At 45.1% G+C, this 72,089-nt stretch overlaps 1 protein-coding gene across 2 annotated transcripts; it reads right to left on the bottom strand.

The window, feature by feature from the left end:
* Window positions 1-12,121: 12,121 nt before the first annotated feature.
* Window positions 12,122-64,258, bottom strand: HLF (HLF transcription factor, PAR bZIP family member). 2 transcript variants are annotated; one of them, XM_039241186.1, is made up of 4 exons: window positions 63,767-64,258; window positions 61,305-61,640; window positions 19,600-19,820; window positions 12,122-14,492 (listed from the first exon to the last, which is right to left on the bottom strand). In XM_039241186.1, the coding sequence occupies exons 1-4, from the start codon at window positions 63,879-63,881 to the stop codon at window positions 14,274-14,276; spliced, it is 891 nt and encodes a 296-aa protein (XP_039097117.1). In that variant the 5' UTR covers window positions 63,882-64,258; the 3' UTR covers window positions 12,122-14,273. The 2 variants fall into 2 exon arrangements, with proteins under 2 accessions (XP_039097117.1, XP_039097118.1); XM_039241187.1 differs by having other exon boundaries at window positions 12,122-14,489; window positions 63,767-64,254.
* Between the last annotated feature and the right edge of the window lie 7,831 nt (window positions 64,259-72,089).

Genomic DNA, 72,089 nt, shown 5'->3' with positions numbered 1-72,089 from the left:
TTAAAAAAATTAGAAAGACGTCATTTGGGAGAAACTCTTTTGAGACTCTGCACCAAGAACAAACGATGACTCAGTGCTTCTACCATGCTAAGGAAAGCACTCTGCAAGGCACTTTTTGGTTGATTCCAACCAAAAGAAATTTTTAAAAATATTTATTTATTTATTTATTTTGAGAGAGACAGAGCACCAGCAGGGGAGGGACAGAGAGAGAGAGAGAGGGAGAATCCCAAGCAGGCTCTGCTCTGACAGCACAGAGACTGACACAGGGCTCAAACTCATAAAACTCTGAGATCATGACCTGAGCCAAAATCAAGAGTTGGATGCTTAACCAACTGAGCCACCCAGACGCCCCCCAACCAAAGGAAATTTTAAAAAGCAAGTGCCTTATGGCACCCATAATAGCAAGAAACAGAAACTCACTGAAACTAGCCCAATGAAAGATGTGGTGGTGGTGGCGGTGGTAGTGGAAGCAATTATAATGCTAGAGATCAGATTGAATCCAAGGGAGGCTGAATGATTAAACATGAGGAAAGGAGGAATTGGAGAGGTCCAAGGACTTTGCAGGATTGCAGAGACTTACTAATTTGCATTGCCTCCTCCACTGATTTATTCAGTCCCTCCAGGGTTGTTTAGAAAAGTGCTTTGCAAACTTCAGCATGCAAGGGCATCACCTGGAGATCTCGTTAAAATGCAGATTCTGATTCAGTAGATCTGGGGAGGGGGACCCAAGAGTCTACATCTCTAACAAGCTCCCAGGTGATGCTGACGCTGCAGATGTGTGGCTCACACACTTCGAGAGTAGCAAGAACTTAGACCACTAATTCACAAGCTGCAGTTGGAACCACCTGAGAAAATTTTTAAACTTGATGCATGGATTCCACCCTTCCCAGCAGATTCTGATACAATTGTTTTGAAATACGACCTGAGAATTAGGATTTTTTTTTAAAGCTCCCCAGGTAATTCCAATGAGCAGCAAAGTTTGAAAGTCACCCTTAGATCAAATTCTCAGGGGATTTGGAGTGGCTTCTCTGAGGTTAGGTATTCTTCCTGGTTCGGGCAGCTATGGACGGATGTGGGGCTTACAAAGTCCAAACATACACAGGATGTTTGGGGACTATATAGCATATTTGGAACAACTAATGGCTTGGCATGCAAAAAAAAAACGATGAATACAAATTCTGACATTCCCATTTTCTAGCTGGATGGTCTGCTCCACAAAGTCTGGTTTCAGAACTCTTTCTGCCTTAGGCTTTTTAAGTGAAAGGTGGAAGCTATGATTTCTGATCCACATCCCGCTCAGGGTCTTTTGAGGCTCAGTGCCATGTTGTTCAATCAGGGGGCTCAGGGGAGAATAAAGTGGGAAAGCTTTCTAAGGAAGACAGGCTGGCTTTCTACACAGAGGCTGTGAGTCTCAGGGCAGTGCAGACATGAGTATTTTTACAAGCCTCCCCCAGATGACCCTTCTGTGCATCCCTGGCTGTGAACCATTGATCAACTGAGATCATGTAATGAAACCTTTGAGGTGTCCTTGACTCTTCCACCAAACCCCATGGATTCAAGCTCCCTAAATAGCTCTTGAATCTCTCCATCCATCTCATCCCTAGAGCCTTATTCAGAGACTAATGTAGAAAGTTTCCTCAGCCTCCAACTCTTCCTAATTCCCTGCAATCCATCATCCGAGTAGCTGCCAGTATCATCTTTCTAATACAGGAACTGCTTATGTCATTCTTCTGATCAGGATAAAGTCTGAAAGCTTTAGAGTGGTGTGCAGGGACATTTATGGTGTGGCCACACCTTGCTTCCCATCCCTCTCCCCCTCATACCCTGTGCTCCAACAGTACTGTCACCCCCAGTAGGGTTCTGTTCTCTCTCACCTCTGTGCTGCTACTTGGAACGACCCTCCCCATCTTTCTCTGACAAACTGCTGCTTTTCCTCTCCCTGCTCAGCCATTCCCTTCCCTGCAGAGCCCTCCCAGGCCCATCCTGCTCCCCATCAGAGGTTGAGGGAGGCTTGGGGCCGGGTCTGTTTTATGGATCTTAGGGTATATTTCAAAAGATGAAGAAGTGCCCAAAGAGAGTTACTCAAAAAGTTATCATTGTGTCTATCATTTGGTGACAAATCAGACATCTTACTTGGGAGCCCTTCAAAAATGTAACACATGGCCAAAGGACCTTTCTGCTCTGTCCCCCATCCACTCCATGATGTGCTAGCATAATCCTCAGACTGGGAGAGCCATGTATCTTAGTGCTACACAAAGTACCTCCAAGAGGTATGTGTACCTGGGCAAATTATAAGGGAAATTCTAGAACCTTAACTTCTATATGTACTTTTGCTTAAACCTATCTGTCTGTGCAGGTGCTTGTGGCTGAGTTCTCCCCTTTTTCCTCCCTTACACAATCGGACTCCTCTCACTTTACCGAAGATAGACGTACTCTACCCATCTCAAATCTTACAATGGTTCAGGGCTCCAGTTCCAAATGTCAAAATGCCTGGTGCATTAAGGAGACAACGAAGAGATGGGTTGTTGGTGAACTCTTTTGTTATTGATTCACCAAAATCACCCACCTCTATCTCCCTAGATTGGGAGTTTCATTAACGTTTTGCTTTTTATTTATTTATTTATTTATTTATTTATTTATTTAATTTATTAAGTAGGCTTCATGCCCAGGTGGAGCTCAATGCAGGGATTGAACTCACAACCCTGAGATCAAGACCCTAGCTAAAATCAAGAGTTGGATGCTTCACTGACTGAGCCACCCAGGGGCCCCTAATGTTTTGCTTTTTAAGATAAATAATTATTTCTCAAAAAATGTTAATATCTGATATGGCTTTATCAATTGCATAATAGTAATGAAGGTAACCATCAATCATACCTAAAGAAAAAATTTTAAAACATTTTGAGCTTTCCGTTCAGGAAGATGAAAATAGTAATTTCAGTCTATAGATACGGTTTTTTGACTGAAAAACACGATGAAGGCCCAACAGGAGACTTTCAAGCACAACATCTTACTCTTAGAAACAAATTTAATGGGGGAAAATATAATGGAAACAAGGGTTTCAAGAGGAAAAGATGTGATGCACAAACTCCAGCCACATTTTTCATGTGGATGTTGGTAGGTGCCAGATCAGCAGGGTTCATTTTCTCCATTACAAAGAGCCATGTAGTAGTTTACGTTAAAATGCTAACATTTAGAGCAGCTATTGCACCCTTTGCAACTAATTAAAATCTGCATTGAAAAATTTTATTTATTTTTTATTTATTTCTAGGAGAGAGAGAGAGAGAGAGACAGCGTGAGCAGGGGAGGGTCAGAGAGGGAGACACAGACTCGGAAATAGGCTCCAGGCTCTGAGCTGGCGGTCAGCAGAGTCTGACGTGGGGCTCGAACCCACGAACCGCAAGATCATGACCTAAGCGAAAGTCGGACGCTTAACCGACTAAGCCACCCAGGTGCTCCTGCATTGAAATATTTTAGATGCTAGCTTTATAATATGCAATGCGGGTTCATGGTTTAAAAAGAATTTTAGGAAGTATGTGAGGGGAAAAATGGGAAGATTGTGCTCAAAAAGATGTTAGGCCTCATTTCTAGGTATCTGTAATCTTGGATGAGGGATGGAAGGAGACTCAAGTGGCCAGGGGGAGAGTCTGGATGAGGGGAGTGGATGTGAAGAGCCAAAAATTAAGTCCTCCATTAAGAGCAACCTCGGGCTGCACGTAGCCCCAGTCCCAGTCCCAGGAAAAGCCTCAGACTGTTCAAGGCTAAAGCCATCCTCAGACCGCCCTCAGTTCAGCTAATCAAAAAGTAAAAAGAAACATTCCTATGGTCTGAGTCAAGGCTGGGAACTGCAGATACAAACTAGCCAATTTCTCACCGCTTGTCTGAACCCCACGTGGGCCCTTTGAACTCACTTCACAATTGGTCATTTTCAAAGGATTCTCAAAAGTCATGATTGGGTCCCACCAAAAGTAATGAACACCTCACAGATACTGAATGGTCAAAGCTGTAATTGTAATTGGTGCTTATGTGATGATGCTACATGTACTGTAACACCCCCATCCCTTACTCTTTAAAAACCCTGTTCGCTATTGTTCTTGGCTTCACCTTGCTGCCATGACACCGGCAGGCTGGTGAGCCCCTGCTCGAACTTGTAATAAAGACCCTTTTGTACTTGCATCAGTGCCGGCTCCTTGGGGGTCTCTGGGACTCATGATTTGGGCACAACAGATGAAGATCAGGAAAGTGGAGCTGGATGTAGAGACTGGCCCTCTTGAGGCAGCTGGACAGTTCTGGACAATGTTCAATACAGGACACACTGAGGCAACATGTAGGCAGTGGTATTTTGAAGGTCCAACCCAGCACCCTGGACCAAACCAGGGTGGGAGGTCTGTCCAGGAGGCAAGTCAACTTCAAAGTCATGTATGTGAGAGGTGTGATGAGCCTGGATCCAACCAGGAACCGTCCTCCACTCCCTAGGTTGGGAAGGAAGATGCCAAGACATCAAATCAAGGCACTGGACTTCAGAAGAAGGTTCTCATATCAGGGCAGGTGAGTCACTGCAACAGGAAACTCTAGTCTCTCAAAGGTTTAATTCAGAGATTTTTCTCCTTCGTTGTAGGGAATAAGTTTAGGAATTCTCTGGGCCTGCACTGATGGGTTAACAAGGAGTAAAAGCCATAGGATGCTCACACTCAAGCTTAGGTAAACAAGATTAGGGCCCCAGGATAGAGTAGAGGGGGCAAATGCCCCCAGGATAGAAGGGTCGGCAAAAGTCCCTGGAATAGAAAGGGCGGGGCAAAGGCCTCAGTACAAAGGTATATGAGGTAAGCAAGATTATGTATTCAAGGCAAAAACATCCCTCAATTTAGCACGATCGCAGACAGCTGCTTTCACAGGAAGGAAGGACCAAATTAGGTAAACAGGTAAATAGAACTATAGGCTGCTGAGGGTGAGGTTGCCCAGAGTGGAGCTAATTAGCAAAAGAAAGGTGCCTTGTTTACCCTGAGGTTACATGCTCTATCTATCTTATCCCCTAGGCTGGCTAAGATAAACAGACAAGGTGCCTCCTGTCAGCCATTAACATCCATCTGCCTGGTGCCAAGATTTTGGTTTATATTGACCCAAATCCCTAACATTGTATATCTTCAAAACCCCCTTTCCCTCATGCCCATGAGTTAATGTTCATAGATTCATTGTTTCTTTGTTCATGCCCATCATGTTTATAAGCCTTCTGATCTTAATAAATACGGAGCAAGGACTCTTGCCTTTTCCTGGACATTAGCCATCTCTTGTATTTTAATTCTGGGTCCACTTTCTTGCTGGACAAGGAAGAACTTTAGACCCAGAGTCTACAACATTTCGTGTCATAGTTTAGTGACTCAGGGACCTAAGTCCTTTCATTGTCTCTATCTTTTCAGGACATCTGCTGGAGACAGAAGAAAGGGAGAGGGACTATGTGGCAATGTTTATGGGCCAGTTGTACAGTGATAGCCATGTTCACGTCTACTCATATTCCAGTAGCTGGAATTTTAGTGGTATGGCCACAGTAAATGCAAGGAACCCTGGAAAAGGTGGTCTAGGTGGATGTCTGGAAGGAAAAGGAATGGATTTGGTAAGCCATTGACATATTGCTTACCCTTGTTAGGGATGGCATGTGCCTGGGACTGTGTCTACAGGTGATTGGCAGGAGTTAACATACATATAGTGTATGTGTGTGTGTATATATACACACATACACACTATATTATGTATATGTGTATATACATGTGTATATATAGTATATTACATATGTGTATATATGGTATATTATATTATATATATTATATGCATATATACACACATAGTATATATATATATATATATATACACACACATAGTATATATATACACACACAGTTGACCCTTGAACACATAGGGGTTACTGGAACTGACCCTCTGCACAGTTGAAAGTCTGCATATGACTTTTGACTCTCCCAAATCTTAACTACTAACAGCCTACTGTTGACTGGAATCTTTACAGATAATACGGTCATTTAACACATATTTGGTATGTTAGATGCATTATATACTGTGTTCTTACAATAAAGTAAGCTAGAGAAAAATATTAAGAAAACCATAGGGAAGAGAAAAATATATTTACAGTACTGTAGGGTATTTATCAAAAAAAAATCTGCATAGGGGCGCCTGGGTGGCTTAGTCGGTTAAGCGTCCGACTTTCGCTTAGGTCATGATCTCGCGGTTCGTGGGTTCGAGCCCCGCGTCGGGCTCTGTGCTGACTGCCAGCTCAGAGCCTGGAGCCTGTTTCAGTCTGTGACTCCCTCTCTCTCTGACCCTCCCCTGCTCACGCTGTCTCTCTCTCTCCTAGAAATAAATAAAACATTTAAAAAACAAATCTGCATATACATAGACCCACACAGCTCAAATCATGTTGTTCAAGGGTCAACTTTAGGTATATGCCTATGTACGTATATAGATACATATGGGTATAGGTAAAAGTATAATATAGGTATAGGTATAGTGCAGATATGGGTATAGCATAGATATAGGTATAGGGATAGGCATAGTATAGGTACAGGCATAGGTATAGGTATATGTATAGATATAGGTATAGTATAATATAGGTATGGTATAGGTATAGTATAGTATAGTATAGGTACAGGTATAGATATAGGTATAGTATAGATATAGATATAGGTACAGGTATAGATATAGGTATAGTATAGATATAGATATAGGTATAGGTATAGTATAGTTATAGTATAGTATAGGTATAGTGTAGTATAGGTATAGGTTTAGGTTTAGGTGTAAGTATAGTATAGGTATACCTACTAGGGAGATTGAGGCAGGTCTGAAGGCAGAATTTAACAGGAGGGCCTCTGAGTATCACCACAACTTCTCACCTCCGTGTGAGCAGGGGGAGACCTCAAGCTACAAGTGTCAGCATTTAGTACCATTCAGTACACTGGTTAAAATAAAGGTCTCTCAAATCCCAGGGCAGCAAAGCTGGCTTAAAATTAGTGATGCTTCATGAATTTTATGTTCATAAAATCCATCTCAGAGACACAGTTTGGCTCATGAAGTGGCCACACTCCCTCCCCTGTCTACTCATCCATGTAGAACTGGAATGTCTCAAAAACATAGTAGTGGCTCTGAAATTAAGTATTTGCAGAATACAAATGCATCCACTAAAACACTCAACATATAGTCTGACTCTGTTGTAGCACATCACTAGTAAAATCAAATCAAGCAATTTTGTTAACAATTACTATTATTATTACAAAAAGCAAGAGTTAGTTGAATTCCTGTTACACTCTGGGCAGTGATCTTAGTGTTTTGTTTATTTTTTTAAAGTTTATTTATTTTGAGACATAGAGAGAGAGAGAGACACAGAAAGAATCCCAAGCAGGCTCTGCACTGTCAGCATGGAGCCCGATGCGGGGTTTGAACCCATGAGACATGAGATCATGACCTGAACTGAAACCAAGAGGCAGATGCTTAGTCAATTCAGTCACCCAAGTGCCCCCAAAGCTAGGTGTTTTATTTAAAAAAATTTTTTTAATGTTTATTTTTGAGAGAGAGAGAGCACACACGAGCAGGGGAGGGGCAGAGAGAGAAGGAGATGCAGTATCTGAAGCAGGCTCCAGGCTCTGAGTTCTGAGTTGTCAGCCCAGAGACCAATGCGGGCTCAAACTCCTGAACCCTGAAATCATGACCTGAGCCGAAGTTGGACACTTAACTGACTGAGCGCCCCCCAAATCTAAGTGTCTTAGATGCATGTTCTCACTTAATCCTGGTAACAATCCTACAAGGAGAGTACTGTGATGCCCATTTTACAGATAAAACTCAGGGCGATTTGGTGAATTGCCTATGTCACATGGAGTAACGGATCTGGGATTCATATCCAGGCTTCCTGCTCTCTGCTCACCCTCCCAACTATGGCAATTGCCGTTGCCCTTTGCTGAGCACCTAATTTAAACCATGGAGTGGAGTGGTGTAGAGCACAAACTCTCAAATCAGCCTTTGTGTAAATTCTGCTTACTTCCTTTTTTGAGTCTGTTTCGTCATCTGCAAAACAGGGACAATGCTAGCACCCATTTCATAGTGTAAGAATTAAATGAGATGTGGCAGGTAGAGGTCTAGGACTCTTACTGTTAGCGTTTCCTCTTGTTTCCTGACACTGGGCCAGGCTTTGCAGGATGAAAAGAAGTCAGAGAGAGGCACCTTTAGACCCAAGTCCACACTGACTCAAAGCCCAGAAAGGCAGAGGAATCTCACTACCGTCTTCACTCGGGCCTTTCTTCTCTAAAAGGTCCTTTTGATTTATTAGCAAGAAGCCATCTGCCGACTACAAAGGCAAAATTTCAATAATTCTCACCCAGTTCCTGGCTAAAGATGCCCAAAAAGACTTCTAAGCCAGTGACTTTCAAAGAGGGAATTTAATTCATATGCTTTGAAGGGGGGGGGGGGCTTGAGGGTTGGGCGGTTTGTTATATTTTAAGTGGGAATGGAAGAGCCATCCCACATGGGCAGCATGTGATGGACCCTGGGGACTGAGGGCCTGTGAATGACCGGGCTTCTACACAGCTTGGCTTCCTATCTGTTCCTGCCATCTTAGAGGTCAAAGTCTCCCCAGACATGGAGACGCAGTCACCTCCTATAAGAGATTTGAAGATGCCAAATATAAAATCAGTCACACGAAGAGAATCTTACGGCCATTGTGCCTATTCCCCTGAGAGAGGAGAAAGGTGATAATGACAATACAGCTGAACCTCCACTTGTAGCTGCTCGATCTAAACAGGAAGATGCTGCCAAGCGTATGGATGCCCACCGACCTGTGCACAAAGCTGGGATCCATTAGGCATGTCAGAACATGAAGCCACATCTATGTAGCACCCCTCCTTCTCACACCTCCAGCCACCTGCTCCATCTTCTGAGCAGGGGAACTGTTTTCTGATCCCTTGGAAGGAACAAATGGCCTGAGACGTTGAATTGGAGAAATCGCTCCCCATTCCGCTCCCCCAGGCTCCCCACAGCAGTTATTAGTTGAGGACCTATGATGTGCCAGAGACTATGCATTTGTTATGACATTCACTCTCCCCATGACACTCAGAGGTGGAGATTGTGCCTTCACTTCACAGATGAGGAGATTTCGGTTAAAAAGTGCTTAGTGCCGCTCAAGGTCATACACCCGCCGAGTGACAGATTTGAATCACTGAGCCCCTCACCAGAGTCCCCTTCTCTTACGCCCGAGATGCTGAGTTCCTTGGCCTGGGCTGCAGCCCATGCAGTGCCCATGCTTGGAGCCCTCCAGGTGAGTCTAATGGGCTGCCAGGGCTGGGAGCCACTGCACTGCATCAGCCTTCCTATAAATCCGTATGTAAATGGGGACTTTATTCCATCTTGCATCACAGATTCCTTTGGGAGTCAGGGTAGTTGTGGATCTACCCTACAGAAAGATAAATGTTGATACAGAAAAAGTTACACACAATTTCAGGTAATTGCGGAAATTTTGAAGCTTCTTCATGGATCCCCCAAGAGTCATGAACTCAAATTAAAGTCAAGTCTGTAAATCCTTGCTTCCAATTATGTAGCCACACAGGGGAGTTAGTTGCAAGCCTTTAAACAATTCATTTTCTTTCTACTGATTCAGAATTCCTGGATCTGTAGTCCTCAAATATGTTCCAGTTGATTCTTATACATCCAACCAGAAGCAGTCTTTGGACTGGTTTTTGGGAACCAGCTCTGTAAATGATGCCCATGCAATGGATCAGAATTCATTTCTGTCACCTCTAATGTTGGACGAGATGCTTAGCCGCCTGAATCTTCTTTCTTCTGAAAAAATGGGAAAAACAATAGTCCCCACCTCGTAGATTTGACGTGGGATTAAATAAAATATTCCATGTCAGTGTTCAGCACAGTGTCTGGCACATTAGTGCTCAATAAACATTAATTTACCCTTGATAAATTATTTAGTATTATTTGTCATTGATGCAATTGATCTCTGTAAGTGGGCTCTTGGTGATAGGAGTGGGAACGGAATCTAATTTCTAGCAGACTATCAACAAAGATACATGAAAGAAAGGAACAAATTGAAAGTTTATTAAGCATTAAGAATAACAGACATATAAGGGTTTGGACTTAACAGCATAAACACCACCAGTATCATGGTGTACAATTAAGCTGACCTCACGTGAACTTGTACCTGTTTAACAGATGCAACCTTTGTGGTGTTGCCAAAAAGATAATGGTTATGGTGGTTGTTATGTTTGGGAAGGTTCTCCAAAATTTAAGATGTTATGATTCAACTTAAATATTCACACACACACACACACACACACACACCCCTCTACATACACTTGGCCCTCTGCACAATGTACTAACTTCAGTTGTCAAAGTCTAATCCAATCGAGATCTAGGATAAGGCTTTGCTCATTTTTAAAATGGCTTTATTAGTTGTAGAGAAAACCAGGAGGAGACCTCAGCCTCCCCAGCGGGGCCCAGGAGCCCTCAGCAGGGAGCTTCACCCTGAGAGCAGAAGACGTCTAGCACACGGTCCCCTATCACCTGCAGCTTGCCGACCCCAGGTTAAATCCCAGCATCCGCACTCCACACAGGCAAACGGGCCAAGCCAGGCTGGCTTGGGACAGCTCTGCTCAACTCTGACAAAGTCTGAGTTTACCTAAAAGGAACACCAGGGGGAAATCAGATAAACAACCGGAAAAAAACCAAGTGTACCTCTGCGTGTTACAGAATGCTCGTTGTTCTCTTCAGGGGTGGGTGGAGGAGAGGGGCTCCACTGAAAATTCTTTTAGGCTCAAGACCTTTTAAATGCACATTTAGAATTATTGTGTGTTCCTCACAAAACCAGAGAGTGGGAAGGAACCCCTGGGTTCTCCAGCACAGCATCCTATCCACCCCACACCACATCCCATCTGCAGGCTCCTGGAACAAAGGGTCCATCTGCTTTGAGGGATGACTTCCCCCAGGCCTGCTGCACTGGAAGATGAAAGGCCTAGCACAGTCTTGTCCACTGAGTGTTTTGAATGGTCACAAGGTGGCCATTTCTCCAAAGGAGGACGTGAGCGCTTCCAGCCCTCCTATTCCTTACCTGCAGCCTCAAATTGCATGAGGCAGGAGAGCTTTTGTCTTTCTCTTCAATTCTAAGTCCACAGAAACGACACCGCGACCTTGTCAGGAAGTCAGGCCGCTCATTCCAAATTGTATCTAAATGATGTTGGCACGATAGGATTTGAATTCATTTTTAATGGCTGAGTAATTAATCTCCGAAAGATGCTTCTGATGAAAAGGTGAAAAATGACAACAGGACTCTTTTAATAGCTGCGGTCTGCAGAACTCATCTGACCCTGGCTGATCCGAGTCATTCCAGATCGGGCCACGGCTTCCTATGCCAGTGAGCAGAACTGCCTTATTTACTAGTTAATAGCTCTCGACAGAAAGCAGCGAGTCCAGGAATGAGTGTTCATGGTGGGGGGGGGGGGGCAACGACCTACACATAAGGCACGTGTACAGACTCCGAAGATTTTTAAATTTTAAGACGAGGTAGGTTTGTGAAACCTCTCCTGGCACACCAAAGAGTAAATTTTATTATGATCTTTTTATTTCTTCCTCAAAGAACATTTGTGATCTTCATTTGACACAGACAACCTATTCCAAGAAAGACCAGTGCTCAAGTAAATACAGTTTTCTCAGCCACCATCTCATGAACTTGGATGGTCCATGGAGCAACGCTTCTCCACTTAAAGACATTGGCTCGTCTCTGTTTTAGTAACTCCTGCCACTGAATAATTCTGCTGCTATTGGTCTCTCTACCTATAAAAAAGCCAACGCTGCATCCACTGTGTCCCTTCTTAAATATTACTTATGCAGTTCTGCTTAATTTGGCCAAAGGTTTTGTTTCTTTTCTTAGTTGTAGACCTGAACAATGCAATTCAAATCCAAGGCTCTCGCATGTCTGTAATCTGTAGCTCGGGACAAAATGAGTATCTAGTAGAAATATCCTTCTAGTCAGATTTCCCGAGACTATAACACGGAGACAGAAGCATTGCTGGTGGATGGACAAGGGGATCACCAGGTCATTCAAGAATTAGATACTCTGGAGGCAGGAGACTAGAAAATCCCATTGGTGAAAGGGTGTTTTAATCTAGCACAAAATGTTTCTTTGCAATAACAGCAGAATCTCTTGACATTACACAACTCGGTCAAACAAAGAACAATCATCTTTAAGGTCAAAACATCTACCAAATTATAAACCATACACATAACACCAATATCAACCTTATACTGCATAAGACGCACGTGCCCACAGAGGGGAACAGAATTGTTTGGGGTGCTTGCAGTGATATTTCATTCCAGAAACTCGTAACTTTGAAGTGAACGTTTTCATGGCAGATGCTTTTCCTAAAAAAACCCACTGTATCAGCCAATAAATATTTGACTAACATCCACTTTGTGCTTTTGGGTGACGTTAACTGACTTCTTTCTGAGACCTAATAGGAAACAAGAAAGCTCCTTATATATTTTAGAGCGGGATTCGTCACATCAAGCTTCGATACTGTCATAAAATTTTAATTTAAAGCAAAAAACATGCTGATGTATCAGTGACAGGCTTAAAATATTAAAGACTTCAAAAACCACCAAGCGCTTCTTTTCTGTACAACACTGATGAATATATATCTTTGCTATATAATTTTAAGACATGGAATAGTTTTCCTTTTCTCTTTGCTATATATAATATATGTCTTCCAAAATACATTGTCAGTATTTATATCTGAAAAATACTGTACAAAAAAGAACTTCCTATAATTACTCTGTATAAACATTAAACAATTTAATAATCTCTCCTTTTGGTCTATAGTAAACATTTAAATTGATTGGATTAACCACAGTTTGTGACAACACCATCCTCTTCCGAGATACACCAGTGTCTTTTACATTCATTTTTCACAAGTCCTCTTGATAATAGCACATACTTTCAAAAAGCAAACAGAAAATAAGAAACATAAGCTCCAGAATCATTAATTTATGAAGCATTCGAAAATGACACCACTAGGAAAAAGGGTCTTACAAAACATCAACTCATTAACTTAATTAACTGATTTTTAAAAACAGCAAGGTATAATTCACAAAAATATATATATTACCAAAAAATGGGGAAAACTGAATCTTAAGTAATTGTTTTGAATATCAAGAGGGATATGGAAAGAGGGAACTAGAAAAGTGTGTGTGTCGGGGGGAGAACAGAGAAAACAAAAGCAAACATCAATGTCAAAAGCTGTTCCAAGATGCAATTTTTTTTTTTTTTTTGTGGCTCCTACACTGATAAATTAATCCCTCATTCTTAGACCTGGCATTTCCCTCTGCTTCCTTGTCCTGGGGATGTTCTGGGCATGCTCAAATGCATTACTGTAATTTTTGTTTTTTAAAAGACAGTGAAATTCTTAGGGAACATATCCTATGTGCACTAGTAATACTCAGGCAGCATGCTCTAGCGTACAATAGGATTATTGCTTTAGGTACAGACGGTGCAAAAACACACTCTGTGTTCTAGAATAGTACTCTTACTTACCTGGGGTTTGTAGAATTAAAAGGAAACTTAGTAAATACCAGTAAGTAAATATGGGATCTAATAAATCTAAACAGCACTTGAAATTTGAAGACAATTATCACCAAAACTGAAAATATGAGGAAAGCAACCTATAACTGAAGAAAGAGAGAGAGAGAAAGAGAGACTGAGATTGAGAGAGATTGAGAGAGAGCTGCAGTGTAGTGCTAAGTGATTTTTGTGCACCTTATTAGCATGGTAACTTACAGAATAAACAGAAACAAGAGCTCATAGTCTTGACAACTGAGATCTACTATTTTACCAGGGCCCTGCTTGGTGGAGTCCAGCAGAGGGTCCTGGAAGAGCAGGCGGGAGCCACCAGATAGTGACACGGGAAGGGGCAGGAGGGGGGGGCGGGGCAGGAGACCCCATGAGGCGTCTCCACAGTCCAGTAAAAACACGGCACCTTTCTTTTTCGGAGCTGAAAGATGAGGAGAGGGCTACCTTAACACGGCAAGTGGAAAGGCGCGCGCGCGCACCGCGGACCACACGGGAGCACAAGCACGCGCGCGCACGCACGCACACCAGAATGTGAGTCAGTCGTGTTTATGCCTCTGGTAAAGTGCTGATGTCAGAAAGGTTGGTTCGGATGTGGTGCTCTCAGGCGGGAAACACACTGTCCATCTACTGGAAAGCCAGCCCACAGGAAGCCATCCTACAGGGGCCCGTGCCTGGCCTCGTACTTGGCAAGTATGTTCTTGCATTTGCCCAGCTCCTTCCGCAAGTCAGCCACCTCTTGGCGCAGGGCCGAGTTCTCCTTCTCCAGGAAGGACGCCCGGATTGCGATCTGGTTCTCCTTCAGCCGCCTGGCGTCGCGGGAACGCTTGGCTGCCATGTTGTTCTTCCTACGCCGGGCCCAGTACTTGTCATCCTGCTCATTAGTCACAGGGGGAAAGAAACAAGATGTTAGATTTCAGCCGCGGCGCAGGGGCCCGGGGTGGCGCCCAGGAGCCAGGGACCCACGCATCTCACTTCGCATCTCCTTCCCTGACAGTCTGTTTGCCTCTGAGACTACTGCTCATGCGCCGTGGCTTCGCTCCCGCAGCGTGGACGCACCTGTCCCAGCGCGCCCCGCCTTACTCTGCCCTGCAGAGGCGACGCCAGGGGCTGCACGAAAGCAAGTGGCTCACCTCACACCCTAAACTACATTCGGATCACAGTGCTTTCTTTGCTGAATGTTTTAAGAACCCTTTTCTTCCACTGGCGCTCATATGCTTGTTGGTAGAAGTCCATAGGATATTGTTGCAAGGCGACTTGGCAATATCTATCAACTATTTAAATGCACTACCATTGATGAAGCAACTCGTCTTCTAGTATCTGCCTCCACCCATCTGCATGCATCTGCACACAGACAGACCGGGGCACAGAATTTTCACTGCAGCATTGTCTCCAATGGAAAGAGATGGGGGAAACTAGGCAGTAGGAGATTTAATAACTACATGATGGTAAAGCCATACAAAAGGATACTCTGCAGCTGTTACAAATAATGATCCAGCTGAGCCAAAAAGATGTTCACGATCTACCACAATGTGGGTGGAAATGGCAATTTACTGATAAATATGTATGGCCTCATCTCACTTTGGTTAAAAAAAAATCACAATATTGTATATCATAGAAAGAGGCCCGGAAGGATTTATACCAAGTTATGAAAAGTGGTGCCTCTAGAAGGGGAATCGGAGGAGGGATGCCAAGGAGAGAAGTGGGATCTTTCACCTTTTCTTTCTGATGTATCCCTTGGTAATTAAAAACAGAAAGAAAAAGAAAACTCTCCACCTGCCACTGATCAATATGCTCAAATGTCGTGGCTAGCATTTAAATAATTTACTCTAATTTCCTGTTTAACTGTTCTCTAGGCCTTAATTCACCTGGGTACTATTTAAATGTGGTCAGTGTGAAAGCAATGTGTCCTCTTCCCCTCATCCTTGCCTCTCCCCCAAAGAAAGGAAAACTTTCCTAGGAAGACTAAGAAATGTCAATCTTCTTTTAGGTCTTACCAATTCATTTATGGAGCCACCTGGTGTGTTTTGCAAACCCCTCTTTCCAACAACTTGCAACAGCAAATCCCTCCATCCTAGCAAGGCTAATATTTGCAGTTATCTGTCACCCAGAATGAGTGAGCTGAGGCCAGTTCTTTCCCTCCCCCAGGATTGCAAGGGGCAGTCGGCACTGGAGGAAGTCGCGTGGGTTAGGACCACGACTGCAAGGAAGGTCAAGGTCAGTGGTGCACACCCATACCTGCCCGTTACCCTTGGCAAACATTTGCCCTGCACAAAGACGGAACGTGTGAGATAGAATGTCCGTGCACCTTGTGTCGGCCACTCACAACCTGGTACTGTTATTTATAAAGCACACCTAGCATAAATAATAGTATGTATTTGGTACATATTATTATTGTATATTATATTAACAAATAATATTGTATATTATTGGGTATATTGTATTACCAAATACAAATATTATTTGGTAAATGTACCAAATAATATTTGGTACGTTTCATAATAATATGTACCCAAATGAAAAACTGATCTTCATAAGAGCTGGTACCTTCTTTCAGAGAAGAAGGCTGTCCTTTGAAGAATACCTGGATAAGTCAGCTGCAGGCAGGTGTGCTGTGGCCAGCCATGGGATTTGTCATTTGTGCTTGGAAAAGGGGACAAGGGGCTGAAGAAAGGGGAGAGAGTCCTGGCCAGCTGGTTGGTGTGAGCTGGGAGGAGCTGAGAGAGTCACAGGACTTCACTGGAGGTAGGAAGACCTGAAGGCATATTAACAACAGTGAAGCCTCCAGTTCTGAAGGCAGCTGTTTGTTTACTTTGATATAAGCCCCAATTCCACTCTACTAGTCTCAGTGAATCTACCACATTCAATGTTCCTTGGGCATATGGTTCCAAGATTGTTTAAAAGAGGGGCTGACTCAGTACCCAACACAGAGGAACAGGAGCATGGAGGTGAAGGAGTTCATGAGAACAAGCCCCTGGGAAGTGGCAGAAGTTTGGGGAGTAGAGGGAAGGGAAGGGGTGTACTGCCCTAGGCCATGAACTTGGTGGTGTGTCACTGGGTATTAAGGAACAGGAGGTCACCAGCTGACCTCAGGGGAACAACCAACATTTCCGTCTCTTAGAGCTCTTCTCACTTGTAAGGTGTTTTCATTTCCCAGCCTCCCCTGTCCACATATGCAGGCCAGCTAGGAAAGGTGTGGAGTGGGGACCATCTCAGGTGAGAGGGGAGCTGGGAAGAGGAGAGGAGTGGAGCAGAGGCTGCAGAAGGCAGGAATGAATGATGGAAAGAGGAGTACCAGAAAAACCAGCTTGCCTCCCTTTGTTACCAGGGCACGGTTGGAGGAGGGGGGCGGGAGCAGGATATTGAGTGCCAGTGACCACTTTGGCACCATATTCCTGTCCTCTTCTCTATTCCCTGATGCAGGTGCTATCTGGCTAGCTGGCTGCCCCCACCCAGCAAGGGCCCACCCAGTCCTGCCCCATCATCTTCTGGAAGGTCTCATGTTTGACACTGCCTCCCCTGGCCAGTCCCCTCCTGAAAGCCAGTGATCCCTTTCTCTTGCCAGATTAGAAATTCCTCGAGAGTAGGAACACAATCAGTTCTGGTTCACCTTGGTGTATCCCCAGGGTTTGGAACACACAAGCCTTTAAAATATCTCTGTCAAGTGAATGAATGGACAGTTAAAAGTATTAAGACATCAAGGCGATTAAACCGATTCTCAGCTAGGAATCGTGGAACTGCGTTATTTCTCCTGGGGCATGCACACTAAAGGAATGGCTCAACAGAGTGGTTCAGGCAACTGTGGGCAAGACCGTTTATTAGTGGTGGGGCTATATCACTCATTTAGTTTGCTCATCCAATGCTGGGGGACACAAATACGTCTTCCATCCACCCCCTAGCTCAGTCCTCTCTGCTGGAAGGAGAAATAAGTTACAGCTCTGCTTCTTGTTTTGCATAAGATCATGGTCTGTGGCCTGAGGCTTCACTCACAACTGAAGAAATCCAAGGACACCTGGCAGAAGAATGTTCCTGCCTGCTACTTACCTGCCATGGGAGAAGGTCAGGCATGGCCATGACAGCCATACTAGGCATAATTCCAGCACAGACTGTTTTCACATGGTCTCTTTGTTGCCAAGGTTACCTGGGTTATTAAGTGAGCTTGCTCTTTGCTTTGAACTTGTAAATCTGGAGACCCTGTGAAGTTCTGGCTGGAAGTTTTATCTACTGCTCAGCATCATCCTTCTGAACTACCCTATGTTCAAATGGAAATCCATGCTTCATGGCTCCCCATGCTTCATGGAATCCACCATGGCTCCCCAGTTTATCTGAAGAGGTGAGCTCAGAAATACACACAGGATCGGGTGGCTAAGATGAAGAAAAGCATCCAGCTGAAAGAAGATACTCAGTTTCCCAGGACCTAATTCCATGGCATTTCTTACCTTATCTTAGTCTTGACCATCAGTTCCCTGACTTGTTGAGATTTTTTAAAGTATTATTTATTTACATAATCTCTATACGCAATGCGGGGCACGAACTCACGACCCCGAGATCAAGAGTCCCACGCTCTTTCAACTGAGCCAGCCAGGAGCCTCTTTTTTAGATTTTGTGGACTGTTAACTATGAAATTTACTCTTTTGATTCTTAGGGCAACAGCTACTGGTTTGTCACCCAAGGGACCCTGCTGTGGCCCCTGTCAAAGCCAACATGCTGCAGTGACCTTTCTGGAAACTAGAAGACTTGGGGACCAGGCCTTCCACTAACTAGCAGTGTTCACCTCACTTCACCCTTCTCTCTCTCCATTTCCTCAACTGCAAAACAGTAACTTTGGTGTAATGAACCTCTGAGGTCCCTGGCAGCCCTGACATCTGATGAGTCTGCTACAATCAAGGTAACCTCAAGTATGTAGGCAACAGCAGTGATTTCAATCTGCGGAGTACCTTTTCCTCCAGTGCTCTTTCTAGATGGCAAAAATAGGTAACAGGTTGAAACTAGTTCCAGGACAATGTTCCAAACTCCCACGCCTACAAGTGACTTTCCCTCTGAACCACAGTTAGTTTTGAGAACTGGGGGGTCAGAAGTTAGAAAAAGGCTAATTATGCCTGGTGTCAATGCCTCTAACGTATACAATCAAATCTCGATTGTCCGTATGATTGGAAGGAAGCACAAACTCAAGAAATTCTAAGCCATGGCTAATTAAAATGGTTCTATTTTGGGATTAGTGGACATGGCATAATTTTGGAAAGAATTCTCATTAATTATCATTAAATGTGTCAGATTAATTTTGTTTCTAGTTGTGTCAGACTTCATAAGGTAAATCTATTTTCCTTTATAAATCATGTGTCCCTTCAACACAGATGAAAAGAAACAACAACTTGGAATTAACTTTTTGTTGAGATACTCAAGTGACCATTATTTAAAATACAGAGTACACAATTACATATCAACGACAGCAGGGAATCCACCAGCTTCCTTGAGAAAACCCCACCCAGGTCCTCCAGGGTGGCAACAGGGAGACAGGTCTTATCTCTGGCTGTTATTCCCTGGGGCTTCTGGGGAAAAGGCAGATTGATTATTAACAAGTTCCCCAAGGAAGGTAAGCCTTGGAAAACTATTGGTCCAGATGTCCTTTGCAGATAATTTCCTTTCTCTTTCCAACCCTGAAAGATTTTGGGTTTGAGTTGATCTTATGGGGTTGTCATAGCATTCTCTGCAGATAGCAGGTTTGTTTCCTTCATGGGTTGTAAATCACTCCAGCATTTTTATTGCTTCTTCTTTCTGTGCTATATCAAGACATGCAAGGCATATTTCAGAAGATACCCAGGGAAAAAGCAACTTGCCCACAGTTCACATGCCAAGAAACAGGATCAGAAATCACAAGTCCATGGTTCACTAGCTTGTGTGATCTTCCTAGAGGTCACCCTTTTAATCTGCCTCTTGACCCCACCCTCCATTTGCCCAAAGCCTGATGACCAGTTCCAATTTACCTTCAGATCATCAGGGATGAAGACTTTGCGTGCTTTCTTAATCATGGGCTGTGGCTTCAGTTCTTCCTCAGAGAACTTGCGTTTGCGAGGGTCAAACATTTCCTGGCCAGGGATGCTGGAGAGGGCAAGATCTGCCGGGTCTGGCTCATAACCCACAGGGACCTGGATGGTGTCAGGATCAATGGGACTCGGTGTATTGCGGTTTGCTGGCAACAGCTGACCTGGAATGAGGCAGGAGCTTTAATTCAGGAATACTACCAGAGCCCCAGATAGCTACTTGATGGTACTTCAGGATAAGTGGCAAAAGTCTTCAACTTACTTATATATGTCTAACACTGTTTATTTTATTTTTCCTCACTATGTTACTGAGAACACAGCAGGTTGAGTATGATTTTACCCATGTCAGATGAGGCAAAACAAAGACCCACACACATGTTTGCAAACTAAATTTAAAAAATATGGGGCGCCTGGCTGGCTCAGTTGGTTGTGTCCAACTTGAGCTCAGGTCATGATCTCACAGTTCGTGAGTTCGAGCCCCACACTGGTCTCTCTGCTGTCAGCTTAGAGCCTGCTTTGGATCCTCTGTTCCCCTCTCTCTGCCCCTACCTGACTCTCTCTCAAAATTAACATTAAAAAAATTCGTGCATTCATTCTTTCCTATAACACATTCACGGAGCACCAACTATGTGCCAGGTACTCTGATTTTACCTTTATGGTGTTTTCCAGATAAGTCAAAGAATCAGACCCATCACTAGTCAGTTATGATATAGTGAAGGTGCTGAGACATAAGTAAGCATCACGTGTTTCCAGAGCGTGGGGGACAGTATATAACACAAAGGAGGTTAGGGATAGTTTGTAGAGGCGACACTTGGTGTAGCTGCATCTTGAGACAAACAGTAATTAGCAAAAAAAAAAAAAGGTAATCTAGGGACAAATATAAGCCAGAGGGCTGCCTTTTTGAGGGGCACAAGTGGTCTTGGGTAGCTGTAACACTGACTCAGAGCACAAGATGAAGTGGAGAGAGACACAAATGCAAGAGATGTGGTCAGGAGGGTGGATAGTGGGGATGTTACAAAAGGCACCGAATGTCACTGAAGGGTTCTGAGCTCCGAAATGACAGGCAGAGCTGAAGTAGGCAGAGAAGACTCAGGCAGTGTGAGGAATGGACCAAAGGAGGGACCGTGGAGATGGGACTCGGCTTCCAGGGTGCTGTGATGACCCACGTGTGTGTCTATGTTGGCAGTGGAGACAGTGGGCAGAGGGTATGTTCAAGAAGCATTTCACAAATCAGAAAGGACACAGCAGAGGGGACCTGACTTCCACTTGCGGTTCTGCCACCCCTGAAATGCACAAATGTCCCCAGAACAACGGGCTTATTGTGCTTCCAAATGTGTCTTACTGGTGAAAGTGAACTTAATGACAGACTGCGATGTTTACGCGGGCGGCTCTGAATCTCCACTTCTAATTTCAACTGAATTTTACAATTGCCCCTTTCACACCCAGAGAATAAAGGATACAGTCCGACTGTGTTTGGCACACCTCCCCCCCTCCCCGTCCCTCCTTCCTCACTGCCGATGGTTGGACAACGTGTGCAATCTCCTTTAGGCTTCATTAAAACCTACCCCAGGTTGAAGCACGAAGCCAGGGGCTCACATTCTAGCTGAACTATAAAACCATGCTCATCTGTTTTCTGGAAAGGCCTGGTGGGGAGCCTGCAAAATGAATGTTCTGGGTGACCTTTTAGGTCCTCACTCTGCTTGGAGCTCTCTTTGTATCCTGCTTGCCAAAGAGGAAGAGATGGGCCCCCGAGGTATTGGCAGAGGACAGAGATTTCTCATTAGCCAGCCTGCAGCTCAGCTACAGCTTCTAGAGACTGCTGAGTTCGGTATTGGATGGTGTCAAGCTAGATTTGATCTTGTGCCTCTTGACATCGCCTCAGAAAATGAACCATTCTGAGTCAAACGGGGATTTTATTTTCCCTTTAGAAATTCTCTTTGAACTAGATAACAAATCTACCCGATGCCATATCACTACCAGCACCACTGCACCAGCACCTCCCCATCACACACACACACACACACACACAAGCATGTGCACCCTCTCCTACCCTCTGGAAGCATCTTGTGGTTAGTATTTCCCAAACCTAATTGCTACAAGTTACTTCACATTTTTCTTGAGGACTTTGGAATTCTGTTAATTATTCTATATTGTAGTGTTTTCCCTTATTGCTTTATAAATGTTAAGCTTTACACACACACACACACACCACTCCTCTACTGGACAACATGGTCTTTCATGTTTCATCTACTGTATCCCCACCCCTCCTGACCCGTGGTACCTACTTCGGAGTTCGGCTTCTACAAAGTGTACTCCTCATGTAATGGTGGCCCTCTGGGATGCTGGGCTCTGACATTCATTCGTGGACATTCTAACAACAACATGGGCTGAAACTTAGTTGGGCATTCTTTCTCCCCAGCCCTTTCTGCAGTGGAAGTAGGTCATGCCTCCCTGCAGAATGCAGAAAACCTAACTGGAGCATAGATAAGTTCAACGGCTTCCCCAGCATCAAACAGCACATGGCAATGGACCCGAGTGAACCTGAGAAACACATCCAGAGATACTCTTGTGCCATCTCGTTTACCTACATTTTCTACTGAGTTAATTCTGCTGGACTCATTCCCCGCCCCTCCCCCATTCTAAAATGTCACCATTTGGGTAATAAAAAGGAGAACCTTTATTATTTTGTCTTACCTTTGAAGATTTTCAAAATTTTTACATAAGAATTTTCAACTTAAGAATGTATTGTGCCATACATTTTTAAAATTACCAAAGATGTTCATTGTAAAACTTCAACAAATGCAGAAGTGTGTCGAGAAGTGCTTCTCTCCCCTGCCTCCAATCCATCTTGCTACTTTTCCCAGAGGTGACAGCCCTTAACTGCTTGGTGAAAACCTTAATTTTTACACATATGACTTAGTAGGATTATACTACCCACATATCTTAAATTACTTTTTCAACATACCATATACAATTTCCCACGTTAGTATAGTTTTATTTATTTATGTATTTATTTACTTACTTACTTAAGTTTATTTACTTTGAGAGAGGGAGGGAATGCATGAATAGGAGAAGGGCAGAAAGAAAGGAAGAGGGGGAGAGAGAATCCCAAGCAGGCTCTGCACTATCAGGGCTTGAACTGACCAACTGAGATCATAACCTGAGCTGAAGTCATATGTTGAACCGACAGAGCCATCCAGGTGCCCCTACTTTGTTCTTTTTGAAAGGGTGTATAGTGTCTACCTACACATTTCCAACTGATAGATTTTTAGGTGTATATTTTTGTAGAAGAGATTCCTAGAAGTGGGAGTGCTCATCCAAAAGGGATGTACATTTTATATTTATAAACATGCTGCTAAACTGTCATATCTACTTACACTTGTACCAACATTTATGAGTGGATTTCTGCACAATTAAATATTAATTTTTAAAATGCTGTCAATTTGATGGACACAAATATCACTATTGTTTTAATTTCCATTACCATTATTACTAATGAGACTGAACATCTCACCTATTTATTGAGTATTTATTTCTTCTGCTATATACCACCTCTTCCTTCCTATCATTTGCCCCCTTTTAAATGGATTTTGTTGCTTATTCATTTGTAAGGACTCTTTATAGACTGAATATCATCCTTTTATCTGATTTATCTAGAGAAAACATTTTCTCCATGACTACTATTTTCTAACTTTGCTTATGGAGTTTTTCACTATTGGCAAGATCTTACATTGTAATGTAGTAGTATTTTTTAAAAGTCTGCTTATTTTTGAGAGAGACAGAGACCATGTGACTGGGGAAGGAGCAGAGAGAGAGGAAGAAAGAGAGAAAATCCCAAGCAGGCTCCGCCACTACCACAGAGCCTGATGCAGGGCCCAAAATCACAAAACTGTGAGATCATGACCTTAGCCAAAACCAAGAGTCAGACTCCCAACCAACTGAGCCACCCAGGCACCCCTGTAATGTAGTAATATCTTGAAATCTTCTACAGGACTGCTGATGCATAGGGACACATGTACCCCTATTTCAGCACTCTCAACAATAGTCAAAACATGGAAAGAGCCTAAATGTTCATCAACTGATGAATGGATCAAGAAGATGTGGTTTATCTATACAATGGAATACTACATGGCAATGAAAAAGAATGAAATCTGGCCATGTGTAGCAACATGGATGGAACTTGAGGGTGTTATGCTGAGTGAAATAAGTCAGGCAGAGAAGGACAGATACCATATGTTTGCACATACAGGAGGATTAGGAGGAAGTTAATGGAGGACCATGGGGGAGAAGAAAGGGGGAAAATAGTTGGGGAGAGGGAGGGCGGCAAATCATGAGAGACTCTTGAATGCCGAGAACAAACTGAGGACTGATGGGGGTTGGGGGAGAGGGGAAGGGGGGTGATGGGCATGGAGGAGGGCACTTGTGGGGATGAGCACTGGGTGTTACATGGAAACCAAGTTGACAATAAACCATTAAAAAAAAAAGACGTCTATACCCACCCCCAAATTATATTATATATGCACACATATGTATACATCTATCTATATCTATGAATTATTTTTTTATTAAAGTTTACTTATTTTGAGAAAGATAGAGAGTGCACATGAGTGGAGGAGGGGCAGGAAGAGAGGGAGAGAGAGGGAATCCCAAGCAGGCTCTGTACTGTCAGTGTGCAGCCTGATGTGGGGCTCAAATTCATGAACCATGAGATCATAACCTGAGCCAAAACCAAGAGTCAATGCTTAACCAATTGAGCCACTGAGGCACCCCAACACATATATGTATTTATAGATGTATATTACTCTATATTTTTCTCTAATACAACTATAATGGATTTATATTTTCAGAATTGTGAGCTGCCCAGAATTTAATTTTGTGTGTAGTATAAGCAGGGGGTTTTACTTGATGTTTTCCAAATGTCTTAATATAATGTTATCAGTAAAGTTTGATATTTGATAAGGCAAGTTTTATACCCCTTATTGTTCTTTTTAGAAAATTTTTTTTAGATGGGCATTGAGGACTGTTGGGTGAGCACTGGGTGTTGTCTGTAAGTAATGAATCATGGGAATCTACTCCCAAAACCAATGTACACTGTATGTTAGCTAACCTGACAATAAATTACATATATATGTATATGTGTGTATATATAATAGAAAATTTTTCTTTGGTATTCTTGTAGTCTTCAGGGTGAATTCTGGAATCCACCTATCAAGTTATATTTTAAAAAGATTTTGAATGAAAATTGCATGAAAGCTATGAGTTAATGTGGGGACAAGTGAGGTCTTTAAAATGTTTACTAACCCCCAAGTATAACTTTGCATGTTTTATTTTTCTGGTATTTTCTTATATCTAGCAGTTAAGGCCTATAGCTTTCTTCATTTTAACTATTCACGTTTATGGCTAGTACATCCCTTAAATGTTTTATAGTAGCTGTTCCTAGTGTAAATTTTCTCTTATACCTTCTAATTGGTTATTGCTGGTGCCTAGAAAGCTACTGGTTTTAAAATGCGGGGGTTATATCCAGCCACTTTACTCTCTTATTAGTCCTAATTGCTCTAGCATTGCCAGCTTACTTTTCTAAGAGAAAACTAATATAGTCTTCTGCCTCTAGGGATAGTGTTGCTTCCTTTCAATGTTTATAATTCCTTCTTTTTACAAGACCTCACTGCATCAGCTAGGCTCTGCAAGGCAAGGAAGAGTAAGACAGTAAAGACCAGAGATTCCTGCTTGTTTCAGCCTTTAATGGGAACAGTTGTTAGTACTTCCTCTGAAGTACTCAAGTATGAAGGTTTGTTTCAGCATCCTAATAGCTGCAGCATGACAAACTAAGGCAGCCCCAACATCTTATACTGAGAGCTCTTGTTTTTTTTTTAATCAGAAATGGTGCATGAGATTTCCTCAAAGACCTTTTTAGAATCTGTTGAGATGATCGTGTGTTTCTTCTCCTGTATTTATTAAGTCTGAGCTTGGTATTTCTCCAAGGCCTTCTCTGAAAGATCTGGTGGGGGATGGGGGTGGGGTGGGGACAAGATCAGCCCTGCGATGTAGAATCTGCAGTTTTCTGGCACACAGTTTTCTTCTTTCTAAAACCATCTTGATGAAAGTCACTTCCGAGAGGGCCAGGGAGGATTTCTGGAGGGAAGGGTGGAACCAAAGTGCTCAAATCTGGAATAAGATTGGAAATTACCTTCAAATTACTCAGAATAGGCCGCTACTTTTGTCACAGATTAGGCATGACTAAACCTCCAACTAGTATAACTGAAGATCGGCCACTTCCTACTATTCTATACTTTCACAAGAATTTAGCATCTCGTGTTCCATGGCCAACTGGCTAGAAGTCATCGATGAATGGGAACAGCAACAATCTCTGTCCTGTGTCCTTATCTCTTTTCAAGTCAACGGTTTGTTTAATTGATGGTTGCCTCAAAGTAGTCAGTTACAGTTGTATTTGCCATTTCTTCAAGGCTAATTGCAACACCTCCAACCTTTCTGTTGTGCTTCTTGTTAAGTAAACAAAACATTACATCTGCAGCAGTAATGGCAGGACAAATAGTACTCCAGTGTTTACCACTGACAAGCATTATTATCTATAAAGGAAGGCTGAGAAAAGAGAAAGTAATCTGGTATTGGCCTAAGTGTTCTCTATTAGCACTGATGGGTGAACTTCCTTGTGATCTGAAGTTTGGTCCCACATCTTGGTCTGAAATCTTTCTCTCCTCCCCATAACCAGTTTGTGGTCCATCTGCCTGTCATCACCTTCTGGACCCTGGGTGGTCCTAATTTGAAACAGCACCATTTACCCTCTCTTGCCTCTGAGGGCACAGCCTACTTCACTACAAAACACCTTCTGAGAATCCCTTACAATACAGGGAGCCAATAAACTTAGAAGACTGAAGTAACACTAGACAGTCCCTAAAGAGTGCTCACAATATGTACAGAGATCACATAAAAATCTCACATGTACATCCTAAGGCTACTGGCTTTCTGGACATGGAGGCCAATTAGCCGGGCTCTGTTCCAATGGAAGGAACCCATTCTCATGTTCATCAAGCAGTCTGCAAAAGCAGCTATGTCCTAATGGATAAAGGTCTCACCCTTCCCTCTATGCATGTTCCATTCCATGTGACTTTGCAGTTCCAGGCAGAGTCTATCTCCTTACCCCTTGAATCTGGGCTGGCCTTGTGACTTGCACTGCCCAACAGAGTGTGGCAGATGTGAAGAGTGTCAGTTCCAAGGCTGGGCCTAAAGAGGCTTTGCGTGCTCCTACTTCATTCTTCTCTCCAGCATTTGTCACCCCCATAAACATGCTCAGTCCAGCCTACTAGGGAGCGAAGGGCACATGGAACAGGCCAGGCTAGGTCAGCTCCCTCGAGATGTGAGTCCAGCTCTGATCAGCAGAGCCACCAGACCAACCCATACCATTTCAAGGTAAATCAACAAATAAACCTTCATGTGTGCATGCCATTGGGTATTTGTGACTACTTGGTGAACATAATCATGAGATCAGAGGCCTGATCTACAGAGCTGGGCTACTGTGTACAGGGAGACGATTATGTAATAGCATTAATAGCACAGCAGGGTTTTTCGATGTATGGGGTAGTGGTTAAACTGTGAAGTGAGTCAGACTTGGGTTTGAATTCTGATTCTGCTACCAGTGTGTTGTCAACTTGGGTGTTCGTGAATAAAGGACAAGAAAGAAATACTCCCCCATTTCCTAATAAGGTCTGCTTTAAGGAACAGAACTACTGGGGGACGTCTGGGTGGCTGAGTTGGTTAAGCATCTGACTTTGGCTCAGGCCATGATCTCACAGTTTGTGGGTTCGAGCCCTGCGTTGGGCTCTGTGCTGACAGCTTGGAACCTGGAGCCTGCTTTGGATTCCGTGTCTCCTTCTCTCTCTGTCCCTCCCCCACTCATGCTCTGTGTGTGTGTGTGTGTGTCTCAAAAGCAAATAAACATTAAAAAAAAAAAGAAACAGAACTATTGGTGTTCCCCACCCCCTGCTTTTTTTTTTTTTAAATTTCCCTCTCTGAGTTTCTTCATCTGCAAATGAAGATTACAATGCCAGCCTCATGGGGTTGTATGAACAATGAATGAGATAATGTGTCTATAAATAAAGTGCTTAACACAATGCATAGTACCTGGAAAGTACTCAATAAATGATTTATATATAAATACAATTACAAAATATAGATGCTGTAATCACAGATGGTTAAAAAAAAACAGAACAGGCTGTGCCCCCTTGCCCGAGCTGCCCAGTCTCCCCTGAATCACTGCCACGTCCCCCTGACGGCTCCTTCGCCTTCCATTCGCGTCTCCACAATGCACTCTCCACGCAGCTACCAGAAGGTATTCTAAAAATGCAGACCTATGCAGGGCACTCCCCCATACCAAAACCCTCCCAAGGCTTTCCATTGCCACATATGATAACATTCAAGACTCCCCCTCACTCAATATGCTTAGCCATGCTGGCCTTCTTTCTGCTCCTCACAGGGCCCAAGTAGGACCCACCCGGGCCTTTGTACTTAGCATTCTCTCCCCCTAAACCGCCCCTCCCCTGCTCTCTGCCTGCCCGTCCTTTTGTGTCATTTAGACACCAGCTCTCTGCATCTCCTCTATCCTCTGACTTCCCCCTGCACTCCGCCTTTCCAACCACCCATCTCATCACCTTTACAGTCTCTTGTCTCCACCCCAAACTCTCTTTGGTACTTCATGACCTTTGGTGACCGCCTCCCTCCACCTGCATGGAGGCTACACCAAATGGAGACCTTGTCTTATTTGTGCCCTATCCCCAGCTTCCACAGGCGGCCCGCGTCAGGGCCGCATGCGCACAAACTGTGCGGGAACCAGAAATAAAGCCTCCTGGATCCTAACAAGGACTGTCTGGGGAATCAAGGGCTATTTTTTTCTTTACATTATATTTTGCAGGTTGTCTAGAGCGAGCACCTTTCATTTTCAAGGTCAGAAACAAAAACATTATTTTTTCAAAGAGTAGGCTTTGCTACACTCAGCACATAATGCTTTCAGGAGCCCATGTTAGAGAAGAAGACAATCAGAGCCCCTAGAAAGGAAGAAGAGAAGGAAGGGGAGGAGAAAGAACAGACCAAAGAAGGAGAAGAGAATGGGGCAGAGGGAGAACAGGAAGGTGAAAACAAGGAATTAACAAACTAAAGCAGGAATCCAAGAATGAACGAAAGAAAAAACATGGAAGGGGGGGAAGGAAGAAAGGAGAGAAGGGAGGAAGGGAGGGAACATGAAAGGAGAGAAGGGCATAAAAAAGAACAGAAGGGAAAGAGAAAGAAAGAGGGTGAAAAAGAAAAGATTTAGCTGAGGACTGAAATGGGAAATGCCCTTCTCGACCCCAGCTCCTGGGAATCTATCATGACCCTGACGCTCTTCAAGTGTCCTGAGCCTTATATGGCAGACACGCTGACGTTAAGGCAAAAACGAATCTCGCACACACACCCACCCACCCTTGTGTCAGATTCAGACAAGGTTCCCAGTAAGTGTGGTCCATGCCTGCTGAACAGATGCACCAAAAGGCACACTACAAAGATGGCTTTGATATAAGTAGCTCTTTTCCTGCAACTCCTTGAGCACAGTAACAGACTGTCAACAGAATTATGGGACCATCAGTGAGCATCTCCCGGAGTCTGTGGGATGGTAGGCGGGCTTGCCCCGCCCACAGGTAAGCAATGTCAGCAATACTGGTGGTGACTGGGTGGGGCCCTTACTCTCCACCAGACCCCTGTGATGGGTGGGCTCATTTAATCCTTACAATGGCTCTATGAATGTGGAATTATTACTACCCCCATAAGGGATAGAAACAGTTTAAGACAAGCTTGGCAATGCTAAATAATTTGCCAAAGGTTGCCCAACTAGCAGATGAAACGGACTCATCTTCCGATTTTTCTGACTCTGAAACCAGAATTGGTTTTTCAATTGTGTACATTCCTCAGAAGTGGGGTCCAGAGAGCTTAACCCTGGGTCAGTGGAAAGCAGGGGACTTTGCGCTTCCGGAGTGAGTCCTGTGTCAGGACCTGGGCTTGGAGCCTAATGTACAACACTGAACTGAACCGTCAGCCCACCCCATGGGGGTGGATTGTGTCCCACATTTTATGGATGAGGAAACGTTTGGTCAGAGAGGTGAAACCATTTGGTAAAGCCATGCACTAAAAAGCTGGGGGGTAGGGTGAAGGTCAGGTAGAGTTCAGACTCCAAGTCCCCTTGATCCACAGTAGATCTGCCCTTTCTACTCTGCTTTCCTCTCAAAGGGACAGGAGAGAATATGGAGAACTCTGCAGGTTCCCTTCTCTCTATCCCAACATGGACAAGCAGCAGATGGACCCCCAAAGAGGTGGGAATAGCCTCCTGTCACGGACAAGAGCCCCCAGGAAGTTACGGCCGGCCAACCACTCTTTTCCTCTCCCTTCTTCTCTCCCCTCCCTCCACTTCTCCACTACCTCTGTCCCCCTTAATGGCCAGCCTGTGCTAAGGGCACGTCTGCCTTAGACAACACCCACTGCTGGCCACAGGGCCAGGGCTTCTGTCCATACTAGGTTTCACGCACTGGCATCCTTAACGAGCTTCTGGATAGCCAAAGATCATGCCTCACAAGGAGAAAGGCAAGGATTCCTGGGAGAGAGGGTGTGTAACATACTGTTGTGTGGATATGCAGTTGGCTTCAGAGGTTGCCTCGTGGGGGAAGCATGTTTTACATCCACACCCTTAAATGATCACTCTGCCAATTAGTGCTTGGTCTGGGCTCGGGCGAAGAAAGTCAGCCGGAACTCTGATCTGAGGCTCAGCTCTGGCCGCATCCCTCTGCTGTGACCTGTTCTGTGAGACAGCATGGTTCATCAGAAAGCTCAGACACACTTGGACTCGTCACTGCGTTGCCCCTAAATGGCTCTGTGGCCTGCGGCTGTGGCTACACACAGTCTCGTTCTCTCATCCGCTGTGGAGGTCTGGATGGGGTGGGCGGCAGGCTGGAAGACAAGTCCCCGTGTCTCTCCCTCATGCTCCCCAGCACCTGCTCTCCTGTAGCTGTGGCCCAGGCAACCATGCCCCCCCCCCCCGCGTGACCCTAGGTCCAGGACAAGCACTTTGCCCTGAGATTGTGCAGCAGTACCCAAAATGGCCCTGACTTGACTCGGCAGCTCCTAACTTGGCAGGAGCTGAGACCAGATTCACAAGGCCTCTTGTTCCAAGGGTGTTTATCATCGTGCCTCTTGCCAACGGTGTCAGCAAGAAACCTGCCTCCTTGAACTGACTGGAAGGTGAGGCCAGAGAAGCTCCTAACCTCAGCCTGTTGCAAGTCAGTCAATGGGGGGCAGAAGTTTCAGCTAGTGGTCAGGGCACACGTGGGCTTTCTCGCCACGGCCCCTGAGGCAGAGCACGCTCCGCCTCCTCCCTCGTGGGCCCAAGGCCTCTCCGCATCCCTGCCACGGCACCACACGGCACCGCACCACGGCACCGCACCACGGCACCACGGGCCTGGCTGGAAACGAACTCAGTGCCAAAGACAGAGGCCCAAGGGAGACATATTTCAGATCGGGCCACACTGGCCCAGGGTGGGGGTGTGGGGTCACAAATGGGGAACGAGAGGCACTGCCTTCCTCCCACACACTCACACCCCTGCCCCCACCCCACCCCGAAGCTACGGCTCTACAGGGGGGTAAGATGGGGCCCTTTGGTTTCCTCTGCACGTGCAGGGAATGCACGGCGGGGAGAAGACCTGGGAAGTGGAGGGTTGAATCCCGGCCACCTGCTGGCTAGCTCAAAGTCTTTGAATCGTTTTTGTGCTCCTGCTATCCCTTCTGGAGGAGGGGAGGCCCTATCCCTCCCAAGGCTGCCATAGTGACCATGGGAGTGGCAGAGAGTGGCCATTTCAAGCCTCCCTGCACCTCCACGTGCTAGAAAACAAGCAACAAGAGACATGTGGAGAGGAGGACAAAGTGAACATGGAAGCCCAGTGTGTGCTCACCGCAGGCTCCTCCCCGGACCCCCGCCACAGGCTGCATGGGGGGAACGCAGTCAAGACCCACCACTTCCCACAGAGGAGCAGTGACGGGCAGGGGCTCCCGCTCGCACTGGCTGTTGCATCCAGACCTCGCATGTTGTATTTCTCTGGCCTCACTGCACCCTCCTGACCGCCCTGGGAGGCAGGCAGGACCGATGGGGGTGTTTTGCAACGGAGAAAGTGAGCCGCTAAGCGATTTACCCGGGTCCCCACAGGATGAGGCTACTTTCTGATCAAGCAGAGAAACAAGCTCTCGCAACCTAGAGTCTATTTTCAGAGGCTCTTTCCATTTTTAATGACAATGTGCACCACTTGAATCAGCACCACCTAGGTCCCTGGAGTTTCTTTAATTGTCTGAGTTGGTGAAAATGTGCAGGCCTAGTCATTTGAAACTGGCAGTTTCCAAAATGCTGCCATGGCGAGTTATTAAGCTGTCTATCCTCCTTTGGGCTATGTTAAAATTTTTGTTTGGATCGAGAGGAGGGAGTGAAATAGGAGGCCACATAAGTGGTGAGGTCGCTGACGCTCCCCGCGAACCCAGGAGCCCGTGGCAAACAAACGGTCCACACTGTCCCTGAACACCACCCTTCCTCCTCTCCCCAACCCCCAAACCAAACCAAACAAACATAGGAAGAAAAACAGGATTGTTTTAAAGCCCGAGTTTCCGGATGAACATGAATAGGATTCAGGTGTGTCTGTGGTTCTGCAGCTTCTCAAGGAGATTCACAAAAATTCTTTCCTGTGCAAGACTCCAAGCTGAGCACCCAAAAGTAAACACGCTTTTCCAGAGTCTCCTTACCTTGGCCCCAGGCCAGGGCTCTGTGTGGCTGGCTCCTACCAAAGTTCACAAAGTCCTAGCCTGATCTGGCTGTCACCGCACCTCGCCCCTGATTCGCAGTCACATCCAGCTCAGAGTGTTGAGGCCAAAACCATCCTTCAAGCTTCCAGGACTATCAGCCTCTCATGCTGGCCAACTGTCTGTTTCTCCATTCTAGCAGGCTTCGAATATTAACCACACACCTCTCATGCAGGACAGAGAAGGGAGCCATGGATCCCAATCCAAAGTCTCCATCAGTTATAAAAACCTTGGGGAGACTTCTGGGCTTCCCTCTGACCACCCATTAGATAACAGGATACAAGGTTGGAATGACAGCAGAGGCCCATTCCAGCTCTGGCAATGAAGTATCCCCAAAGCTCAAGGGAGGTTTTTCTTTGTGGTTTATTGTTTTAGGCCACGTACACGCCATTCTGCTAAGGACTTGGATAATTGCAATTCCTTCCGAATTAGTCTCTCTGACACCTGCGATCCTGGCTGCCAATACAGCCACCAGGCTACTCTTTCTAGAACATCTCCAGGATCAAAGGTAGCCAATGGCTCCCCACTGCCTCCCATTTCTACACTGTTGACACTGAAGGCCCTCCTGATTCAGGCACACCACCCTCACCGTTTAGTCCCTGCTCAAAACAAGCTGCTCTGCCTTGTTTCCTGGACATTCTTGCTCGCATCCCCTCTACCTCTACCTGTCTTGCCACCCATCGGGGTCTAATTCAAACCCTCCTCCTGCTTAATGCCCCAGTGTGGGTGGCAAATTCTAACTTCCCTCACAGTTAGCGTCCATATCATGTTGCACTAAGCACATGCCAGCCTAGAATTTTTACCAGATTTACCAGATTAAGTCACTCCACAACGTCTAAGCAATTACCTATTCTCCAATTAGATTGGAAATCTTTTCAGGGTAAGGCCTTGCCAACGCCTTGCATAAAAGATGATTAACAAAGGCTTTCCGATCAAAACATTCATTTGTGTAATAAACATTCATTGAGCACCTAGTATGGACTAGGCTCTGAGAACTGATAAGTAAAATCCAACCCCTGGGAGCATACAGACACATGTGGAAGTAGGTAAGCAAACAGATGAATACAGGTGCTCAGTGTTCTGAGAGAGAGAGAGCTTTGCCCCGGGAACCAAAGGTTGGAGTTCAAAGGCTGATCATTAATTCAGATCCCTGCAGAGGCTGTAGAGACATCAGGAATAGCTTCTCTGAGGGAGCTGGCATCTTGGTGGACTTTTGAAATTGGCCAGGCAAATCAATAAACAGGGGGTGGTCAAGGCAGAGGGAGCAGAATATGTGAAGGCATGATGATGTGAGAAAGTTCATGGCCAGTCAAGGAACTGAATGGTTGGTACTGTTGGAGCTCAGAGGGCAAAGAGAGGGGGAGTAAGAGTTGAGACCAAAGAATGGCTTCAGATGGTTAGATTTATCCTCAAGGGTTTGGAACAATTGATAAAATACTGCCATAGCAACCAAGTGGAGGAGAGATCAGAGGGGAGACTGGAAAGGAGGGTCCCCCACAAAATGGCAGAGGACTAGGTAGGTTCAAGAGTTACTGATGAGGAGGGCTCACTATGAGCCAACTTGATATGGGGAAAAGTGAAGGAGAGAGCAAGGTAAATTTTTAGGTGTCTGGCCAGGACAGCTGGAAAAAGGAGGTGGCTAAAATTCACCGGAAATAGGGACTACAGTGGAGTCAGCATATCCAAAGGAAAGGACAGTGTCTGGCTGTGGGCCCATCGAGCCTGGGGTGCCTGTGCATTCCAGATGAAGAAGCTAGAGAACATAGATCTCAGTTGTGTACATGAGTCTAGGTTTCAGAAGAGCAACCCTAACAACACCTACAGATTTAATAACCTTGAACCCCCACTCCCCCGCCCCTCCAGGTGAGATCACAGAGCCTGAAGAAAACCAGAAAAAAGGTCCTGGGGAAACCCTGACATTTTAGGGACAGGGAGAAGAACACTCTGTGGAAGATACTTAGGAGAGACCAGAGAAAGAGGAGGTAAGCTAGTTCTTGGACAAGCTGGTGAAATGGGACTGACCAAAAAGATGGTTCTCCTAATTATGTTGTTAATCCCTTATGGGCAGTCACTGTACCTCCTAATCAAGAAGCTACATTACCTCCATTAAACAAATGAGACACAATACAATGAGACAGATCAAGTAATTTGCTCAAGGTCAAATAGTTGGAAGAGGCTCCATTCAAATTAGGGCTAGCTCCAAGGCCCCAGTGTTCTTTCTACGTTTCCACCTGCACTCACACACGCCCACCAGCAAAATTAGTGCCAACAATTTCCTTCAAGCCACGCTCATCTGGCCCCTTCATGTGGCACGGATCCGAGGGCTCTTCCATGTGTCTTGAGATGTTTGATGTCTACTTCCCATTCTCTGTGGGGGTATTTTGGAGGGGGGCTTGCAAGGGCATCTTAATATATCAAACCTAACAGAGGTACTTCTCTTTGCTGCCCACCGTACCTACTGCCTGAAGTTCCCACAACATCTTTTTTTGTTATTATTATTATTCCTGGTCTGGCAAGCATATGTTTTGAGGGCATGGGCAGCAGAAGTAGGGGAGGATGGTGGATGAAAATCCCCGGAGAGATCGCTCTCTCTAGCCTACAATCAGAAATATCTGTACCACAGGCTGTGCATCTAACACGGAACAGGGACATTCTCTCTCCTTGTTAGTTAATGATAATTCTGAAAGGTTACTAAATAAGCGTTGCTAGGCAATAGGAACTGCCAAAGGGGAGGGGGGTTATGCTAAGTCAGGGATGTGGATTCTTGGGGGAAAAAATCTACTTAATTCCATGGAGTCAGCTGTTATCTAAAGAAAATGGATGTTGTGCCCCCAGTGTCTCATTTGAGGGGAGGTGAGCAACCCCCTAATACTGCCGGCCCTGGTAGCTGCTTTCAGCTTCAGTCTTGTCACTGGCGGACTGGAGGTGTCACGGAAGGAATTACATTATAAAGAAGAGACAGCTCGGTCTCAGTCATTCAGGGGGAGGGGAAAGGAAAGTGATGGAGTGAGATACATAGTTTACAGAGATCTACAGATTTTTACATTCAAATGCAAGCCAAGGCTTGGGAAAAGGCATACGCTCAGGTTTTCTTAAATAAATTCAAGTCCCACAGAGGGGAGAAAATGCCAAACAGCCACTGATTCACACAAGTAATAAAAATGGAGGGGTTATTAAATCTAGTTCTTACCACTATGTTGGTTGGGGGAGGGAAGAGGGAGACACGGGTAAATTTTCACCCGTATTTATAAACCTGTGGTAAGTCAGGCTATAGTCCTAAAGTTCCTTAACATACACTACGATAATATCCCAGACCAGGCAGTTTCTTAGAAATGTGTTTTTCAGAAAAATTGAAAATTTCCACCTTGCACCTAGAGTTCGTAGCCAAGCTAAACCCATCTGGCTCCTGCCTGATGTAATCTAGGGAGAAACCGGCATGGGACAAAAATCTGCCTTTATATCTCACAGGCAGGAGTTCTGGATGCACCTTGGAAAACAGACACTAGGTACTAAGTCATTGTCAAACACCTTCTTCTTTTGTTTGTCAAGCCAGTGCCCCCTGGGACCATGCACGAGAAGGGAGGTCCCTCCACGGTAGTCTGCAAGTGGACCATGACTATCCCAGTTACTCCGAAATCCTCTGCCATTCTAATGTCTAGGAAACCCCCCATTCAAATCAGCTCAGACCTCCTCACATAAAACTCCCTTCACAGAAGGCAGTTCTTGCCTAATCGTGCTGGTTGAGTTGGTTGACAGGGACACCAACTGTAAAGATAAGCCAGGCAAATGACAGGTGGGAGAGGCAGCAGTTTCCTCCAAAAGGAAAAGACATACATGCTGTTAGATAGAGATGGATGGTCTTCAGGTTAGTAGGAGCATGAGAAGTCACTGTGTCATGTGGCTTCCCAATGCCACACAGCAAGGGACACTGATGTCCCTTTGGCAGCAGCTCAGTGGACATACAGAGGAGGAGGCTGAGCATGGCTTCAAGGGAAAGGACAGAAAAACTGAAGATGGTGATTTTTTTTAAAAAAATCAGAAACAGGCTATGAAAGAAGGTCAATAATTGGAATAATTTCTCAAGATGGACAATTCTAAAACAGGTTTCCTGGAGAAGAAATGTCTACTCCCTCCCTCTTTCTTTCTCTCTCTCAATCTATTGAGGCTAACTGAGCAAGAGAAAGGAGACAATTTAATTCCCAGAGCTGGCAAGCTGTGTTCCAGCCTGGGGACTTTTCATACTGAAATCAGAGAATGAATTATTGGCTTTTAATACCCACAAACTCTACCTACTTCTTTTTTTTAACGGTTTTTTTTTTTTTTTTCCCTAGGAGAGAGAGACAGCGTGAGCAGGGGAGGGTCAGAGAGAGAGGGAGTCACAGACTGAAACAGGCTCCAGGCTCTGAGCTGGCAGTCAGCACAGAGCCCGACGCGGGGCTCGAACCCACGAACCATGAGATCATGACCTAAGCGAAAGTCGGATGCTTAACCAACTAAGCCACCCAGGCGCCCCAAACTCTACCTACTTCTGATGGAATCTGAGGCCATGCCGAAAGTAACAAAATGATTCTTTCTTAAAAGTCCATAAAAAGGTGAAATGGACTATGGTTGATAATTACAGAATAGTGAGAAAAGTATCAAACTGTACCCAGGTGCTCCTTCTCAGGCTCTTGTAGCTTGAATCCTACATTTAATGTTTACGTTTGTCTAAATAAAGATCTCCAGTTCAACGGGAACTCTAGAGAAAATGGATGGTTCTATTTCTCCAATCGACCACATTACAGGAAGTTCCACTGTATGGATATGAAAAGGCGTGACCGAGGCATCATCGTTGAGAAGCGCTGCCTTTTAATTGTACCCCCTCTATGTAAGGCCATAGTTCCCAACCCTGGCTAGGGACCGATTCACCTGTGGCACTTTTAAAAAATATAGATGCTCAGCGCTCCTTCCACTCCAACCAGAAGCTCTGTTTTTTTTGTGTGTGTTTCATTAGTTTTGTTGTAATGAAAGGGGAAATAGTCTTCTCACACACTGTTGGTGGGAGTATGAACCAGAACAATTCTTCTAGGTCCTACACACTTGATCAAGCAAGTCCACATCTAGGAATTTAAACTTTAGATATGCCACAAAAATGTACAAAAAAAAAAAAAAAGGCAACCAAGGATGAAAACAAGCTAAAGGTACTTGTTAAATAAACTATAGCATAATCCTGACAATGGGATTCTACGTAGCCAGTAGGTCCACATATACTATTGTGGAAAAAGGCAAGTTGCATAACATTATGCATAGTCTATATATACAATGTAAGTATGCATACTGTTCTATGTATAGTGTATGTACATACATATATTTCCATACTCCATACGCACACACACTCTTCTAAACACAAAGAAGATGGAAGAGTGTCCAAGAAACTGCTGACACTTAAATCTGGGAATGAGATATAAGAACTCAAGCTGTACACTTGTACAGTTCCGGCTTAATTTTACAACGATCATATATTACGTTTGTAATTAAATACTTTAAAATAAATTGTTCGAAAGAGATTCACTGGCAACTTTCACATGAGGCCAAGGTTGAAAACCAGTGATGTGGGAGAAAAAGCCCTCGTGGATGTAAGTAGATCAGACGCTCCAACGTGTTAAGGAAACCCACCACCCACACAGGCTAGAGTATTCACACCATGTGATACCTCAGACTTGCCAGAAGATGGCGCCCCAGAGGCAACCATCCGGCTCTTCAGTCAAAACTTGTCAAAACCAATTTTTCATGAACCCAAGTCTTTTTACTACTCTAAGGATGATTTTATTTATGCCCAAAGCATTCTTTGCTACTGCTTCCATAAACAGAGGTTCATGCGTATTTATGTCATATGCATTTTTTCACAGAAATCCATGGTCGTTCAATATATTCAAACACAACACTGGGGAGGTATTTTCCTGAAAGGAATTGGCAACGCTTGCTCAGGCCACCCCCTCCTCCTCTGCACTGTTTCCCTGTTGTCTTTGCTCTGCTTTACTCATCTCCTTATCTTATTCCAGAGTCAATGCCACAGAGGCAGGTGATTATCAGCCATGTGGGGCATTTGTCCTTCTCAATCTATCCACACCTTTGGCCCAGAAAGCATGGGGCATAGGGCAGCCCAGGGCGAGCACCACGAGTTTTTCTGCCCTCCCACTAACACTGATTTTCTGGAAGTGGGCGTGTTGCCACAGCAACTGTCAAATCACATCAATTATGCCGCCTCTAACCTCCCAACATCTTCTTTAAACATACCATGCTTGAGACACGTGGCTCAGCTGCCCTGGAAGTGCAGAGACACCAGGTTCCTCACCATATAGCAAAAATGTCCATTCCCTGGAGGGAAGGGAGTTAGCGCCTTGGGGGATTAACCACCAAATATATTTCTTTTTATTCTCTTTTTTCCAATTTTTTTTATTCCAGTTCAGTGTGATCACATAACGCTATGATCTGAAGGATTTCCTGTGCATTTTTTTCTCTGCGCATATTTAATAGAGATTAATTCTTAACATCAGTCAAGAAAAACTCAATGAGCCACTTAAATGTATCCTTCCTATTGACATAAGTTTTGCTCATTCTTCAAGACACAAGCAAGGATCATCTCTGATATTCCCTCTACACCCCAGAGCTGCCCACTCTTACCTCCAGAGCTTCCCAAGTTCAAGGGATAGTGTCTCCCTTATCTCTGAATCCCCAACGCCTCGTTCGGTGCCCTCAGTAACTACCTGATCAGAAAGTGGGTAAATGCACTCCAAAATTTCCATTTGCTGGTGGTTCTCCATTAATTTTTATTATGTTATTAAATAACCGGGATAATAACCAGGTATCAGACTTGCAATTAAGATCCAAATAACACATTACAAATCCTTTTGAAGAGGGAGAATACAGAAAGTTCATTCCTAAGACTTTTATACCATCTTCTTTTTCATTCTTGTTTTTTCAGATCCAAGAAGTGCATTGAAAGGGAGGCTTCTCCATATGGGGAGAAGCAGCAAAGCCCCAAAGAAGGAAGCCATCGCATTCCCCGAGTCCTTACCAGGCAGCCTGACATCTGGTCCGCACTCGGGGAAAAGAGGCCACATCCTCACACGGAGCTCTATTTTTGCATTCCGAACTGCTGATGCTTCACTCCTACAACTCGCCTCACACACAGGAAGGGGAAGGGAACCAATATTTACCAAGTGCTGGCTGCATGCTCTCTGCTGCCTCACATCCACAGCTCAGAAGATTTCAGCCCCATGCTCTGAGTCTGTGGGGAGTCTCACTAGGCACAGCTCTCGGGGGGCAAACAGGGACTGAGCACCTGCAACTGCTTCCATTCATCCAGCTGAGGGCAGATGCAGAGCCGATGCCGAGCACAGCCACGTGTCCACGACTGCTTCCCCACACGACTTCTCAGGATGGCTAAAGGGGGAAATCTGTGTCTCCCTGTTGCGCTGGGGGCAGATCAGCAGAAGGTGGGCACGGTCTTGACTTCTGCAGACTGTGCTGTGGGCTTAGCTGAGAGGCATTCAATGTTCCTAATACCCCACTGGAGCATCCCTATATCTTCCTGGGTCAGTTATCATTTCATGGTGTTTCACACTTAAAACTATATTAGAAGCCACCGTGGATTTTAAGGGTCCTACAAAAGCACAGAATTCATTTTTAAATGAAATCCTTCTTGATTTATATGAACGCCTGTGTTTTGAAAACCAGCTCCTCTGCATCCTTTAACATCAGACTCCCCAGGGAACTGGCTGAGAATCAGGACCTCTGTAGACAGGCACTCGGGTCGGATTGCCGTGGCTCCTTTGCCTTCATCCCTTCCACATCTAGCTTCCCGGTACATATGTGTCACTGTGTTGTGCCACTGACATGGTGTTCAGAGGTTCCGGGAGTTCTGCCACCTTCCACAGGCCAAGAGCCTTCTACTGAGCGGCAGTGAGGGTAGCGGCTCAGCGCACAGTTCTGGGATCTGACCCCATGGTCTCATATTCCAGCCGTGCAGACCACCAGCGTTCGCTGCTGCATTTATTTGGTTCTCTGGGCCTGTTTTCTCACCTCTGAAAGGGTGATAATAGTGCCTGCCTGTACTAAAAGTAGTGGTACCCAGAGGCTGTTTGGAGTTTTAATGAGATGATACGTGTAAGCCACTTAGCCTAGTGCGCAGATTGTAGCAAGCACTAACGAAGGGTTAGTTATTACTGTGCTGTTTCCTTTCTACCCATCCTGTGTGATGGAAGCTCCACATTCAGAGAAAAACTGGTACACGCTGCCAACCGCCTGATCCTCAGGATTTCATCAGTCAGGAGAGAAAGGGCACAGTGACCAGCAGCTGCACATGTCACAGACGTGCCACTGGCATCCCCTGGGATCCCGCGTCCTTGGGGTGAGCCAGTGTTACAACACACGTCTGAAGTCCTCAGGCTGCACCATGCCCTTCTTTTAAAGTTGGTTTTGTGTATTGGTCTGTTTTCCTTTCAGCAGGGAGGGAGGGAGGTATGTGCCTCTCTCTAGGGCTAGGGAACTCTCCTCGTACACTCCAAAGGGAAACATCTGGGAGCGCTGTGCCAAGAGCTGCCTCCCATCCTCTGACAAAATGCAACCCAAGGGAATGCAGCCTTCTAATGAATTAGCCTGGCCTTTTTTTCCGGAATAAAAACAGGCTTATTTATTAATACAATAGATGCAAAGTGCTAGAAGGGGGTTAAGACCTGAGAAAACAGACTTAGAATTATTTCAGTTAATAATTAGGAGTTAACACATTCCTCTTTTTAAAAAGTTCCCCAAGACCCCAACTCGATCTGCAATGTTTAAATTCATAGATGAATGTGTACACGATGTTTGTATATCGATATATAAGGTAAATATGTTAAACTGTTAATTCTAGGAGATGGGGGAAAGATGCCTGATGTGTAATATTGTTTGTATTTTAGAACGTTTTCCAAATAATGCTTCATATGCCTCAGTTGTTTGAATAATTTTCTGCGCTGTTCTAACCAGAGACCTTTGCCGCTTCACCCTGGTAGGAGGGCTGTGATTTTCCTCAACATACTACTAAATTGAGGCAGAGTAAGCACAATAGCAGTGGCACATGTGGGAATGGTCCAGCCTTTTAGGACGTTGCCAGAAGGTTCATGCTACATTCCCTGGTGCGGGCACACAGCACATAGTGCACTTAGAATGAATTCTGCAGGGAATGTTGAAGACATCACAAAGCCAGGGATCAACCCATTCCAACTCTCTACCTGCGGCATACACATCAGTAGTGAGCTGTGACTCTTCAGGGAAGATACCTGGGAAGCCCTTCTTCTCTTCAGCAGCACCCTGTCTGTTCTCTGTGACCCCAACTGCTGGCCGGTATGGGCAGAAGATGCAGTCTGTGGCGCTATTCCATAAACCAACCAAATCCGACACTCAAAGAAGTTACCCCCTAACACACCACACCCAGGGGCATGTCTATTGGCCAAAGAAATAGAGGTTGGTGTTTAAAAAAAAATAAATGTCTCTCTGCATTTTTCCTTCCCCCAACCCAGCCTGTAACTTCTCTACTTACCTAGGTAAAACCCCAATAAAGAACCTGTTGGATGAGTTTTAAGAACTCTTACAGGTGATCTGGGAACATGCAGGCTAGAGCTGGTGCCTTCCAATTCTGCCTGTCATCAAGGGATAGAAAATTGGGGGGTCAAAACCCACTTTTATTTGTAAGCATCTAATGCTCTGGTCTGAAAACACTCTTTTCATCCTTGACTATTATATAATCAATTGGAAAATAGCAAAGCGTTCACATAGAACAGCAGCTTATGGAAGCTTTAGGATGAGGTCTGGAGCTATCACCATGTGAGCAGTGGGGTATATCTGCACTTCACCTCCTCCAAGACTACCCTGACTCAGCTCTGTCCAAGGGCCATCCTGACCCTTTGCAAAGACTCACCATGTTGAACACAATTCTGCTGGCATCACTGAAGATATGAGAGTCGGCACAAGTCTCTTTTAAAACCATTTATAATGAAAGTAATGTCTTTGTTATTTCAACAAATGTTTACTGAATGTCACCTATGGTGTAAAGCACTGCTGAGGCGATGGAGATAAAAGCCTAGTCCCCACGTCTGAGAAACTTGAAGTCAAGTGCAGAGTCATGTGTATACAGACGTGCTTTGGGAGACAAGAAGATGGGGGTTTCAACACACCTTCACCTACTTCATTTTATACAAAAAGAAGAAAAGTCCTGCAGTATTACAATACTCACACTGGTGTGAGGACAGACCAGCTCAGGACCAACAACTTAACCTACTGATTTTTCAAAGCAGTCCAGGTACAGTCAATCCTGAGTGATAACTGCTCTGTCACAATAATGCATGAAGAAATGCACTGTGCATCGCTTCAGTTAATTATAAAATGAAATTACATTCCCTGAACACTTCCCCAAGCGAGGGCATGAGGTGGAAGCCTTGAGGTGGTGTCTGGCTGGGTGGCAAATGGCAAGTAGCCAGGGCTTACACATTGACCGTAGCTAATATACCACACAGATAATCCACATGAGCAATGGAGAACTGACAGTTGATGCGGACTACAGAGCTCAATCATGTGCTAGAGCTTCTGTCTATCAAAAAAGAAAACGTGACTAAAAACAAAATACCTGTCTGGCTTTATAAGGGGAAGGGGAACAAAGCTTCAAATAAACTTCTGAACTTCAACCATTTCTCAATACTTTCAGGAGGCCTCTTTGAAACTGCAGGGTGACTTCCATCTCTCCAATAACCTTCTCTAACCTCGCCTGGAATGACTAATGTGATTGCAACGGTCTAACTCTGGGAAGTAGCACTCTTTCCACCCCTCACGGAGCTTATCCATCTACTAGCCATGTGAGAACTTGGCATTATTTTGAAAGCTAATTACCGGCAGGTTTTTGAGATAGGTGGAATTGGTATCTGTCACCTCCCTTGTGCAGAGTAAGCAAAGGCTTCCCGGGGGGGCCAGCAGGAGGCTGCAGCCTGGTCCCTGAGGTTCTGGGCTTCTTTTACAGATGAGGGGCTTCCCATGGGTGGCCTGTCCTACGAAGTAGCAATCTGACATATGCACCTTGCTGGAAAAAGTTGCTTTAAATCTAGATTCACTGTTGCTTGGCTCCATGGTACTGACAGCAACAGTCCAAAACAGAAAACACTAGAATTAGAGTAAGTCTCAGCACTTGGGAAATCCCTATGAAATTTATGGGTTGGCATGACCCTCATTTGTTACAGGAGGGGTCTGTTTCATTGAGAGAGAAGTTAGCATTATTCCCACAAATCTTTGCTTTCAAATCATTTTGGTCTTTCCTAAGAAAGGTTTAAAAATTCCAGAACCAACTTTATTTTCAAGCCTGAGTCAGGCGTCAGGCAGTCACCTATGATAACTGAGTATGAGGGGATAGACCAAAAGAAGTGTATCACCTCTCTTCTCTGATTCCTCTTTTTGAAATTAGATATTTGTTTTCCTGAAGGCAAAACGATTGACTTGGTCTCTGAGAAGAGTCATGGAGAGGGAAGCAGAGGTGGAGAAACGGGGGTGGGGGGCGTATTATAAAGTGGTAAAGTGCACGGGGTGAGGGAGGGTGATACATAAAAATAGATCAGTGAGGGAAAACTGAATGGAAGAGGTCCATTTGTTTATTTTCACAGTGTTTGCCATTCCAGGAGCCTCGCTGCAGTTCCTTCCTTCGGTGGTTGGCCCTGGACCAACATTTGAAAGTCTTAGATCTTCGGAAAGAAAGATTTGGATAACACAGTTGTTTTATCTGGGAGAGTAACTAGTTTACTCAAGAGTTCCAGGACTTTGGTTTTGATGTGATTACCTTGGCCTAAGTTTCTCTGTCCCAGGCGGTCCTGGCTGTGTTTACTGATTTAGCAAAGGGAACGAGATCATGAGCAGCATGGGATGCCTCTCAGACATCACTTCCACGTTCGGCTGGATGGCTTTATTACCTGGGCGCATTGAAGATGGCAAAGACGGAGAAAAGTCAAATATTTTTTAAAGGTCCTATCTCTCTACACTCATAAGAGGGAAACAACACTTCTCTAACTTACTCCCCAAATAGACACTGCCGGGATGTTCTGCCAAGGAGTGATGTGAAAGTGTGTTCCAAAGTGAAATGTAAGCTTGGCCCAGTGCCCAGCTCTTGACTGTATTTTGCACAGAGAGCTGCAGGCTGGTGTACCAAAGGAGCACATTTCTCTCCACGTGATTGCAAGAGCCAGGCAGCCCAAGCAGATTGCTTTGTGTTAATAAAATGTGATCTCTAGACAGTACACACCAACAGCCCTCTGGAAACGTGAGCCAGGGAGAAGGACCCAGGGAAACCCACGGTCCTGGCCAAAAAGGGACCACAGTTGCCGGCAAACTCAGTTGCATCAAGGCGAGGCATTCCAGGCCTGGCGAATGCAAAATGAGAACAGAGTCAGAGATGAAAAGACAAGTCAGGTGCTCTGGTGAAGGCTGCTTAAAAAATAAATATAATCCATGGAATCCCATCAAACATGATCCTATGCAAATATTTATTCTTTCTTGGTAGGCCTTCACGGACATTTTTCTCAAGATCTGGAGTATACCTGGGATTCTCGGCACCTCCCCCCAAAACAGATTACCCAAATATGGCAGTTTGACTCCTAGGTTAAATTGTGTGTATTCTGATCTGGTGTAAGGTGTGGCAAACACACCTATTTCTATTCCCTCACCCCACAGGGGCCCAGCAAATGCAGTCAGCTTTCTATGAACCCAGGCAACCATGGGGAGGGAATCCTAAGCAACTAAAGCAATCACCATGGGAGGGCCTGAACCATGAACCACTTGCTTTTGTGGACAACTCCTGCCTCATGGACCCTGTGGCCTTGGCCTCCTCTGACCTCAGGAGGGATGCATTACTCAGTGCCTCAAGCATGTTAATCTACATCTCTAGCCAGGAGGTTCACAGGCTGAGGAAGAAAAGGGGGTATTAACCACACTTCCTCGTTGGGCCTCCTGTCAACACAGTAGATCATTTAATCTCCAGGACTGTCCAGTTTACTACGCCCTTTGGCCAATTTGATCTTCCCAGTTTGGGGAGCATCTTGAGGCTAGAGGTACCAGGGGCAGAGTACCAGACCTCAGGGAGTGTTTGAACCTCTCAGGGATTATTCTAGGGACTGCAGGACTTTATGGGCCAATGGGTCCCTCTGGTTGAAGGGAGCAGAAGATCCTAGAAGACACTGTTCCTCTGCTCCCCTACCCTGCAGCAGCCCAGCCCCCAGGCTCCTTGACCATGGGAAGGCAATCAGCCATAACCCGCTAATTATGGAGCAGCTGAGTTGATCAGCACCTCCCAGGCCCAGGTGAGCCTTCACCTTGGTTAATGTGCAAACCAGTTAATCGGCCTCAGGATAATTGAAAGTTAATCGTATGCAGAACTCAAGTGCAGTCATTGGAAACGGTAGGAAACAACAGTAGCAGAGGAAGTCAGGTCCACTCTCAGTGAACTTTCTCAGTCCACTCTTTTCTAGATTCTCCACAATGTTTAACCTCACTTCACCTCACTGCCTCACACACTCTTGGACCCACCCCTTGTCACACAATAACCCTGATCCCAGGGAACACGTAGTAAGTTCTCAATAAAATGTGACCATTATTAGTACACTGTTGCAGGGCATGGGTCTAAAGCTGGGAAGAGGTTGGCTAGCTATGGGAAGCATAATGGTGGGGGTGGGGGGGCGGCTGTGAGAAGCATTATGGGTTCAAATATCACCAGGAAAGCAGATCAACAGCACAAAAACATAAAGCTCATTGTAAAACTTACCAGAAATAAACTTGGAATATTGGTCCCAGTATCACGGGTAATGAAGGTTATCCCAAGCCTCAGCAGACTGGTAAATTCTCCAATGCCTTCTTAAAGAAGGTGGGGCCACTTCTGTTTTAAACATCAGGAATCACTGTGGAGCACTGGGGCGCCCAGCCTCCTCATCATTCCAAGGTCCAGGTTTCCAGGGAATCCACAGCCATGACTGCTGGCCACAGCTTGCCAGGCTCAGTGGTTTGCGGCAACCTTCACTTAAGCTGTGAGCACCCACCCAAGTCTGCTTTCTACTGGAGTATCCACTGGAACCTGATGGGGACTGTTGGAATTACAACTTCTGTCTACCTTGTAATTCCTATCCTGGGACTACACTGCAAAATCAAGTCTTCCCTTCCTCTATTCTATCAAACTAACCAGCATAAGCCTCCTGCGGAGAGTGAAATAGTACGCATCAGGGGATTAGAATAACACTCTTCCAGGACATCAGAAAGAGGCCTGGCCTAAGTTCCTGATCTTCTGCCCAATGGAGGGACCAGTACTAAAGGATCTTCCCAACCTGCTCTGTCAGGACAGCAAATACCTGGCACCAATACTGTCCCACCTAAGCCCATGGCAGACATCCCTAATTCATCACAGAACTCTTTCCGCTGAGCTCAGACCAAGCTTCAGTCTTGCAAGATGACATTCCAGGCACCTATCAATCCATAGCAGCCGGCTGGGAGGTGAAACCTGCTGATGTGGGTTTAAGCGGGGGCAAGGAGGGGTCCCTACAAACCTGAGTCCAGACATGCAGAGAAGCAAGCCAAAAGCAGATATGGCTACTGCCCTTCTGGAGAAGCTGCCATCAAAAGAACTAGCTGTGGGCTTTGGAGATTTCCCCCTGCCCCCCTGCTCTTTCTAAAAAATTATTTTGTCTGGCTAATAAACCACTGATAAAAAAAAAATCCAACTCTTGGAGCAATTATTCCATCCAGATAACTCGCTTCCAGGGTTACTCAGGAATGTTGAATACCAGGGAGAAGCCAGTGGTTCTCATTCAGAATGAAGACCATTTTTAAGGAAGAAACAAGCTTTAACGCTGTTGCATTTTTTCCCAAAGGTGTCAAACATCTTTTGCTTTAGTTTTTAAACTCCATAATTCTATACGAGTGGCAGAATGTCAGATTCTTAATCCGTCTACTTGCTTGGGAGCAGCACCATCACCCCAAGAAGGCTTTGCATTTTTTTGCACCAAAATGTGAATGTTAGTCTTCCAGCTCATGGAGTCTTAGAACAGAGTCATCGAGCTAAAAATAATACCCATGTTTTACAGGAAAGAAAACTGAGGCCTTGAGAAATTCAGTGACCAGGGACATGCAACCCAATCCTGACAGAGCCTCGATTTGGCAGACTTCGAATTCAGTGCTCCTTGTAAATGGCCTACCTTCAAATTGTTGCCACATGTTTTCTCCTCTTGCCACCTAAAAGCTAATGGAAATAAGAATGCTAACCCAATTTACACCTTATTTAAAAATTTTTTTTAAATGTTTTATTTATTTCTGAGAGAGGGAGAGAGACAGCATGAGCAGGGGAGGGTCAGAGAGAGAGGGAGACACAGAATCTGAAACGGGCTCCAGGCTCTGAGCTGGCAGTCAGCACAGAGCCCGACGCGGGGCTCGAACCCACGAACCATGAGATCATGAGCTGAGCCAAAGTCAGATGCTTAACTGACTGAGCCATCCAGGCGCTTCCCCCACCACCATTTACACTTTAATTTGAATTTAGTTTGGCCAATTTTCTAATTGGTTAACTTATGTTACATTTATAAATGAGAAGGACATAGATTATTCTCAACTTACAGATGAAGAAGTAAAACCCAGAGAGGTTGACCAGTTGCTTAAGACACTTAATAGCAGAGCTGGGACTAAAAATGTATAAATCTTCTCATGTAGCTAGAGAAGCATCATGAGGCTTTGCAAAGACTCAGCCCAACAACACAGAAATCTGGGAGTGAGAGTCCAAAAACTGAACTATAGTCTTTGTATTTATTTAACGATTACTTTTAGAAACTAATCTTTAAATACCAGATTCTCGCTCTGAATTAAAATTTACTGAGTGCTAACAATCCCAGGTCCGTTCACTGATTAGCCCATTTAATGTAATTTAACTCTCATGATAATCCTGTGATCGGCTGCCATGTTCCAGGTGAGGAAATGGGGAGGAGGGTGCTCATAATTTAAGTGACTTGCCCAAGGTATCATGGCTTCTCAGGAGACCTCAGACTCCAAATCCAATTTAGTTTAGTGCCTAAAGGGTCTAACCGCCATGTGCTCATGCTATTAGGACTGTGTTTCTTCGAATATCTTTATCAAAGCTTGTTATTTCTGCCTTGAAAATGATTTCATCCTAATCTCCATGGTTTTTGGCCACCGAGACATGCCCAAATTTATTTTTAAGCTGCCTGTAATCAGAGTGGAAGGGCTGATGAAGAAAAGAGAAGGCGAACTTTGGCGATGTAGCCACAATATTCAATCCTCTCGGGAGAGACTAAATTCCAGGAACCGACATCATTTCTAATATGAGTTGATCTCCTACAACCTCTTGCATTAAGTGCTTAGTGCCATCTCGGCTGTAACACATAATGGGTACTGCTATGATTTCATATGCATTTAGCTGATTTAAACTTAGGAGCATTGTGCCCACTCTTTTATGAAAGCTCAGAGATATTTCATTAGATGTAAAAATATGCTCAGGGAGCCTTAGCTGGAATCAAGAGGGAGAAATCTTGCTTAGTTTGATGTACTTTGTTAATCTTAAGACAGGACTGTTGTACCTTGAAAAGCTTTATCCTGCCACACCCGTGTGTACAGTACGCAATGTGCTATACCAAGATCCATGCCAACAGCTCCACATCTCTAATCTGGTTGAAAAACAAAGTCATATCAGGTTAATCCCAATTCTGAAATTAATCAACTTCGCATTGTCTCCTTTGTGTAAAAACTACTTTCACATTTTTCTCCACTTTCTCAATTTCTTCACACTCCTTTCCCTTTCAACAGAAGGGTCCATTTTTCCTATCTAGGGACCTCCCTGCCACTTTTCCATCTTGGAGGAAGAGTTAAGAAGGAAATCTCTAAGAGATTTACACTGGAGGTGGGGGAACGGAAGGCCAGGGAGAGAGCTACCCTTGGAGACCCATAATCCTGCCTCTCCCTACTGAAAAGCCCATCACCAACAACTAGGGGGGGCTTCTAGCTCTTCACTACATGGCCCAAAGGTATCACCAAAGATAAAAAAGAAGAAACCCAACTCACAAATCTTATAGCATGTTGGAAAGACCTGAGAGCCCCCAAAAGAAATGTGCATAAGTTCCACTTGTTCCTTTCTCCTCTCAAGCTCTTTTAGGCACAGGATCAGAGGATGGTGGGGGATGGAGATGAGACACACAGCCTGGCTGGTGGAGCATACATCTCTCAGCATAGCCACCCAAGAAAGCAGGTGATTACATGGTTACAGGATCACAACAGGGGTTTCCAGGTGGAATAGATCTTCCACAGAAGTCAATACACTCTGCCTCATCATTACCCTTTCTTCCCTACAATGACACCGGAGGTGGGGAACCATTTCCAGGCCATGGCTGCTGTAGCACAAGAGCCACTCCTACTTAAGTGTCCATAAGACGATGATGGAGGCAGAGGGAAAGAAAGAAGAGAAGACAGATCCAAGCAATGAAAGCTACCACTCAAGTGCTTTGCATGTATCACCTCATACTCCTCCAGGACTCCTCTGGTGCAGGTGTGATCTTCCCCCACTTACAGAGGAAACAACAAAGGCAGAAGAGTTACAGGGGCAAGATCTAAGCTCAGGCCAGTGGTTTAACCCCCACGTTATGCTGCCCTTTGATGTAGAGAGGGGAAAGCAAGAGGAAGTTGCTGCAACAGATAGATGATCATTTCATTAGTCCGACTCAAGAAGGAAAAATACCATCCTTGGGGACTGGTCTAGGACATCCCCTCTGTTGGTAGGTAAATGAACAAAAATCCTCTTTTGGTTCCATATACTTCCTGTATATGGAAATTTAAGTTTATGAATATAAAAGAAAAGTGTGGTAGAGCAAATGGGGGAGGGAGGCAGACAGAGAGAGAGAAACTGCAACAATTTGGTGGGAACATGGATTCACAAAGCCACAAATGTCCAAAGGACAGACATTCTCTTGCAGAATACACACTGTGATTATGAACATCAATTTATATACACACACAGGTAAGATCTTTAAAGGCTATTTTGTACTCAATTAAGTTAAATGTGCCTAAGATTATATTTGCATTAAGTAACCTACTGGGTGATATCTTTTTTTTTTTTTTTTGAGAGGTGGGGGTGAGGGCAGAGGGAGAGAGAGAATCTTAAGAGGCTCCACACCCAGCACAGAACCTGATGTGAGGCTTGATCTCACGGCCCTGTGATCACGACCTGAGCTGAAATCAACAGTCAGCCACTCAAGCGGCTGAGCCACCCAGGTGTCCCGATATCTTTTTTTATACAGATGGAAAAGATGTAAACTTCTGTTTAATCAATTAAAGATCAAGTGATTATAAAATGTGAATCAATGTGATGAGACTACCACGAAAGCTTAAGGGTAGAAACAGACTATAAATAAATTCAAATTGTTTCCCTTTACAACTAGTAGTGAAATTTCTTTCATCTTCAAACTTGTAAGGAATCCAGTAACTAAATGCCACTAGATGGTCTATTCTGTTTGAGTAAATTTCACTTACAATGCTAAAAAGACTTATTTTTTGATATGGATGTATATATTATTTTACAAAATCATCCAGGTAGTTACTGGCCATTTGAAATAAACATACATTAGATTCTACCTGGAAAAAATGACCCCCACCTCCCCTAGAAAAGTGTATTAATATAAAGAAATCAATGGTAATGAAATAAATTCTGTGAAACTCTTATTAAGTCAGTTCTATAAATTTATCCTCAGAAAGTCTGTCTATCATGGCTTCATTTCTCTATTTACACACATTATACTATCACTCTTTTCCCTCCAAGTCTTTCAGTGGCCTTTGGTCTCTTAAAAGCAATATTATTTTGACTGAATCTAAGATCCTCATCCTATTTTTAAACTTTTCTCTAGTAAAAGCCTCCATAATCTTCTTAGTGATACTAACTAACGAAGCCCAGCCCACAGCATAATGAATCCATTCTAAGGTGAACTAAGTCTTCTAAGGCTCAAAGCAGATGGAGTTTAACCGTTTGCCACTCTCCATATCTTGGGGCATTGAGATCTCTGATTTTGAGTAATCTGATTACTGCATATCTAGATGATCTTGTTCATCTGGTTTATAGCATGGATTCCCATTGGTCCCGGGGGGATCCTTCCCCAAACAAACCTTCCCTTTTCCCATTCAATTCAATTCATCAGGCATTTATTGTGCATGAATGGACAGCCTCGCTTAACTCTTTCCATTAAGTGCAGAAGCAATTCTAGAGCACTAATGAGACTCTCCTTTTCTGTTCTGCTGTCCGGGCCTGGATTCCATAGCAAAGACATCAAATCAGATGGTTAAACCCAGAGCTAATTAGAAAAGAAAGCATTGCTCTTCCCCACTCAAGGAGTTTTCTGCCAAAGCACTTATTTTTGCTGATCCATTTATGCAATCCCACTTTCTAAGAGAACATTTTGTCACAGATGATTTAGTGTTGTAGCTCCCTGGAGCATCTTTCTGTAGCATGCACTCATTGTTTTTAGGAATCTACGGTCTCCCAGGCAAGATTTGAGAGGGAAAGAGGTTTAATTAGCCACAAGCCATCTCTCATTATAAGACCCCAAATTCCAAAGCATTCTCCCCGAAATTATTAATGACAAAAAATCCCAGATTAAACTTCTAAAACCAAAACTTCTCTGAACCTTGAGGGACAGGGGAACTGTGTGATTTTTCAGGAAAGAAAGTGAGACTGGATACCCCTTATGAACTGGATGGGCAGGAAGCTGAGACAGTGATGGTATTTGTTAAACTCAAAAGAGAAGGAAAACAAACACTTTAGGAATTTCCACCTTCAGTCATGGAGTGTGTGTCCATTAGAAACCAACCTAACAGAAACAAGAACTGTATGGTTTTCCCCCAACAGACACTCAGTTCTGCCAACAGTCCTGTAATTGTCTACTGTACAATTTGTAGCTGAAGGTGAAATAGCACAGATTGACTCTTTTTCTTTCTTTCTTCTTTCTTTCTTTCTTTCTTTTTCTTTCTCTCTCTCTCTTTCTTTCTTTTTTTCCTTCCTTCCTTCTCTTTTTTTTTTTTTTTTAAGTGAACTGGTTTGGATGAGAGTATCTCCTCCAGCTTGCTGTAATCTTGGCTTGAGACCAGAGCATGCTTCAGGGGTATTTGGGGAAGTCACGCATGTACTATTTGGTGTCCCCATCCCATCCCTCAAACCCTGTCCCTGTAACACACCCAAAGTCCCTTTTCTCTCTCCCTCTCTCTCTCCCCCTTCCTCTCTCTCTCTCTCTCACTCACTCACACACACACACACACACCCCGTATCCACCGTACTTAAGCATGATATGCAATTAATTCCGGTTTCAGGGAAGAAGGAAGCCACAACTACAAGGTCAGGACTCAAGAATGCAAAACTGTAATAATGATTCCTTTGTCTCTCAGGAATAAAATTAATAAGCTGGCCAGAAACTTAGCTAAGTATTTTTAGCTCAATATTACTGCTGCAGGTAATCCTTATAACCAAGTACTATTTGTGTTACTGAGGCATCAATGTCTTCTTTCTTTTTCTCACATGTATATATATACACACACATAACAGCAGCAGCAGCAACAAAACACTCAGAAGTCAGTTCAATACACTTGTTTGCAAACCTAGTAAGCTTACAACATAGAGGTATTTAAAAGTGATGAGTATTAATGGGTTGGGTTTATTATAATCTATTTTTCTACTCCTGTGAGACCAGCCCTGCTTTTTGACTTTTAAATTCTGAACCATTCAAATCCCTCAAACTATTTTCTTGCCAAAGAGTGTTTCCCCCAATCACTAAAATCATAAAGCCCAAAATGATGGGCTTTATAAGTGAAATCTAAACCCTTTGTTTTTGAATTACTTTCCCTAGATCATTAGAACATTGTGTTTAGAAAAGCTGTTTGATGTTCAAGGGAGAGTATTTATTTTCAAAATAATAATAATAAGGAAGTCCCGGTTTGCCAGAGGAAACTATTGTGGAGTATCTAAAAATGTTTCAAATCCAACCTTGAACCCAAGTGGAAATGTCCACATGCCACTTCCCTCCTCGCAAACCTTCAATGGCTCCCCACTGCCTCCTGGATCAAGTTCAAGCTCCATAGCCCAGCACTCCCAACGCTACCAGCTTGCCCTGGCACCTGTCCCTCTAGACCCCTCCGCCCTACTCCTTCATATGAATTTCCTGCACCAGCCAAACTGTATCTATACCTTGTTCCCTAACCCCCCCCCCCCCCCCCCCCCCCCCCCCCCCCCCCCCCCCCCCCCCCCCCCCCCCCCCCCCCCCCCCCCCCCCCCCCCCCCCCCCCCCCCCCCNCCCCCCCCCCCCCCCCCCCCCCCCCCCCCCCCCCCCCCCCCCCCCCCCCCCCCCCCCCCCCCCCCCCCCCCCCCCCCCCCCCCCCCCCCCGCAGACGTTCCTGCCTCTCCCACTCTGCGCACGGGCTGCCCACTCACCACTCTGGCTCTCCACAGCTCCCATTCCCAGGCCCAACACAGGCTACAACTCTTCCAAGAAGACGTGCCTCACGCGCTCTTGCCCCAGGCGCTGGCTGCTTCCTGTGAGGTCTGTCCCTTCAGTGTCTGTCCTGCTACCTTATTTATTTTTAAATACTTTACTCACTTTCCTGATTACTCTTCCCTCTCCTCTTTTCAGTAGATACTGGAGTCCTCTCTGTCCCCATCATTTGGCACCAAGGACATGCAATGCTGTCCTGTCACTCATCCTTTTACCTAACAGTTCTATCTTCCCTACGAAACTGCCATCTCTTCGAGGCCAGAGCCAAGTGGTACCCTTGACTGTCTTCCCCGGGGTACACCGCAAAGTGAAAGCTGACGCTATTTCTGGGGACCATCCACACTGCTCCTAAAAATTCCTCTGTTGTTCCCTAACCTTCAAATCCGAGAAAAGGGGAAAGTAACAGAACTGACTCATGGTTAAGGCTAGCCTACCATGTGCCAGCTGTCATGGTGGGCCCTCCTGCACATTAGCTTTAGAAAGCTCACCTAAGCCCAACAAAGATGCTACTCTACAGATGAGAAAATGAAGGCGAAGAAGGAGTAAGGATTTATTCAGTATGGGACCATTTGGGGGCAAGAGGAAATATTACTCTGGAATGCTTATGCAAAGTATTGCCTGTAAGCAGGGGGAGGAACTAGACCTCTCTCCTCCTCCAGCACCATAATATGCCTTACGGTTTCTTTACCCCTGAGGTCATTATATTGTCTTCAAGTATAATTACTTAATGCCTGTTATTAAAAATTCAAGAGTAACATCAATTGATTGATTTTACTAGCAAATGTGTCAGGAACTTCTTTGAACTGCATTTTGTTTGTTTCAGTTTTCACCTCAGGAGCAAGGAGGAATGCACACAGGTTATAGTTTAGCTACCCCAGGTTACCTAAAACTCAGAGGCTAAACAGGGTAAGCAAGACTCGGCAGAAAAGCAGAGGACAAATTCAAATGCCTTGACCACAGGCCTTAATGGGCCAGGAAAAGCAGCGTACAGACTTGTTTGGAGACCAATGCTAGGTCCTCCTACGAGAAAGGAGATCAGATGGTAATGAGAATGCAACACATAGCAGCTGTTATTGAGCACTTACTGTGTGCAAAGCACTGTGCCAAGTACTCTACTTGCATCAGCTCACAAGACCTTCCATGGTCCCATGAGGCCAATCCCAAAATTATTTCAAAGTTCCAGATGGGAAATCAGAAGCAGATCATTTCAACGACCTGCCTGAGACCATGAACAAGCAGGAAGTCAGGATTCACACACGGGTTTGTTTGTTTATTGGATCTTAAAGCTCTAAAACATTGCTATGCGGCCTATAGAGAGTGGTCTCCAACATTGAGCATTCTGATGGACGCCGTGAAAGGTATGCTGGTGAGCACCTAGGGCTCAAGGAAATTTAAGTTTATTCCAAAACAATGGTTAGTGGCTTCAGGTCAAGATATTTGCTGGGATAATATCAACTATAATACATGAACAGTATTCTCAACCATTTCCATTACAGAATCCAATGCAGACCTTATATCTCCCTGTCCCTCTCATGGTTATTTTTCCCCATTTTTTTTTTTAAATCTTACTACTTCCCCTCCTACTTTCCCTCTTCCCTCCATATTCACTGCTGACACATTAAAAAAAAAAAAAATGGCTCCTGGGTAAGAGTGATTAGTGCCGTTGTAGGAGAGGGTTCCGGAGAAACCTAATAAATTACCGCTGTCTTTTCATCCTCCAGCTTTCTACATCAGGATGCTATTGACGCCTTTCTTTTCCCACCTTCCCTACCCCTCTCCTTCTCCTCTACCTAGTTCTGTCTTCATATTGCTATTTTTCTAGTCTGGTAGGCACAGTGCTCAACTGGGAAGACTCTGCGCCAAGCCCCTTGGCAGGAGCTGGCCTACCGGAATCCTGCCCGCCACAGCGGTGCAGAGAAGACAGGGCCGCGTGGCAGACAGGCGGGAGAGAGGGCCGAGTCTGGGGTCTGGCCACGGTGCTGGACCGAGCAGGTTTCTCTGGCATATGAGCTGCCCTACAGAGCTCAGCTTTCTCCTGCCAGGGTCGGGATTACAATTTCTTGCTGGCACTTGCTGTAGTTCGCCTGGGAGAAGAAGGAAGGGTTGGGGGGTGGGGTGGGGACAGAAGCAAGCCAGCACACCACCCAGGGTTGGGCAAGCTCGACGGGGCACAGCCACGTGCCTGAAGCACACGGTCATGCAGGCAGGCGGCCAGGGTTGCCAGGGTTCGCACAAGAGCTGGGGGGATGGGGGGGAGAGGTGGCGCTGGGCACCGAGTGAGTGGCTGTTTCCATACTAGCAGACCGGGAGCTGCTAACCCAGAAGCGATGCTGCTGGGCTAACACCAGGAAGTCACTTGTCCTAACCCAGAATGAAGGAGAAAAGTCAAGCAGGCTATACAGAATAAGGATTGGGCATGCTGGGGGAAAAAAAAAAAATGCATGTCCTATTTTTGCAGAGAAGGGGATTGGATGAAACAAATCCCTAAATGGAGAATGGGGGTTGGGAATCCAGGGGAGTTCTTTCTGGGCTCCCATGCCACTGATATCAAAACAACAGCTCCGGGCTCTGAGTATTCATGCGCCATACACGGTGCCAAATTCAGTGAGGTGTTACCTCATTTCACCCTGCAAAAATCCATGGGAGGGGGACTATCACCTCCATTCCATTGACACATAAACTGAGGCTTAAAGAGGTTGGGAAATTGATACTATGTTGCATAGCAGGCCAATGTGGGTCCAGGATGGGAACCCAAGCCCCCCGAGGTCCAGGGCTTATGCTCTGAACCACCACCCTGCTTTCCATACCTATCTGAAAATACCTCTTGCCAGGAGACTAGAACACCATCCTGGGAATGTCACAACAGGTCAAAGCCAGGAGAACAGGGCAAGCCTGTCCTCTACAGGGTGTGGTAGGGAAGATAAACTCTAACAAGAAACAGAAAAAAAGTCTGCCTGCCTCCAGAAGAAAGCTGAACTCTCTCCCCTTGGTGATGTCCTTGATCCCAATGAACACAAAACACTTCCAAAGTACTTGAGGCGCAGCGCATGGCAACTATCAGTCATGATGCTCCCAACCTACGGACCTACCAATGTGCTGGATGGGAAAACATAGAACCGAGTGCACTTACAGGGAGGGAGAAACTGAAACTTCTCATGACGTTGAGAAAAGCAAGAGAATCCTGTTGCCTGGGCAGGACTTCCCATAATCCCAGAACCGCCAGCACAGAACTCCCCTTGGTCATTACCCACATCCCAGGGCCAGCATGTTCCTTCTGCACCAAAACCTTGCCGCAAAGGAAGGTCAGCAGACAGAACACAAATTCCATCCTGCAAAGGTGTGATGGAATTCTCCCCAATCTCCCCACTCTTTTTGTACCACCCACTTACGCCCTGCTCCTCCTACACACTGCCACATAGGAGGGTTTTCACTTCCCTCTGTCACCAGCCTTCATCATGACCCGGGCTCTGTGCTCGGAACTAGAAAGACAGCCTTCTTAATTCTCGGCCGAATATGGGTCTAACAGTGGCAGGACACCCCCAAGCTATTCAAAGAAAAACCACCAGAGGAAACGATTTCAAATCTGGTTTTACAAGCATGTGATTTAAAAATAACTCTGCCTTTGTCTGCTACAGATGACTTTCCCTAAAGGGACTGCTGTCCTTAAAGCAATCGCTCAATTCTCTGGGCAAACAGATTCTTATTTTTCCAGTAACCAGCACATACCTCTAGGATTGCACTCCTGGTACCATCTCTGATAGCATCTGAAAGGCAAACAGCAAAGCAGGCAGGATGACTCCTGTCGGCTCGGCTGACCTGGGACCAGACCATCTGGGATGCTGCCCTTCAGATGACAGAGGAGACCATGCAGGTGGCTACAGCATCCAGCAACCACCACTCTGCCTTCATCAAGATGTCAACGCAGAAAGCTCAGCCATCACCCCATAGCCACAGGAGTGGCTGATTCCCGAGTTACTTCTTCAAGGAAAACTGTATTTCTTTGGATACTTGATTTACTCTTTGATCAGACAGTAGACAGAGGAATAAGGATGGGTGCACAAAGCAGGAAAGGGAGTTGGGGGGCAGTCATGGTAAATAGTAAGAGAATTTATAAGTACGCTCACCTTGCCTAGAAATGCATTAGTTGTCAGCTCATGGCTTAATTTCCTTTCAACCAGACAGGTGGGCTGACACAATGCTACTGAGCATAACTCAAAAGATGCGTGTTGAGCAAATACAGAAAGCAAGTGTCCAATAAAACTGCTTTGCAATTACCTCCTGATTCGCTGCATGTCATAGTTTTATCAACTAACAGTGTAGAACTATGCCCTTATTAACACAGTATTTCTCCTTGGCAATCTAATGCCACCTGACCTTCTCAAAAGTTTTGCCAGATGGCCTTACAGGAGGCAAAAAGCATCCGTGTGTGTATGTGTGTGTGTGCACGTGTGTGTGTGCGCGTGCATGTGACACAGGGTCCTGAGTTATGCCCAGGATAACTACGTCAATTTGCTCTCCAAATTGAAAGTTCTCAGCAGGGGTGATTCTGCCCCCAGGGGACATGTAGCAGTGACTGGAGGGGGCGAGGGTGTGACTGGCATCTAAGGGATGGGAGCCACGGATGCTATGCAACATCCAACAACGCACAGGACGCTGGCCCATGGCAAAGACTTACCTGAAGCCTCACCAGTGGCAAGGTTGGGAAATCTTGGTCTAGACTGAAATGGTACAATTCCCAGAATGCTCAAGGCTACATCTGTGCTCTTCCCTTCTGAGGACTCCCTTTCCTCAAGATCCACGTGGCATATCTACTCTGGTCACCACTGTGATCACACGGAACAAACAAGAGCTGTCTTCCTTTTTAGTTTCGTTGGTGATATACCATCCATCAAGTCCACATCCCCTTAGATTTTTATTTTGCATATAATCTTTATAATGACCAACACTGTACAAGTTGTTACAGCAGAGTATCATTGTCTCTGTACTTAGTATTTGAAGAAGACCTTTAGCTTTTTTTCCCTTCTTGTTAGGAGTATTACTAAGTTTCCATTTCAAAAAAAGAAGATTATTTTGAAGTATGTTTCTGTTACCAACCCCTCCCCCAAAAAACAAAAACAAACAAACAACAACAACAACTTTCAAATAAAGAGCTTATTTCTAGATTCCAGTTCCCTCTTGGATCCTCATACCTTTCCCATCATCTGATGAAATGATTTCTGTGGAAACTCAGGAGCCCTTTGTTATGGATTGCAAATCTGATTCGGGCATCCCAAGTTTTCGAGTCACTGATTAATTACTGATTCTAACAAGCTCTGACAAATGACTTTTAAGGGAAGCCTCCAAATTTCAAACCTTAATTCTTGATTGTCAGTGAGAACCAAGATGTGGGGACCCAATGTTTTCATGCCTTTGGGGAAAAAAATACAGTATTTCTAACATGGCACACATCTTGTATTTGCCAGGAGGTGGAGAAATACTTGTCAATTGAGTATAAGTGTTAAGGTTGGAATAACTTTTGGCCAAAATCTCTTGATATTTGTCTCCAGAATAGAGGAGGGTTATAAACCTTCCTAAGTACCTTAAGGAGCAATTTCAGAAGGCAGAATTGAAATCAATGATAAAAGTTGACACAGATAATAACAATGACAACTGTCAGTAGTCATTTGATCATTTATACATATTATATATAATTCTCACAATAACCCAATCAAGTAAAAATTATATCCTTCAAAGGAAAGGGAAACGGAAGCGCCCGGAGAGGTTACATCACTTTCTAAAGCTACAAAGTAGTTAAATCTCATTCTACAGAGCAGAGTGACTGAGATACAAGGCACCTTCCCACTGTGGCTCCAGCCCCTTCTCCTTGGTTTAAATGGTTATTTCACTGATTATCTGTTCCTGGAAAGAAACAAAAACCATGGCACTGTCCATTCCAAGGAACAAGGGCTTGGGGTCACATCAAGGAATGTGTTCCCAAGCTTCTGCAAGCTCTTGGGGTGTTCAGTAGTTAAAAACTTAATTCCATTCCAGCCAGCGGCCTTGAGTTATCATTCAAAGTAGGTTTCGGAGCAGGGGGCCCGCACAGAAAGATGTTAACTCCAATACTAATATTTCAAGACAGGGGTGTTTTCTTCCTCCTTCGCATCATTTCCTTCCATTTTAATCTCGCTCTGCATGTCACAGAAATTCTATGCGAGGCTGAGGACACAGAGTTCAGGAATGATCTCAAGCACAAATCCCCCATTGTCCTGCTTTCTGTCTTCCCCTGCAGCAAAGGCCCTCAGCTCCGTGACCTTCCTGCCAATTTATCTGGCTGACTCTTTGTTCCTGGTTACCTGTGCACGTGAAATAGTCTTTCTTCCTGTTCATTTTGCACTACAGAGCACTAACAGCATGAGGCCACGGCTGAGCCGCCCCAAACCGTGTCTTTATCTGAGCATCGAGCTATGGGTTTTGAAGTCCTAGACATTTTGGGTGATGTTTCTGTGTAATATTTCGACACCATTTACAGCCAACCTTGTGGGCTTTGATAGACATGTAGTAAGTATGATGAACAGGTGAAAATGAAAAATACCCGTAAGAACAATTTCGTTTACAGGAATAATGGAGTTCTGGCCCCGAGGAAGGCTAAGCCACACTTACAGTGAGAGGTGCTTTTAGACTCAATTTCTCAGTCAGTGAGAACACAAGAGGAAAAAGATGAAAAAGCGGTCAGCCCCCCCACCCCTAACTCACATTTTTCCCCCTTCACGTGAGAGAGAAATGAACATAGGTGAACCACAGCCTCAGAGAGAGTCTACCCACGTTGTTCAGCAAGGTGCATACCGTGTATTGGGGAAAGAGGGTGAGGGGCAGGAGAGGAGGTAGATGGGTACCTACAGTATCCAAACCATTAACTGTAGTCTGGTGTTTCTTAAACTGTAGCCGGTGGGATCAACTGCAACAGAATTGCCTAGGTTCAAAGTGCATATTCTTATGCCCTCGCCCCAGAGCTGAAAAACCAGGATTTCTAAGGACAGGTCCATAGAATCAGCATTTAGCTGACTCTCCCAGAGACACAGATAGATGCTCGCTGCTGTGGGTGGAATACAAGAGTCCCCTTTCAGAGCCAGCCAAGGTCTCCCTGACCGTGAGGATACTTCTGCTATCCCCATCCCGCTCCTCCCCTGCACCCTCTTGCCCATGTGAAGGGAGAATCTTTTTAGAATTTACCTGGTCTGATGGGGCTCTGCATACAGTTTGGGGACGGGATGCCAGGGTGAAGGGCTGCAGAGGCCCGACTGCTGAGGTCCATGACGGAGGGGGCAGCGGAGGAAGCCGGCTGCAGCCCGGGAGGGTGAGGGCTGTGGTCATGTTGAGACGGGCTGGGGGGAATGCCATTTTCCGACAAAAACTCCTCCAGGTCCATGTATTCCAACTGGAAAGTATCTCCGTCATAGGGAAGGGTTTTGTCCCATAAGGTGGGTCCCAAGAACGCCGACTGGGGGACCGTCGGGCTATTACTCTCATCATCCAGCTTCTTTTCCTTGTCTTTATCTTTACTAAATGCTGCAGAAAAGGGGGAAAGTTGGACTTAACAAAGGGGGAAAAAAACCAAACGTGGCTTTTTTTGTTTAATCACCCGTCCTGGCCTCTGCTACGAAACACCACCTTCACTCCTCACAAACCCCAGGGAGCTTCTCTGGTTGCTGGCTTTTGTGGATCTAGAGTTAAAAGTTCAGACAGGACATGGATCTCTGCCTGTTTTTCAACATCTTCCTATTTACTTTGGAAAGCAAGCACTAGTCCTTGGGACAGGGCTACAGACTGATCTAGGATATAAACAAGGGAACACAGTTTTCAGTACATTATTGGAGGAGACAAATAATTCAGATCTACAGTGGCAAAGAAACACCGGCAGTTACATACAATTGCTATGATTTTTAACAAAACAGCCAATAACCAGGCATGATTTCCCTTCCAGGAAATTCATTACAGTAACAATATGAGGTCATTCAGACTTAGCCAGTGAGCTAGGGATTCTAATGTCGGCAAAGCAGGGACTCTACACCCTCCCTTGAAACTATGCATTGAACACCTACTATATACCTGATTCTTTCCATAGATTATCTCCAAAAATCTCACTATAAACGTCCAAATTGAATCGCTGTTATCCCCTTTTATAACGAAGAAATAAAGGCTCTGAGACTTGAAGGAACTTGACCAATGCCTCACATTGGCAGAGGAGAAGACAGAACTTTCCAAGCCCACATATGTTTGCTTTTAAAGCTGCTGGGGCACCTTGCATTTTACAGGAAAGAGGGGTTTTTTTTTTTTAAGTGTTTTCTTCCTCCTCTTCCCCAAAGGCTTAAATATGATTCAATTCACAAAAATTATACATGTATGCAATCTGTCAAAAAGCACAGCTATTGGAAAGCTCATTACATACCTATGAGGGAGGTATGTCCTACCTGAAGCACCGTTCACCCCTGGACGTCTTTAAACAGTGCTCTGGGTTTTGCCCATTCTAGTACTCAGGCGCGGGTGGAATCTGGGATCAGGGAATCTGGCTTCTGAGTTTCTTCCTCAGAGAAACACAGCCTCCGCTGCCATCCATTCTAATCCTCCAGTCTCATCCATCTCTTGAGACTCTGACTTAAAACACCCACAGATGCAAAAGACTGCAGGCAGCACCTTCCTCCCAAGTGCTACTCCTTAAAGGAGAGTTAAGAGGGAAGCTATGTTTTGCAGACGTCGAACCAAACCCCTCAACTCTTGCAATGCAACAGGTTGCCCCCCGCTAGGAGAGAAGATGCGAGTACTCCCAAGCTCTTTGTAGCCAAATGATCTTTCAAGACTTTTACACTATAAGCCGCACCGTTTGCCTTTGCTACCGTGGTATCGAAGGCATGAAACCGCATCAGCCCAACTGACAAACCCTGGCGGCACCCGCTCGGTTTGGCGCCTCCTCGCCCGACCCCTCCTCTCCCGCTCCAGCCAAGGTTGCCCTGCGGAGGTTTGGGACTTACCAAGAAAGGGCTCAAGCCAGAGGAGGCTCCTGCGCGGTTACACGTGAGCCTGCTCCGCTCTCCCCTCCCACCGGGAAAAGTGCACGGGGAAAGTGTCAGCGCTGGAGGCGTGCACAGCTTCCCGCCCCCCCCCCCGGCCCCAGCCCCCACCCCTCTTTTTGAATTACCCTTCGCTGGGAAAACACGCGTCTCAGCTCACACCTCGCAAGTTCCTGACGCTAACACAGAAACAGCAGCACGATCCCGGGGCACGCTGCGAGACCACCCCCCAGCAATAGAAGCAGACCCTCTGGTTTCTCCTCCCCAGACCGGGCAGCTCGGCCCTTACGCAGGCGCTTTCACTCTGCGCGCGGGTGACCCTCAATCTGGGGAACACTGACCTGTCAAGTTATTACTCCCACCTGCGCCGCAGGACGGGACCCAGGGAGCTTGGGTCGGTCCCAGCGCGATTTTAAACGTTGTTCAGCCACGGGATCCCCCCCTTTGGGGGGGAAGAGAGGGGGTGATGGTGAGCTCCTCAAATTTCATCAAAGCAGGGATAGATAGGGTGCCAGGGGACAGGGAGGGAGGGGATGGATGCTTCAGCAGGGTTGCCCGGCCCAGGAAGGGGACCCCAGGGAGCGTCGTTTCTTCCCAGAGCGGGGCAGCCAGGAAGGCAGCGCTCACCGTCTTCGTGATGAAGGGGGAGCTTCAGCGGGTTCTCCAACAAGGACCTGAGCACGCCGTAGGGAGGCGGAATAAAGGTGGGATTCAGGGGGAGCGGTCGGGACATTTTCTCCATCGCGATGCACTCAAATGTTTTTCTTTAAAAAAAAAAAAAACAACACCCAACCGCCCCCCAAAATGTTGCTGAGCTTTTTCCTCCGTCCTTTGCCAAGAGTTCTCCCTTTCAAGGCGGTGGAGACAAGAAAAAAAAAATTACTTATATCTTTATAAATACATCTGCATAAGAAAATAAAAACAAAAAACTTTCGGGTTCCCAGGGCAGACGATCCCCGGAGAGCGCGCCAAGTGCCCGCAGGCTCCTCGGCGACGTGCAGGATGCTCTCACCTGCCTCGAACCCCTCGTCCTGCAAAATATTCAAAATTGCGAAAAAGAAAGAAAAAATATGCAGATGGCTGCAGAAGGGGGGAAGGCACCGCGCCGGCCGGGCCCCCACGCGCCAGCACCCGAGGCTGGGCGCCGTCCCGCCCCACCCCCCACCCCGCGCCGGCGGCCGCTGCTCCCCCGCGCTCCGCGGGCCCGCAGCGCCGGTTCAGCGCATCCGGCGGCCCATGTGCCGCGGCCCTGACAAGAGTGACGTCAGGGCCCGCACCGCGCGCCGATAGGCGTGCAGGGGCGGGGCCCCGCGCGGCCCCGCCCACCTGCCCCGCCCGCCCCGCCCGCCCCGGAGCCACGTGTTTAGCGTCGTCGCGCGCGCGGATTTTCCAGGACCATGCAGAGCTGGGCGGCAGTCAAGAGACAGGTGCCAGATCCCTGCATCACCCACCTGGGCTAAGAACCTAACTTTTCCAGGTTAGGAAGAAAAATGAGGAATTTCTTTCCGTAGTTTTCAACCTGGGAACAACCTGGAAAGTTAAACACACACACACACACACACACACACACACACACACACAGCCAGATGTCCAGGCTGCATCCCAGATCAATTAAATCAGACCTCTGGGCTGACATCCAGGCATCATTAGATTTTAGAGTTCCCCAGGGTGGTTCCAATGAGCAGCAGGTTTAGGAATGACTGGTTTAGATCAAATGGAAGGTAAATACTCTTTTAAATATTTCTCCTGGCCAAAGCAAGCTTATTTCTCCTGGCCACAGCCAAGCTTAGCACCCTCTTTCCTGCCCTGTTTCCCAAACTAGTGAAAAATAATTACGTGCTAGAAGTTCTAATGAGATATAAAAAGTAAAGGAAAAGGGGGGGTGCAATGTCAAGGGTTTCCCATGCTGTCAGGAGGGCATTCTAAGGATACCCTCGCTTGGGATTGAGTGAAGGCAGAGGAGAGACGCACATTCACTGATGGGATTTCAGGAATATATGCTGTGGGAGAGTACAGGACTGTGTCTTGATCAAATTACAAGGTTGCATAGTAATTAAAATAATTTTGTAAAGTATTCTTTTAAGAAGGGTCTCGGTCTTCACTGTCAGAGCAGAGGCCTCAGCAACTGGCTCTGCGGGTTGGGGGCTGCGAAGCTCGCGGTCGCTGCAGCGCTGTGCGTGTGTGTAGCGCGTGGCGCCTTCTCTCCCCGTGGGGTGGACGCCGGCGTCAGGCCTGCAGAGCTCCAGGAAGGTAGGCAGGGTCCTCCCCTCCCTTCCTATAACTCCTGACTAAAATCAAGGTACCATCATCTGGGAAAGAAGGGTCTGCAGGAAGGTGTAGGCACAAATTAAAGAAAATGTTCTTTTGGGGTGCCTGGGTGACTCAGTCAGTTAAGAATTTGACTTCTGCTGAGGTCATGATCTCACCGTTGGTGAGTTCCAGCCCCACATCAGGCTCTGTGCTATTAGCTCGGAGCCTGGAGCCTTCTTCGGATTCTGTGTCTCTCTCTAACCCTCCCCTGCTCATGCTCTGTCTGTCTGTCTCAAAAATAAATAAACATTTAAACAGGGAAGAGCTCGCTTGGGATTCTCTCTCTCTCTTTGTCCCTCTCCAACTCATGCTCACTCTCCCTCCCTCTCTCTCTCTCAAAATAAATGAATAAAATTTAGAAAATAAAATTCTAAGAAAGCAGTAACATTCTGAGAAAGCATGGTGATCTTTCAAATTTTAGCCAAATTCTGAAAACATCAGACTTTTAGCTAATGCCAAAAGTACCAACTGTGTGCCAGAACCATGCCAGGATTGGGGAGGAAAAGATGGGTAAGACATAATTCTAATGTAACAGGTTATGGCCTGGCATATGCAAACATTATAATATAGTCTTAAAAGAGCAAAAGTGGGTAGATGAAGGTGGCATGGGTACTTATATTAGGAGAGGGATTCCAGAGAAGATATCTGAACTGGGCATAGAGCTAAAGGTCTTTCCTGAACTTCCCAAATCCCTCAACTCCATTATAGAGTTGTTCACAAAAGAAAGGACTCTTCCACTATCCTTCAGAGAGGAAAAGATTATTTCCCTGCCTTCATTCCCCTACCTCTCTGTAAACCCATTCATTAACTAGGATAGCTGAGAGCATCATCTCAGAATGGTTAGAAACAAATTATAGACTGCAGGTGCTCAAAAAGATAACAGTCCACTAGCATTCCTCAGCACATCCAAGATGTGCTACCTGCTCATAGTTCCCTGCACTTTCTCACTTTCCCATGAAACTCTCATCCATTCAAGTAATCTGGTTTCCCAGAGTGATCTTTTCCTTACCATTGGAGACAGGCTAACATTGTGGCTTGAAAATTACATTTCTAATTGCAAATGGGTACACTAGCATCCTGGTTGTTCAGCCAGTCTTTTGGGAATTTGGTTCTTTTCTTTATAATTTTCTTTTTTTTTTTTAAATTTTCTTTATTTTGAGAGCAAGAAAGAGAGAGAGTGCAAGTGGGGGATGGGCAGAGAGAGCAGGAGAAAGAGAATCCCAAGCAAGCTCAGTGCTGCCATTACAGAGCCTGATGCAGGGCTCGAACTCACAAAGCTGTGAGATCAGGACCTGAGAAGAAACCAAGAGTCCAATGCTCAACGGACTGAGCCACCCAGGGGCCCCTTTGGGAATCTGGTTCTTATAATTCAGTTCCCCTGATCAGCTCTGCACATAGGCCACATTGAAGACCAGCCCCTTAGACCAGGTGGAGGATGCACAGTATTTGTATAATGTAATCAGGGATGGGAATAGGAAAAAAGGAAACTCCAGAAGAGAATGGCATGGAGGAAGATATTGCAAAAGGACACTGACAGCCACAGATTGTGAAAATGTTTTCATTCCTCTTGGACAAACAAAGTGGAATTGCTATAACATGAGGTAGAGATATGTCTTACTTTATTTTTTAATGTTCATTAATTTTTGAGAGAGAGAGTGAGAGAGAGAGAGAGAGAGAGAGAGAATCTTAAGGAGGCTCCACGCTCAGTATGGAGCCCAACATAGGGCTGCACCCCATAACCCTGGGATCATGACCTGAGCTGAAATCAAGAATCGGACATTCAATCAACTGAGCCACCCACGTGCCCTGAGGTATATTTTAATTTATAAGAAACTGCCAAGCAGTTTTGTTCTCTGCATTAGGTCAATTATCCTGTATCACCAGCAGCAGTTGAGGGTTCAGGTTGCTCTGGATTCCCACCAACATTTGGTGGTGTCAGTTTCTTAAAATTTTAGTCATCTTTCGTGGGTGGATAGTGATGTCTCATTGTGCTTTGAACTTGAATTTTCCTGATGACAAATGATGTTAACCACTTTTTCATGTGCTTATTAGTCATTGTAGACCTCCCTTTGCAAAATGTCTATTCAGGCTCCTGGCCCATTTTAAAATTGGGGTGTTTCTCTTGTTTTTACTGAATTTTAGGAGTTCTTTATATATTTTGGATACAAGTTCCCTTGCCAGATATATGTGTTGTGAAGATTTGCTTCTAATCTGTGGCTTGCCCATTAATGTTTTCACATTGTCTTTCCATGAGCAGAGTTTTGATGAAGTTCAATTTGCTGATTTTTTTTTAATGATTATTCTTTTTGTGAACTAAGACACTTTGACCACCTAGAGTCTTGGAGAGATTTTCCTCTAGGAATTTTATAGTTTAAAGTTTTTTCACGTAGGTCTATGCCCCATCTCAAATTCATTTTGTATATGGTGTTGAGGTAGGGTTTGAAGTTCTTTCTCTGTTTGTCTCATGGGGGCTCCCAATTGTGCTAACAGCATTTATTTAAAAGACATTCACACCCTCCCTGCCTTGAATTGATGTGATGAATTTATATGACCATATATTTGTGGAAAGTCAAAACCTTTGACTTCAAGGGACAAAACATTCAAAGGCAGAATAAATGTTATTTGTAAGTTTTCCTAGGCTCTGATTGCTATCAACCAACAGAACAAAGTTCATCAAAGTTCATGGCTAACATGAATGATTTGCTTTCAGTGGCTCATTTGGTTTGTTACAAGACCTTCTACAAAGTTGTCTACATTAACTTAAATAAAAGCCTGGAGGCAGAAGTAATGGCCAAGTTGCTGTTTATGTACATGAACAAATATTCATCTCTTGGATGCTTTTGGTTACCAGTATCAATATTCCAATGCTTTAAAAAAAAAAAAAAGCCAAAATTAACTCCTTTGTTGGAAAAAGCCAAACAAATAAATATTATAAAAAGACCACTTGACAAGTCAGTGGAACACTCTTCAATTGTCTCTTCAAGGAGACAAGATCATAGAGGTTCCTGAGGTGTAAAACTGTTCCAAAAATAAGAATGACCATAGAAGAAAGGATTCTTAGAATCAACTTCTTAAAAGATGCCAGCACAGCCTGACTCTGCTCTGAAGCTCTGGAAATCAGCCTTCTGCCCAGCCAGTGGTTTCCACCTGTCCAGTCATTTCAGGATTTTGAGTAGTGAGGTTGGGCAAGGAAGCCTTTGTCGAAGCGCAGTTGGGTGCAGCTGTGAGGCAGCCATCTCGGCCCCAGCTCTGCAGGTCTGCAGAAAGAGCTTTGCGGCGTGAGCAGTGGCTGTGTTTCAGATTCCCAAAGGGTGTGAAACCTTGCTGAGTATACAATGCCTGCCACTGTACCCTACAGGGGACTGGGAGCATGGGGTGGATAGAGCCTAACTCTGTGGTTATGAAGGGCTTTATACACCAATGAGCCAAACCTCTAGGTGAACCTGTTTATCTTGTTGCCAGAAAGGGCACTTTGTCTAGGGAATTAATTCAGAAGTGAAAGGCATCACATGGGAGTTCAGCTGGGTACACCTACCCCAGGCATCCTTCTCCTTCCTGAAACCTCTAACCCAGCTAAGACACTGAAAAGGAAAAATCGTATTTCATTAGCTTAATTCCTGTAGACCCTCAAATCTATTTGCTTGACACAGGAACATGCAAACCTGAAACAAAAAGACATGTGTTGGGAATGCTAAGCTCTCCTCCAAAGGATGGCTCAGGTAAAGGACCATGGCTAGGCTGTCCTACCCCTTCTCTGAGTCTTGTGGTGCTCTAGTAAGTCTGAGTGGGAAAGACTAAGGCAGGTAGAAGAGGCAGTAAGCCAAGGGAGTACCTTGCCTTGATTCTGTTTAAAAATCAGAGGCTTTATGTAAGTGTGATAAAAAGGTAGGAGAAGGAAAACAGTGTAGAAGAGAAAGAAAGAAAAGAATATATGTGGCAAAAGGAGAGGAAAAAAAAATCAATGCAGTGCATTGGAGTGAAATGGTTTGGGGCCAAACATATTTGGTATTTACTACTACTCCTACTAAAATAATAATACCAACAACATGAAGAAAGGAAGGCACATTTATTGTGTGCTTAACTGTGTTCTGACACAGCATTAAACACTTTTTTTTAATGTTTTTTTTTTTTTATTTCTAGGAGAGAGAGAGAGAGAGACAGCGTGAGCAGAGGAGGGTGAGAGAGAGAGGGAGTCACAGACTGAAACAGGCTCCAGGCTCTGAGCTGGCAGTCAGCACAGAGCCCGACGCGGGGCTCGAACCCACGAACCGCGAGATCATGACCTAAGCGAAAGTCGGACGCTTAACCGACTAAGCCACCCAGGCGCCCCGCATTAAACACTTTTAATAGATTTTCTCATTTATTACTCACAAGAGTGGTATAGGGTATGTTAGCATTATTATCCCCATTTTACAGATGAGGATGGTCAGGGCCAGAGAAATTAGTGCCATGCTATGGTCCTACAGGTACCGAATACATGGAGAAGCTATGAGTCAAAAACAGCTTTGCTGAACTCCAGAGCTTGTGCTCTTAACCTTGATACAGTGAGTGCATGGCAAACATCCATCCAATAAACCCACTGGGCTTCCAAACAGTTCAAATTCTGACTCTGTCCTGTAACCTTGGATCGCCTCTCTGAGCTCAGCTTTGTTTGTGTGAAATATAAACTAATGCCCGTGTTTCCCAGCTCACAGAGTTATGAGGAAGACTAAATGAGATCACGCATCTGGAGATGCTTGGTAAATTGAGAAGGGCTAACCAAATGTGAGGACTTGTTAATTGGGGCATATTTGCATTTTCTGGAGATGCTCCTATCTGTGAGTCTGCATAGCTGTTGGGTCTGTGATCTCCGGCCCTACTTTCCATACAAACACATGTGTTTTTTCTTCTCCCCTTTTTGTCCCTCTCACCAGGGCAGCCACCTTCTACTGCACCCAGGATCCAAAGACAAATGAACTTCAAATTTAGTGGGAAAACAAATTCAGCAATAACAAATTCTAAATAGCCCCTCAGCCAGAGTAGGGAAGGCATGCCCATTTCCTTCATCTTCCCAAGGGGTGAGAGGAATAGAAATGTGCTGACAAATGGAAATTATTTCCAATGTAGTAAGTATAGCTGAAGTTGGAAACAGTTGAGCTATAGAGGCATGGAATCACCATGGCTCAGAATTTAGTCTTTAATTTGCTCAGGATCCAGGGTTGATCAACTTTAGCAAAACCGATTTACGTCAACTACACTCTAAAATATAATTTTCAAGCTACATATTAGGCTCTTTAGGTGCTACAGAAATATAAGACTAGTTGCCCTGTTGTGATGAATTTCTCATTAGGCTAATCTGGCGGAGAGGAAGACTACAAAAGTGCTAGGAGCATGCATGTGCTCATGGACAAGTAGAAGCATCCCGCAGATCTGCGGAGAACTTGAACAATGGCCTCTCCTCACGTAGGGATACAGGACCAGCTTGTCTCCATTCCTTGTGTCTTCATCCCAAGACAAAGGTAGACATTGTCATCATCCCATATTCAGACCTTGCATTGGGCAGAGTTTCACATGAGCCATCTCATTAAGTGATTGGCCAAAAAATGCCTATAAATGGGTGTCTTTGTTGGGACATTGGTTATTGGTCAATTACTAGAGGCCAAGGCAACTGGTTTCTCAGACATATGACACAAATCATATACAACCAGATTAATCTGGCATGGCTTTCCTTTAGAAAGAAGCTCTGGGCATGTCAGGTATGTTTGAACTTTAAGCAATACTTAAAAATTTGTCTCAGCTGGACTGTGTGTTCTCTGCCCTGTAAGGATACTCTCCTTGGGAGCTTTTTTGCTGAGCATGGAATCAGACTGAGGCAAGTGAGTCAGATGGCCTTAATGACATCAGGCAGTACCAGCCAGGTGTACAGAGCTTTGCTGTGATTTTTTTCTAATTGAGTGAGTGAATGTGGACATTTCCATCATGGCGACTCACAGCCAGTGTGAGAGGAGCAAGAGGAAGCATCCTGAAGGATCTACTCATTATATCTCATAGGCATCACATCTGCTGGCATTTGCAAGGTGCTAGAGTGGCATTCCTACTCTTTGGACTCTGCATTTACTAGGCCCCAGGCACACTATTCCTCATCTGTTAATGATTTGGGGGAGGGGGGGTGGTCAGACACAGAACATTAAGATTGGTGAGCTTTTTGTGGGTCTGCCTTCCTGAAACAATACCCCAGTCTCTTCCCCTCAATGCACAAAACATTAGTGCAGGGCTCTTCTGGGCCCAGTACTGTGCTGGATGCTGAAGATTAAAGCAAAGAAGTATGGAGTTTTTTGCCATCAAGTGGGGAAACAGCCACTTAATGAGATAGACACCTATCTCATTGTGATAGGTATAATTGATGGATAAAAAGGGAGTATGAACAGGGAAGTGATTAACTGTGTTGAAAGGGCTCAGGGAAGTCTGCACAGACAGGCCTCAAGGAAAGTTTTGTAGCTAGAAGTAGATCAGAGAGATGGGGACACAAGTATGTAAGAGCACAGTCAGAACTATAGGCTGTTCAGATGCTGGAATGCAAAGTTGACAGGAGAAGGAATGAGCTTTCTTCCAGCACCATTTGCAGAGCTCTGACTAGGCCAGGCATTATGCTACATGCTTT

This window comes from Hyaena hyaena, unplaced genomic scaffold (genome assembly GCF_003009895.1).
Source record: "Hyaena hyaena isolate Hyena2069 unplaced genomic scaffold, ASM300989v1 scaffold_189, whole genome shotgun sequence".
NCBI classification, from domain to species: Eukaryota; Metazoa; Chordata; class Mammalia; order Carnivora; family Hyaenidae; genus Hyaena; species Hyaena hyaena.
This window is presented reverse-complemented; position numbering and strand designations above follow the sequence as displayed.

Excerpts from the sequence above, each read along its gene's own strand:
- HLF (XM_039241186.1), bottom strand. The coding sequence starts at position 63,881 with ATGGAGAAAATGTCCCGACCGCTCCCCCTGAATCCCACCTTTATTCCG. Across the intron at positions 61,641-63,766 it reads CCCCCTTCATCACGAAGACG|CATTTAGTAAAGATAAAGAC; the intron begins GTGAGCGCTGCC and ends CCTTTTCTGCAG. Across the intron at positions 14,493-19,599 it reads TCATCCCTGATGATCTGAAG|CAGGATGACAAGTACTGGGC; the intron begins GTAAATTGGAAC and ends GTGACTAATGAG.